General features: G+C 34.5%; 5 protein-coding genes and 1 long non-coding RNA gene across 13 annotated transcripts; 2 read left to right on the plus strand and 4 right to left on the minus strand.

Moving 5' to 3' along the window:
• The first annotated feature begins 7,282 nt into the window (after positions 1-7,282).
• LOC141697378 (uncharacterized) lies at positions 7,283-10,827 on the plus strand. Its single transcript, XR_012564686.1, has 3 exons — positions 7,283-7,414; positions 8,190-8,253; positions 10,739-10,827. It is a non-coding gene; the product is annotated as an uncharacterized LOC141697378 (long non-coding RNA).
• Positions 10,828-12,959: 2,132 nt separating this feature from the next.
• LOC141697814 (exocyst complex component SEC3A-like) lies at positions 12,960-43,139 on the minus strand. 4 transcript variants are annotated; one of them, XM_074502359.1, is made up of 26 exons: positions 42,858-43,139; positions 42,086-42,156; positions 37,724-37,804; positions 37,024-37,091; positions 36,808-36,910; positions 36,212-36,369; positions 35,859-35,976; positions 35,022-35,126; positions 34,478-34,579; positions 34,250-34,381; positions 33,260-33,388; positions 33,089-33,169; positions 32,869-32,943; positions 30,744-30,917; positions 30,508-30,658; positions 30,377-30,441; positions 28,740-28,910; positions 28,572-28,651; positions 27,240-27,321; positions 25,481-25,578; positions 25,205-25,313; positions 25,023-25,091; positions 14,305-14,370; positions 14,065-14,154; positions 13,328-13,460; positions 12,960-13,207 (listed from the first exon to the last, which is right to left on the minus strand). In XM_074502359.1, the coding sequence occupies exons 1-25, from the start codon at positions 43,048-43,050 to the stop codon at positions 13,350-13,352; spliced, it is 2,682 nt and encodes an 893-aa protein (XP_074358460.1). In that variant the 5' UTR covers positions 43,051-43,139; the 3' UTR covers positions 12,960-13,207; positions 13,328-13,349. The 4 variants fall into 4 exon arrangements, 3 of the variants coding, with proteins under 3 accessions (XP_074358460.1, XP_074358459.1, XP_074358461.1); XM_074502358.1 differs by having other exon boundaries at positions 12,960-13,460; XM_074502360.1 differs by lacking the exons at positions 37,024-37,091; positions 42,086-42,156; positions 42,858-43,139 and having other exon boundaries at positions 12,960-13,460; positions 37,724-37,747.
• A 443-nt stretch (positions 43,140-43,582) lies between these two features.
• Positions 43,583-44,134, minus strand: LOC141697549 (dirigent protein 5-like). Its single transcript, XM_074501970.1, has one exon. It carries the CDS (start codon positions 44,132-44,134, stop codon positions 43,583-43,585), a length of 552 nt encoding a protein of 183 aa, XP_074358071.1.
• A 399-nt stretch (positions 44,135-44,533) lies between these two features.
• Positions 44,534-48,301, minus strand: LOC141696915 (putative hexosyltransferase MUCI70). Of its 5 annotated transcripts, none has more exons than XR_012564546.1 (7): positions 47,883-48,301; positions 46,970-47,178; positions 46,556-46,732; positions 46,324-46,479; positions 45,790-46,066; positions 45,258-45,700; positions 44,534-44,638 (listed from the first exon to the last, which is right to left on the minus strand). XR_012564546.1 is itself a non-coding variant. In XM_074501066.1 (6 exons), the coding sequence occupies exons 1-6, from the start codon at positions 48,217-48,219 to the stop codon at positions 45,468-45,470; spliced, it is 1,389 nt and encodes a 462-aa protein (XP_074357167.1). In that variant the 5' UTR covers positions 48,220-48,301; the 3' UTR covers positions 44,805-45,467. The 5 variants fall into 5 exon arrangements, 1 of the variants encoding a protein (XP_074357167.1); XR_012564547.1 differs by having other exon boundaries at positions 44,558-44,632; XR_012564544.1 differs by lacking the exon at positions 44,534-44,638 and adding an exon at positions 44,805-45,061.
• Positions 48,302-48,772: 471 nt separating this feature from the next.
• On the minus strand, positions 48,773-50,321 carry LOC141696916 (putative galacturonosyltransferase-like 1). Its single transcript, XM_074501067.1, has one exon. The coding sequence runs from the start codon at positions 49,981-49,983 to the stop codon at positions 48,922-48,924; it is 1,062 nt and encodes a 353-aa protein (XP_074357168.1). The 5' UTR covers positions 49,984-50,321; the 3' UTR covers positions 48,773-48,921.
• Positions 50,322-58,209: 7,888 nt separating this feature from the next.
• LOC141696763 (pathogenesis-related thaumatin-like protein 3.5) lies at positions 58,210-59,109 on the plus strand. The gene has a single exon (XM_074500890.1). The coding sequence runs from the start codon at positions 58,281-58,283 to the stop codon at positions 59,004-59,006; it is 726 nt and encodes a 241-aa protein (XP_074356991.1). The 5' UTR covers positions 58,210-58,280; the 3' UTR covers positions 59,007-59,109.
• Positions 59,110-72,089: the final 12,980 nt, after the last annotated feature.

Genomic DNA, 72,089 nt, shown 5'->3' on the forward strand with positions numbered 1-72,089 from the left:
CTAAAATTGTTGATTGCATGGTTGAATACCTCACAAATATTATTTACAAACATATCTGACTTGCAAAGTTCTCTAAAGCCCGTCCTAGTCCATTGAGACCTAGGGTTTTAACTTAACCAATTGTATGCTTTATTTTGATATCTATTGTAAAACAGATTATTAGAGCATGTTCAACGTAATACAGGTAAACAAGAAGTTCTATGTTAATAGAAATACTTGTTATAGAATATCCTTATGCTTCTTAAAAGTGAACTCAGTTGTTGACCTAACAGCAAACCATAATGCTTTTCTTATTCCAATCCCTCTATTTCCTTGCCATAAATTTCTGTAAAGGTGCATCACACATAACTTATGTTCTGATGATGACACTTATTTCTCAAGAGCATTAACTAAGCCCTACAATATAAAGACATTTGAGGCACAAGTTAGAAGCAATAAAGACTACTATATAAAGGCACATTATTAACCTACTACATAAAGACAATAAAGACTTACTTTTTTTCTATCATATATGAAAGTGAAAGATCCTGATTTTTCAATTCTCAAGTCATTTTTAAGTAATGACAGAAACCAATCCCAGCTGTCATTATTTTCAGCCTCCACCTGTGTCCATGCCACATGATAAATTCCATCATTAGGGTCAGTGGCAACTGCAGTTAACAAAATCCATCCAAAAGGCCATCTAAGATGACACCCATATAACCCTATTAATGGCCTACGCCATTCTCCAAATCCTTCTTTCAGTGGTCTTAGGCACACATAAAACCTTTTAAACCTTCTCCTATATGTTCCCGGCTCTGGGGGGTCAGTCATAAGTTTGATAATACTAAAAGGCATTGATCTCTTCAGCTCATTGGCATACAGATACAATTTATCAAACTCTTCATCATGCTTATAAAGTATATTCTCATTTACCTTCTTTATGGCTCTGTAGATCATTGACTGATTAATGTTGCACTTGAGATCATTCACTACCCTTGAATGAAAAGTCTTCTCTGGCCAGGTGGGATTCATACGAATTTTATTCTCATACGCCTCAATAATCCATGTCCTTGTTTCTGGATTCATGTGGGATTGCGGGTGTGGTGGTTATACAATGTTTTTATTTGCAAACTGGTACTTCTTTGTTGTTAAATACCATAGCACTTCCAACTGCATCCATCGTCACAAATCCACTTTATCTTCTTTTTTTTTCAATCTTATGCCCCTTTGATGAACAATGGCATGTTGTCAAACAACTTTTCTGAAAATTGAACCATTGGAAAATAACATACCAAGAGAAAATTGAGGATCTTTCATGTCTGTTACCTCATTAAATTCAGGATATTGCATCTCCTCTTCATCAAATGAACTCCATGCCATTCTTTCATATGCACTATCAAATCCATCAGAACTACTGTCACCATCTTCTACATTGTTTGGGAAATGTACCTTTTTGGCTTCTTCAACATCTTGTCTCTCAAATTCTTCTTCCATTTTCTTCTTTTCTTTTTCTTGCAAATCCTTATGCATATCAGGCACTTGATTATCATCATATAAGTCATCAGGGCCAGGCTGCTCCCCTTCATTTAATTCTTCATTATAATCATCATCTTCACCCTCTCTTTCATCATCCGCATAATCATCCGGCACCTCTCTATCATTTTCTACTAATATATCAGTTTGAGAGGGATGAGGAGCTTCATTGTCATCACTGTCCAAGATAACATGAGTATCTTCAGTGTTTTTGAACAAACCCCGCAAATACAAAATATTAACCACAAAGCATAGACAATTAAGAACAAAATGAAATTAAGCTCAATTTTTTCTTACTCTTACATAGAATATCTCGCTCTTCTCCTGGTTCTGTAGGGAGAGTTGGGAGGTGGAATTCTTCTAACTCTTCTAGGTGGTACAATCACCTCATTCTCATTTAAGTCTAAATTAGAGTTACCTCCATGAAACCTAGCTTCGTCCACCTCATCCTCCTTTTCTCCCTCACTATCATTACCAAGAACTGTCATATCCTCAATTTCTTTCCTTATGTCATCAATCCTAACTTCTTTCTCATTGAATAACATTTGAGTGAAGGAGAAATCATTGTAGTCAATATCACCGCCATAACTACCAGGACAATAATAAATAACTTGCAATCTACTATATGCAACAAGCTTTAACATCATATCAACATCACCGTCTACTCTAATTGGAAGTAAAGCATCAGGCAATGCGTATTCAGGAATATGCATATAACTCCTTAATTCTGATAACATTGCTTCCACCTCAAACATACTAAACTCCCCCTGACTACACATATCAAAATAACTCACCACACCTCCTACATACTCTACATTACTTTCATTTAGGGAACTTCCATGATAGATTTTAATACTGAAATATGAAAAATCGTCTGTATAATCAATAAATTTGAGGCAACAATCAATATACTTGCTAAAATACCAATAAACAATTGTACAAGGTCATAATCAGAGGACCACGACCATATTCTATTAGTATTTTACATATACATGTATCAAAATCACATAAACAAAGAAACTAAGTAACATGCATGCAACAATAACCTTAAACATAAAACACATGTATCAAACTCATGATCGACGGTAGTATCAAACACATAAAACACATATATCAAACATATACTAACAGATATGTATAGTATAGAACCTGGATATGACGGTATTTTGTCCCTTTCACCGACGGTAACAACATCCCTTAAACGACCCCTCATCCTTGATCACATATTTTAGTGTTTAATCAAGAACTTAAAAGCAACAATTAAGATTTTATTATTTTTAGGGTATGTAAAATTGGGGGCGACGATACAACAACGCTATATCTGGGGTTTTAATGCCTTTTTGAGGTATATAGGTAAATTACCTCTACCGCCCCTGTCAGAAAACGTTAACGTCCAAGTTAATGTTTAATCTGCCAAAAAGATGTTAAAAGTCAGCGTTTTCTAAGTCTCGGGTGCAAAATGTTATGTCCCGAAGTTCTGATACCAAAGTGAGATTCAGCCAAAGTTATGGGATATAAAGTGCAAATTAGTCTTAAAAAAATTAATATTTAATATTATTACTTTCTAATTATCCATTATATATTTGTATAATAAATGATTTAGAACATATAACAATACTAGATAATTTTAAGTATATAACACATAATTTCTAAAAATGTCTTTAGAAACATTTTTATCATGTTTTCATATCTTTACATATAATTCTCCCTCAAATCCTAAATAGTTGTCATGTTTTGATTTTTAGTGGTTAAATTGAACAAAATTTGACTGAAATTTATAACATTTTTTTTGACAAATTTAGAAAACTTTCATTAACTTGAATATAATACAGTCGGGACAAACCCCCAACTGTCGATACAACCAGGTGGTAAAACAAATATCATACTAAAAATAATTAGATGATTTGTTTCCTGATCGTTTAACACATAGAATTTATAAATTTTTGAAATTAAAAACGAAATCAAAGACATCCCAAGCGATCCAATTTGTACCAACATCTCTGAAAATAGCAACATCGCAATTGATCATATCACATAAAACCATTGTTAGCCCAATGTTCAGAAACACCAATCATATAAACTGAGATTGGAGAAGCGACACCACAGTTATCTACTTGCCGGACACCAGCTATAGACATGCCGAAAACACCCCAGCTATCTACATGCCGGATAACAGTTATAGTCATGCCGAAAGTGTAAACCCGTGAAAGATGAACAATCTTTGGTTGTGAAAGGCGAGCTCTTGCAATAATCAACACCACTCCAGATTCGACGCAGACTTTGCAGATCACCAAGAATATCAATAAACTCGTTCTCAACCGATTCAACACGAAATAAATCCAACCATAATTAAACAAAAACATAACAAAACACTCCAAAAGGAGAGATAAAACACACACTCCAAAAGATATCCACCTAATTCCAAAAGATGTATTTAAATCATATAATATCATACTTTATTTTATATTTTACCCGGAGCATCTTTTTAAATATCATATCTCAAAAATGTATTTCATTCGGATTTCATGCTAAACTCATTCCTATAAATGTCTTTTGAATCATTTATTAGTATAAATTATTATACTTTGATATCTGCTTCGTATCTTTTGGATGTTATATATTTTCCAAAGAAATTCTATATATTTCATTTCACTTTTTGTTGTTTTGAGAATCATATCAATCTCTCTCTCTCTCCCTCCTCTCTCTCGTGTTCAATGCTATGTGCTTTCAGAACCTCGTTCAAAGTATTTTAGATATGCACCTCTCTCTCTCTCTCTCACTCTCTCTCTCTTGTTCAATGCTCTGTACTTTTAAAACCTTGTTCAAAGTATTCTAGATATGCACCATGCTCTCATTCTCTTCTAAAGGGTTTCTACCAAGTGTACAGAGGAGAGGTTATAATCCTCTATTTTTCCGTTACTTATTTTTTTCATATCACTAATTGGTTTACAGTTAAATTTTTATAAATTTAACAGCCGTTTACAGATATGACATAGTAAATTTTTATAGGCATCCACTCTTAGATGTTAATGAAAAATATGCATGCAGGTTATCAATTATGTCGACAAGCTCAAACATGTCCATGATTGAAATGGAGTCTCCAAATAGGAAGGTAACATTCATTAATAAGATGTTTTTTTATTCTTCAATACAATTATGTTTTTTATATGCCATGTACTGGAATGACTGAATGAGGTTTTTCTTAATTCCTGTTGTTAGTTTGTGCTTCCTGCAACTCATTTTGCTTTACAGGGATTAATTGTAAAAGTTATTACATGGGATATTTTCTATTTTGGTATTATATATCAGATACGTGCAGGGGCGGATTTAGGAATTTTTGTTTACATGTGAAAATATCTTTACATTTTAGAATTTTTAGGGGCACTTACATTTTTGAAAGGTTTAAAGGTGAAAACACTTAAAATTTCATTTTAGGGGGACACGTGTCCTCAGTGGTGTCCCTTACTCAATCCTACCCAGTGTCCCTTACTCGATCCTCCCCTGGATACCATGGAGTGAATATTGTATCGGTAGGTAATCTGTTTATCATTTTTTTATATTGAAGCTATGGGGTCTGTGAAAATCTTAATCTTTACAAAGTTGACAAATGGAGTTAAGCTTCATTTTAGCTTGCAGTCCAATCAGAATTATGACTGATAATCAAACAAATCAACTTTAATTTAGTAAAGCCAGCATACTGAGGTTTATGTTATAGGATTTGTGACAGCAGTACCTTAGTAAAATTATTTTATAAAGCATATCATAAATTTTGAATTAATATCCAACATTTTCTTTGAACACAAGTGTGAGTTCTATATTGATGAACTTCTCAAAAAGGATAAACACACTATCTGGATGTTACTTCATGCTGCAAACTGTTTACAACTTCAAGGGCTATTTGAAATGATCCTTGGTACTTTTGTTCGAAACACTCAGGAACGTGTCCTCGGGATAGAGCAAGATTTATCTAAATCTTTCAAGCAATGTGTAAAGATTTTTTTTGCAGCCGCCATGTTCATTGCCTGTTCACTGGTGACATGTTCCTCACCTTTTTTTTAATGTAAACTTTGTCAATCGATTCAGGGAGAAGAGCTCTGCGTCAGGAGAATCCAAATGTCAATTCCGTACTAGGCTTTCACATAAACTGTTGGCAAAATATAAGGAAAAGCTCAATGAGGTAGTGAACTTAAAGGTAAGCTTCATATCATCTTCAATACGATTACCATCACTAGTACGATTATCACCTTGAATATATCTTCTGCCTCGGCTTTCTATCTAGAAAGAACATCAACTAAAAACAATGTAAGTATGATATGAAAAATTTCTTAGAAGATATATTCAAGTTGTTAATAATACCAATGATGTTAATCATGTTGAAGATGATAAGAAGCTTACCTTTAAGTTCACTACCTCGTTGAACTTTTTCTTCTTTTTTGCCAACAGTTCATGTGAAAGCCTAGTATGTAAATTGACATTTGGATTCTTTTGACGCTCTAGCTCTTCTCCCCGCATTAATTGACAAAGTTTACATTAAAATAAGTTGGTGAACATGGTGGCTGCTAGAAAAAAAAACCTTTAAACAATGCTCGAAAGATTTAGATAAATCTTGCTCTACTTTCGGGACACTTTTCTGAGTGTTTGGAACAAGAGTGTTGCGGATCATTTCAAATATCCCTTGAAGTTGTAAACAGTTTGTAGCACGAAACATCATCCAAAGAGTGTGTTTATCCTTCTTGAGAAGTTCATCAATATAAAACTGGCACTCTTGTCCAAAGAAAAAAAGATATTAATTCAAAATTTATGATATCCATTGTAAAATGCACAAGCTCATTTAGCAAAAAAAAAAAAAATGCACAAGCTCAATTAGCAAAAAAAAAAAATGCACAAGCTCATATCTACATAATTGTTTTTGTAAGAGTTTAATTATTATTTTTTTAAATACAACATGCGCTGAAAAGCATATTAGCTGAGAAGTAGTCGGGTATTTTCTTCGCTTCACCTTCATGTGCCAATTAAGTATAGCTGTCGAGAACGAATGAAGTCGTCGTCATTGTAGAAAAACAATTCATTGTGCTCAAGCCCATATGTAAAGTTAAATTATTCACTTTAATGAATATTTTTTTAAGTGCAATTCTGATATGTAAGCTTTTCAGCCTATAATACATTGCTTAAATCTCTTAAATATATCTTCTTGTTTGTTGTTTATCCGATGCTATGAGCATCTAGCTAGAGTGCTCTTTTCTTTGTGCATTTATTAGTGTTACATATCAAATGTACATAACCTAATGGTTTTAGACTCCCATTATCCAACTTAAAGGCCCTTTTGGCACTGTTTTCCTTTTCTTTTTGGTTTTTATTTTTCTCATCTTACTTCTACATTAAATTTACATGAGCAATCGATACACAGTAGGGTAGTTAACTTTTAAATAGTCGATCAGTTGCTATTCTAATATTGTACATTGGAGTATGTGCTGATTACCTCTAAAGAGCATCATATTTAAGGGTATCTTTCTTCGGGCCTCTGCAAGACTAGTTGCCTGAGGATCTTCCAGAGGTTTTCTTCTTGCTTCTACTTCTATTTGAAAGAAAGTCACTGAGAAAAATGACGAGGTCAGCCACAACCCACATGATATCCATTGTGATATTGTTGGTTATTTATTGCACCTCTTCCCAATAGCATACTGTTTAGTTTGTTCTTGTATGGTTTTGGGCTGAATTTTAACTTCCTAAGAAGGTGGACATTGGCATTTTCTAGGATATAAATGCAAAGGATTCTGCAAATTCTAGTGGTTCCAGCTCTAAAACAGTATACCTATTGGCACACAAGATCAAAGGTTCAATGTCAATGAAAACATTTTAATGATATCTTGGATCCTGCGAAGGAAGCAGAGACTACTAGGTCAGCCTGTTAATCTTTTAGTTCTTCTAAATATGGGTATTAAATTAGTTATTTGTGAAATAACCTTGCATGTCGCTTTAGTTTTATCTTACCGGACTCACTGCAGTATCATTAATATGGTTTTAAAATTTAAATCGATTATTTTTTTAGCAGGGCATTAAGAACCAATTCTTGAACAAGCCTCATTAAACCTTTCAAGAGGTTATGCTGTGTGCATTGCATGTGTATACAGTTTAGAACTGAACTATTCAAGTTGGAACTGATTTTTTCAAGAAACTCTGACTTAAACTTTTTCATACATGTCAGGACTTTCAAATTACCGAAGAAAAATGTTACAGAAGGATTGTGACCTCAAATTTACCTTCCACTCACACCTTACAGTACTAGAAATAGTGCATACGACATCATATCTTTTAGATGTTATATATATTAAAAAGAAATTCTATATATTTCATTTCACTTTAGTTGTTTTGAGAATCATATCTCTCTCTCTCTCTCTCTCTCTCTCTCTCTCTCTCCTTGTGTTCAATGCTATGTGCTTCCAAAACCTTGTTCAAAGTATTCTAGATATGCACCGTGCTCTCATTCTCGTCTAAAGGCTTTCTGCAAGTGTACACAGGAGGTTATAATCCTCTATTTTTCAATTATGTATTTTTTCATATTACTAATTGATTTCCAGTTAAATTTTTATAAATTTAACAGCCGTTTACAGATATCACATAGTAAATTTTTATAGGCATCCCCTCTTAGATGTTAATGAAAAATATGCATGCAGGTTATCAATTATGTCGACAAGCTCAAACATGTCCATGATTGAAATGGAGTCTCCAAATAGCAAGGTAACATTCATTAATAAGATGTTTTTTTTATTCTTCAATATAATTATGTTTTTTATATGCCATGTACTGAATGACTGAATGAGGTTTTTCTTAATTCCTGTTGTTAGTATGTTCTTCCTGCAACTCATTTTGCTTTAAAGGGATTAATTGTAAAAATTATTACGTGGGATATTTTCTATTTTGGTATTATATGTTAGATACGTGCACGGGAGGATCTAGGAATTTTTGTTTAGGGGGACAATGAACAAATTTTGTGAAAATACCTTTATATTTTAGAATTTTTAGGGGCACTTATATTTTTGAAAGGTTTAGAGGTGAAAACACTTAAAATTTCATTTTTGGGGGACACGTGTCCTCAGTGTCCCTTACTCAGTGTCCCTTACTCGATCCTCCCTTGGATACCATGGAGTGAATATTGTATCATATCAGTAGGTAATCCGTTTATCTTTTTTTCTATATAGAATCTATGGGGTCTGTGAAAATCTTAATCTTTACAAAGTTGACAAATGGAGTCTATTCTAAGCTTCATTTTAGCATGCAGTCTAATCAGAACCATGACTGATAATCAAACAGATCAACTTTAATTTAGTAAAGCCAGCATACTGAGGTTTATGTTATAGGATTTGTGACACCAGTACCTTAGTAAAATTATTTTACAAAGCATATGATAAATTTTGAATTAATATCCAACTTTTTCTTTGAACACAAGTATCAGTTCTATATTGATGAACTTTTCAAAAAAGATAAACATACTCTCTGGATGTTACTTCATGCTGCAAACTGTTTACAACTTCAAGGGCTATTTGAAATGATCTTGATACTCTTGTTCGAAAAACACTCTTAAAAGTGTCCCCTAAGTAGAGCAAGATTTATCTTTCAAGCATCGTGCGAAGATTTTTTTTGCAGCCACCATGTTCACTGCCTGTTCACTGGTGACATGTTCCTTACCTTTTTATTAATGTAAACTTTGTCAATTGAGGCAGGGAGAAGAGCTAGGCTTTAGGAGAATACAAATGTCAATTCCATATTGGGCTTTCACATAAACTGTTCGCAAAACATAAGGAAAAGCTCAAGGAGGTAGTGAACTTAAAGGTAAGCTTCATATCATCTTCAATACGATTATCATCACTAGTACGATTAACAACTTGAATATATCTTCTGCCTCCGCTTTCTTTCTAGAAAGAACATCAACTAAAAACAACGCAAGTATGATATGAAAAAATTCTTAGAAGATATATTCAAGTTGTTACCAATGATGTTAATCATGTTGAAGATGATAGGAAGCCTACCTTTAAGTTCACTACCTCGTTGAACTTTTTCTTCTTTTATGCCAACTGTTCATGTGAAAGCCTAGTACGTAAATTGACATTTGGATTCTTTTGACGCTCTAGCTCTGTTCCCCGAACTAATTGACAAAGTTTACATTAAAATAAGTTGGTGAAAATGGTGGCTGCTAGAAAAAACCTTTAAACAATGCTCGAAAGATTTAGATAAATCTTGCTCTACTTCCGGGACACTTTTCTGAGTGTTTGGAACAAGAGTGTTGCGGATCATTTTAAATATCCCTTGAAGTTGTAAATAGTTTGTAGCACGAAGCAACATCCAAAGAGTGTGTTTATCCTTCTTGAGAAATTCATCAATATAGAATTGACACTCTTGTCCAAAGAAAAAAAGATATTAATTCAAAATTTATGATATCCTTTGTAAAATGCACACGCTCATATTTACATAATTGTTTTTGTAAGAGTTTTATATGTTTTGAATACAACATGCGCTGAAAACCATATTAGCTGAGAAGTAGTAGTATATTTTTTTGGCTTCACCTTCATGTGCCAATTAAGTATAGCTGTCTAGAACGAATGAAGTTCATCATCATTGTAGAAAAACAATTTATTGTGCTCAAGCCCATATGAAAGTTAAATTATTCACTTTAATGAATAGTTTTTTAAAGTGCAATTCTGATTTGTAAGCTTTTCAGCTTATAATACATTGCTTAAATCTCTTAAATATATTTTGTTATTTGTTGTTTATCCGATTCTATGAGCATCTAGCTAGAGTGCTCTTTTCTTTGTCCATTTATTACTGTTATATATCAAATGTACATAACCTAATGGTTTTAGACTCCCTTTTTCCAACTTAAAGACCCTTTTGGCACTGTTTTCCCTTTCTGTTGGTTTTTATTATTCTCATTTTACTTCTACATCGAATTTACATGAGCAAATGATACACATTAGGGTAGTTAAGTTTTAAATAATCGATCAGTTGCTATTCTAATATTGTACATTGGAGTTTGTGCTGATTACCTCTAAAGTGCATCATATTTAAGGGGATCTTTCTTTGGGCCTCGGCAAGACTAGTTGACTGAGGATCTTCCAGAGATTTTCTTCTGGCAACTAGCAGTAGCATTCTTAGTACAATGCCCAGCAGTGAAATAAATCATGTTTTCTTTCTTTTGTAATCTGATGTTGATTAAGCAACTGGGCAGGCCGAAAAGTTGAAATCACGGGGGTGCTCTACTTATGAAATACGAATGAGGCCATATATTCAAAAAGTTTTACTCTAACAGGAGGGAGTCATTAGTGAAGAATGCAGAGCATATAGAGGTGAACTTTGAATGTTTCATATGATAAAGATGAACTGAGGATTTATTCGAAATTCCACTGTTTTTTAAGAAATTTGGCTGTTGATAGGATTTCATGACTGGAGTAAAGCCTGGGAAAGATTAAGATACTCGTGAAGTTGTTGATCTCGTATCATTTACTAATGGAGATGGAGGTACCTTCCTTTCTTCACCCCTTCATTTCTAGTATGAATACCTTTTCTACTAAGATTAAATAACGATATATTTAAGCTCCTTGTATGCTACCTAGGTGCACACATCACAATATACAAGCATTATTTTGTTTAGTAGAAAGTGATGAAAAATATTCATGATGTAATAAATTTATGGTATCTTCTTGCGATGCTTCTGGTACTCTTTTAAGTCTGGATGGTTGTTTGAAATATGTTGCTTATAAACTGCTTCATAGCCCATGGTTGCAAATTGTAGTTTGAAAGATGCTAGTTGTTTTTGCTTTTGCTTATCATTTTGCAAACTTCAAAATTTATTAGCTCCATAACTTGGGCAGATACCTAGGGGGTCAAAACTACGAAGAAAAAAAATACATAAAAAGCAGGAGCAAAAGAAAAACTCTTTCAGCAGTGCCGTTGCTTCTACTTATAAAGCCTCTACTTGAAAGAAAGTCACTGAGAAAAATGACGAGGTCAGCCACAGGCCACATAATATCCATTGTGATTTGTTGCTTATTTATTGCACCTCTTCTTAATAGCATACTGTTTAGGTTGTTATTGTATGGTTTTGGGCTGAATTTTAACTGCCTAAGAAGATGGACATTGACATTTTCTAGGATGTAAATGCAAAGGATTCTGAAAATTCTAGTGGTTCCAGCTCTAAAACAATATACCTATTGGGTACACAAGATCAAAGCTTCAATGTCAATGAAAACATATTTAATGATATTTTGGATCCTGCGAAGGAAGCAGAGACTACTAGGTTAGCCTGTTAATCTTTTACTTCTTCTAAACATGAGTATTAAATTAGTTATATGTGATATAACCATGCATGTTGCTTTAGTTTTATCTGACTGCACTCACTGCAGTATTATTAATATGGTTTTAAAATTTATATCGATTATATTTTTAGCAGGGCTTTTTTCTGGATTAAGATTAAGAACCAATTCTTGAACAAGCCTCATTAAACCTTTTAAGAGGTTATGCTGTGTGCATTGCATATGTGTGTACAGTTTAGAACTGAACTATTCAAGTTGGAACTGATTTTTTTAGAGAAACTCTGACTTGAACTTGTTCATACATGTCAGGACTTGCAAATAACCGAAGAACAATGTTACAGAAAAATTGTGACCTCAAATTTATCTTCCACCCACACAAAGCAATACTAGAAATAGTGCATACGACATCGGTACTCAGATACGGCACATAATGCCCCCACTTGTTAAAAGATTTTTTAACATCGGTTTCTAATTAAACGATGTTGAAAAGGAATGTTGACATTGATTTCTTATACTAGTCGTTGTCTATGTTCGAAAAAACTGCCAAATACATGTTTTTAACTTCGCCATCGGTCATTTTTACAAACGGTTGTCTATGACCAATTTTAAAAAAGAAATTGACTTGTCATTTTTCCTAATGTACTATATGTAACAAATTTCCGATTTCTTTGTAAACATTGTTAAATGATAACTTCAAATCTCATTCCGAATTTTTGGAATAAGATATACAATGTAACAATATTTTTACTTTTCATTTAATGTTATTTAAAATTTATAATTACTAATAATACTTGTTGTGCACCGATAACCGAATCAACATAACTCTCTCATGCTAGTTATAATACAGGTTTATTTAGATAGTTATGATTATAGAGATTATAAGTATTATAGAACAACGAATAAATATTTATTAATTATTGTATTTTATAGGAGATTTGTCGTTGCAAAAATTTATCGAGGCTATTTTGACATATGACGACATCAAGACGATAGTTGTGAGTAAAACATATCTATACTCAATTCAAATTGCAATAACTTTTTCTCTATATAAATTTTACAAATTTGTGCAAAGGGGAGGGGGAGTGAGAGCATCTCCAATGGTATTAGGAAAAATGATTGGCTAAATAATGATTATGTAAAATTTGCCGAACGTGTAAGGTGTTGCGCTCCAATAAGACCGGCTATAATATTAAATTTATGTTTACATATTTGTTACATCTCTTGACAGATTCAAAAAATTTAACCAATATGAAATGGTTTGTTATAATTTTAGCTAAGGGTTTACATATTATTTATAATAGTGAGGGTTTCTCCTGTTGAAGATGCTCCGAGGACTTTAACCTGTTTGCCTCTATCCCGAACTGCAACAACTTCGATTGTGGTTTCTAAGATAGTCATTACATGGGCATGAACAAAATAATGCAAACAAGAAGCCGATTTAACATGTTACCGGGTAGTGATCAGAATATTTGAAAGAACAAACAATTGTTGGGATCGACTTTTACCAATCTACAAGTTAGTTCCTCTCTACATGGATGCTAAGAGGTCTCGCATTTCTGATACAGATGGTATGTGTTCACTGGGGTATATCTTTGCAACAAGCTGAGCAAAGCTATCATACTTGTCCAGAAAGTCACTCTGTCGAAATTGAAACTTTGGTCAGCTAATATTAAACAAATTGTATCCATCACTGCAGTTTTGGAAAGTGATGTATAAAAGGATCGGTATCTAATATCTATTTGAACTGAGCTTTGTACCAGTCAACTCAAAGGTTCTCCAAGAAATATAGCAGTATACATGAGTTGTACTTTTAAATTAAATTTCCTACTACTATTCAGTTCCAGACAACCATCAGAAAAATTAGCAAATAGTAATAACATATAATTTACTACTGGATCGAATAATGAGCAGCTACTAGCTAGCTAACTATTTTTGTAAAGCATTAGATAGCTAACTATTAATGACATGTAGCTAAGTTCTCTTATTGACCTCTTTTGCCTAACAATTGTCTAGTCCAGGTATCTCCTAAAATTCCTACAAGTAAATAGCCTTCAAATTTATATCACATTCACACTAATATGTATGCATGCACTTTCTATACTTACATGAGTGTGTCTTTTTTGAGTGATGTAATTGGTGAAAGAGAAGATCAGCAATTTAGCACTACAACTTTCAGATCAATTGAGCTTATAACTAGATATCATGCTCAAGTGAACTGCATGTGAATATACAATCATTGTACCTTGCACTTGTCCCATAAAGAAGGAAGCAATTCATCTGAGGTTAAGTTCTTCTGTAACTTCTTATACATTGCCGTGATGGACTTGTCAACCTGTGGGAGCATATCATTTAGCAATGCATCTATAAGACTAGTGGCTGGAGCTTGAGACATGTATTGGCGGCAGCAAACATTTTACAGTCATCTCCAAATTCTTAAAGTACTTGTGCAAAATTTGAAGTCAAAGTTTACTAAATTACTTACCCCAGATAAACTGGACTTTACCACCTTCCGCAGATCTCCTTTTGACAATCCAAGTTGGAAAGGGATCTGAAATTCATTAACTTAAAACTCAGAAAGCTAACACATAGCCCATATAAAAAGTTTCAGAAGAATATAACAGAGCAACCTTATGGTTTAGACCTGAAGAATGAAAACATTACATTAACTGTAGGCACCTTACAGAATTTGCCATGTTTCCTGGTAACAATTGCAGTCAAGATAACTGGTCTCTTGTAAGTGTTCAAAAGACAAATGTTTCACATGCATTTCATTGGGAGGCAGTGACGGATCTAGGGGGGAGGGTCCCTTCGTTGGTGACCAGATTTAGTTTAGATGTTTATGGACTGTTGATAAAATGGAAGTGCATGTCTTTTCTATGCAGGTAGACTAGGTAAAAACTAAAAATCAGTAGATGATGTATTGTTTTTTTCAAGTTTTACAAGGCAATATACAGAAACCCACCACCAATTTTACATTTTGAGCTTACGTTAATAAATAATACTAATTAGTAGATTGCTTAGCCTTTTATTTAATTATTTCATTCTCCTTCAATTTGTACCATTCTCTTTTTAATTTACTGCAAGTTTTTGAAGCATTAGTTTTGACTAATAGCTCTTTTTTCCTAAAAAAACATCCGATTTTCTTGATAGCAACTGGTTCATAGTTTTTTCTCTTCAGACGCAAGGTTCCAACTTAAGTAAAAACTCAAAATTTTAAAATTATCACAATTATATGTGTTATTAAAGAAAAAAAATAAAATATTAATGTCAGTGATATATATTGGAACACGACCCCTCCCTCCCCCAACACAAAGTTCTGTGTACTGACTGCTGGGAGGGAAGTATGAATTTGTTGTGGATGCATTCTTTGGTCAAAAGTACAGAAAGAAAAAAGCAAAAAAGCAAACTGTTGGAGTAATTTCAGAGATATGATCGCATTCTTATTTCTAAATTTTTTTTAGGAATTTGTTTTTAAGTAAATCTTTATGTCAATAAGTCATAGCTGATTTTATGGCTATATTGATTTGGTTGTGTTCCTCAGTCATAGGTAGAGTCAAAGATAGTTCCCTGATTGTAGTTATCACTATTTATGTATTTCTCTTAATTGTGTGTTACCTTGCTTTCCTATTTATGGAGAGACGATTGAAAGAAATAAACTCATTACTCATTCAATAAAAAGTTGTGTAAGGAGAGTTGAAGAGTTCTCTTGAGTAAAACTTTTATTATGCAAGATAGGTTCCTCTAAGAGGGAATCAATCCATCCATTCCTGGTAATAGACCCGTGACGAGATCCATAGTCAGGGACCATAACAACTTGGCATCAGAGCCTCGTCATGGGAGATTACCGAACAAGTGATGTCCGTTGTAAAAGAGTTGGACAAGGCCAACCAAGAGATTCGAGAGTTACGGGAAGGGATTCAAGCAATTCAGCGTGCATTAGCAGTACCACAGCGATCAAATGAAAAATCTGTGGGAGAAACTTAAGCAAATTCTAATGATGCAGAAACGCAATCTGAAGCCAAGGATGAGAATCACAAACATGGGGTTGTTCCAAGGTACTCCAAATTGGAATTTCCATCCTATAATGGTACTGAAGTCCCTCTAAGTTGGTGTTATCGATGTGAGCAATTTTTGTTAACCAGAAAATAGGAGATAAAGATAAGGTGGGGCTAGCGGCTTTTCATTTAATTAGAGAGGCTCCGGGGATACAAGTTGAAGCAAGAGGAACCAGAAATAACATGGGATCAGTTCAGATCCTATTGCCTTTTTCGTTTTGGTCCTCCACTAAGCGAAAACCCGAGAACTGGTAAATCTTAAACAAGAAAGTACCGTGGAGGAGTATCAACGACAATTCCAAACACTCTTAACAAGAGCAACCACGGTAAGGACTGATCAACAAGTAGATTGTTGGAAACGTGAATGGGCTTGATCAAATATTTATATTTTTGATTATAAACCAAACACACACTTGTATATATTAATAATAATAAGCTACAACTTTTCTTGATTACACACAAGGCTACAGCCTTTTTCAGGGAGCTTCAGCTCTCTACAATTCTCAATATCACTGCTATTTCTCACTTAATATATATTGTAACTTGGAATACACCAGCAAAGCCATATTTATAGGCTTGAATACCCAGACGTCATGGCTAACATAACCTATATTTACTACAAGATAGCCCACATATTTTGACTACTGACTTCTTTATATTTATTAACATACAGACTGTAAAATGCATGCATGCACTTAGTAACTAATAGCAGCTTTTACATCTTCTAGACACCTGCAAATTAATCTTCTTTTCATACACAACTACTGTACTTCACTTGTAGATAACATGAGCAGCCTACCATTTTTCTAGGATTCAACCTTGATCTTTTACAACTCAACAGTTGTTGCCTTATTTTCAATACTAATCTTTTACTTCCAGTTTTAGCTGGTGCATGCATGAATGTTTGACCTCAGCTTCTGTGCTTTTTATTCAACATGTACTAAAAAACTAGCTGTAAATATTTATTAAGGTGGTGGAGAGTTTGAAATTCTAACACTCCCCCTCAAACTCCACTTTGCATTCCGAGCTTATTTTTTATTTTTCCAAATACGTCCGGCTTCAACGGCTTAGTGAAAATGTCCGCTAAATTTTCTTCAGTCTTGCAATGTACCAGCTCCACAATTTTATCATTTACCTGTTCTCGAATAAAATGATATTTAATATTGATGTGCTTGCTTCGACTGTGGGACACTGGATTTTTCGCGAGGGAAATAGCGGATTTATTATCCACGTAAATTTTAACCGGACCTTCCTCTACAAGATTTAACTTGCCCAATACGTAGCCTAGCCACATAGCCTGACATGCACATGCTGCTGCTGCCGCCATGTATTCCGCCTCACATGTTGAGAGGGCAATTGTCTGTTGCTTCTTTGATGACCCCGAAAATATTGCTGAACCGATATGAAAAGCATATCCCGAAGTGCTTTTCCCGTCATCCAAGTCACCACCATAATCACTGTCTGAGTAGCCTACTAATTTTGAATCTTGAGAGTATGTGTAAAATAAGCCATGATCAAGTGTACCTTTTATGTACCTCAAAATTCTTTTAGCTGCCATGAAGTGATCTTGCTTCGGCTTCTCCATGTACCTACTAACCAATCCAACTGCATACATTATATCTGGACGAGTAAAAGTTAGGTACCTCAGACTTCTAACCAAACTTTTGAACAACGTCGGATTTACCGACTGCCTTATTGAATCGACTCTGAGCTTTATGCTCGGTTCTGCTGGCGTGCTCACTGACTTGCATTCTTCCATTCTGAACTTCTTTAAAATCTGCTCCGCATATTTTTTCTGAGACATAAAAATCCCATCTCTGTTTTGCTTCACCTCGACTCCAAGAAAGTAAGACATTTGACCAATATATGTCATCTCAAATTCGTTAGTCATAACCTTCTTAAAATCGTTGAACATACCAGGGTTATTTCCGGTAAAGATCATGTCGTCCACATACAAGCACATGATCATAATATCTTCCCTTGAATTTGTTTTCGTGTAGAGAGCATGCTCGTATGGACTCTTCACAAAACCATTTTTCTGAAAATACTCATCAACCCTTGTGTTCCACGCTCTCGGTGCCTGTTTTAGGCCGTAAAAAGCTTTCTTTAGCCGGTAGACTTTATCTTCCTGGCCTTTCTGAACATATCCTGGAGGTTGTTCGATGTAGACTTCTTCTTCGAGATAACCATTTAGAAATGTTGACTTGACATCCATCTGAAATATCTTCCACTGGTTTTGAGCTGCAATTGCTGTCAGAAGCCGTATGGTATCAACTCTTGCAACTGGAGCGAATACCTCGTCATAGTCAGTGTCATATCTCTGCTTGTAGCCTTTAGCCACCAACCTCGCCTTGTATTTCTCCACTTCTCCATCTTGATTCGTCTTGGTTTTATAGACCCACTTGACACCAATTGCTTTGTGTCCTTCTAGAAGATCTGTGAGCTCCCATGTATCATTCTTCTTGATTGCGCCAATTTCTTCATCCATGGCTTTGTTCCATTTCCTTTCTTCAGAAGCTTCTTCAAATGTAACTGGATTACATTCAGCCATTAAGCAAAATAAGGAATAATCAAAGGATTTTTGTACCGGACTTGTTGCTTCATAAATATTATCCAGACTCCGCATCTTTCGTGGTGCTCCCCCTGAACTGCTGCTTCCTCCCGTGGATGGTGTCGATCCAAGAGTTTGTTGATTTGGACTTGGTGGGGGAGTTTGATCATCATCTCTGTCATCTTCAATGTTCTGGTTATCACTGTCATCGTCATCACCATTGAAAAATAAACCAGCAACTTTTCTTTACTCAACATCACGAGAAATGATTAATTTCTTCGTCAGGAGATTATAGAGTCTGTACGCCTTGCTTCTTTTGTCATATCCGGTAAAAATACACTTTTCGCCTTTGTCATCCAGCTTCTTTCTTTTCTGATCGGGAATATGGGCATAAGCAATACACCCAAAAATTCTGAGATGTCCAACTGATGGTTTGCTTCCGCTCCATACTTCATTCGGAGTTTTGTTTCTTACACTTTTTGTTGGACAACGATTCAACAAATAAACTGCACATTGAACGGGTTCCGCCCAGAAAGTTCTTGGCAAGTGCTTTGCTTTCACCATACTCCTTGCCATGTCAAGAATTGTGCGGTTCTTCCTTTCTGCAACGCCATTTTGTTGAGGAGTATATGCTGTTGTCAACTGATGATTGATGCCATGTGCTCTGCAAAAACTTTTGAACAAGTTTGAAGTATACTCGCCTCCTCTGTCTGATCTGAGTGTCTTCAAATAATATCCACTTTGTTTTTCCGCCAGTGCTTTGAACTCCTTGAATTTATCAAGAGCCTCCGATTTTTCTTTGATGATATACACCCAACTTTTCCTGCTAAAATCATCAACAAATGTTAGGTAATACCTATTACCTCCAAGTGATGGGATATCAAATGGACCAGCTATATCTGTATGAACTATCTCCAATGGCCTCCTGGCTCTCCACGATATTCCAACAGGAAAGCTTTGTCTGTGTTGCTTCCCTTTGACACACGCTTCACACAAATTTTCTGGTTCGTTGATTTCTGGCAAACCGTCCACCATCTTTGTTTTTGACAATAATTTTAAGCCAGAAAATCCAAGATGACCATATCTCAAATGCCACAACCACGAGTCATTTTTAATGACCGACTTTAAGCACTTCTGCACATTCGTTTGCATATCAAGCGTAAACAAACGATTCTTTGACATCTCCACATTTGCAATCAATTCCCGAGCTTGATTTCTGATAATGAGGGAATTGTCCTGCATCTGTATATTATATCCTTTCTCCACAAGTTGGCCAAGACTGATAATATTATTTTTCAATGCAGGAATATAATAAACATCATTTATATATTTCTTTTCACCTTTCTTTGACATGATCGTGACGGTACCTTTTCCTTTCACCGGAATCTTTGACGAGTCACCAAAAGTAACTTCTCCGCTGATGGTGTCGTCTATCTCCGTGAATAATTCCTTGTGACCAGTCATGTGATTACTGGCCCCTGAGTCAAGATACCAAACATTCTTCTTGCTTTCCTCGTCTCCTTTGTAAGTGAGGAACATAGCAGTGCCAATGTCTTCTTTTGCTGCTGCAAAATGACTTCTTTCTTCCACCTTTGGTGCTCTACACTCATAACTGAAGTGACCAAATTTATTACAATTATAACATTGAAATTGAGACTTGTCACCTCGTTGTTGAAATCCGCCTCTTCCACGACCTCTGAAATTTTGACTACGACTAGATGGTTGATAACCTTCAGAATTCTGACCTCTGTTGAAAGACTGTTTTCCACGACCTCGTCCACCTCGGTAGCCACCTCTGCCACGTACAAAACCGCTACTCCCAGAACTATCACCAATGGACACCTTACTTTGTAACGCCTTTTCCAAGTGGCTTGCATCATCATACTGGTTCATTCGCTGCTCATGCGCTTGAAGTGAACCTACCAGCTCGTCAATCGAAATTGTTGACAAATCTTTTGACTCCTCAATAGAAGTAACCACATAATCAAATTTTCTGGTCAGTGAACGGAGGAGTTTTTCCATGACCCGAACATCGTCGAGACTTTCGCCATTTCTTTTCATCTCATTTGTCACGGCTTTCAAACGCGTAACAAATTCACCAATATTTTCTGAATTCTTCATCTTTAAATTTTCGAACTCCCCGCGTAGCACCTGGAGCCGCACCTTTTTTACTTTTTCAACTCCTTGGAATGATTTTTGCAAAATCTCTCATGCTTGTTTTGCCGTTTTTGCTTCAGAAATTTTTTCAAAGGTTGATTCATTAACACCTTGAATAATTGTGTACAACGCCTTTTTATCTTTTTTCCGGATCTCCTTTAACGCCGTCTTCTCGGCATTTGGAAGCGCTGCTTCAGCGGTTGCATCAGCGGGCTCGTTGAACCCATTTTCGATAATTTCCCAATTATCGTAAGAACCGAGTAACACCTTCATTTGGATACTCCAATTCCCGTAATTTGTGGACGTCAATTTTGGAATGTTGGGTTGTACCATATTTGCCATTTTTCACGAACGTAACCTTGGCTCGGATACCACTTGTTGGAAACGTGAATGGGCTTGATCAAATATTTATATTTTTGATTATAAACCAAACACACACTTGTATATATTAATAATAATAAGCTACAACTTTTCTTGATTACACACAAGGCTACAGCCTTTTTCAGGGAGCTTCAGCTCTCTACAATTCTCAATATCACTGCTATTTCTCACTTAATATATATTGTAACTTGGAATACACCAGCAAAGCCATATTTATAGGCTTGAATACCCAGACGTCATGGCTAACATAACCTATATTTACTACAAGATAGCCCACATATTTTGACTACTGACTTCTTTATATTTATTAACATACAGACTGTAAAATGCATGCATGCACTTAGTAACTAATAGCAGCTTTTACATCTTCTAGACACCTGCAAATTAATCTTCTTTTCATACACAACTACTGTACTTCAGTTGTAGATAACATGAGCAGCCTACCATTTTTCTAGGATTCAACCTTGATCTTTTACAACTCAACAGCTGTTGCCTTATTTTCAATACTAATCTTTTACTTCCAGTGTTAGCTGGTGCATGCATGAATGTTTGACCACAGCTTCTGTGCTTTTTATTCAACATGTACTAAAAAACTAGCTGTAAATATTTATTAAGGTGGTGGAGAGTTTGAAATTCTAACATAGATTTCTTTACTGCTTGGTTAAATGAAGGATTACGGGTAGATGTAGAGATGCAAGGCCCTCCTAATCTTGTAACTGCAATGAATCTAGCACGTGATTTTGAGAGAAAGTCACAAATCACCAACAAAAGTAGTGTGCAATGTACTACTTCTTCCTGGAATATTAGCAAGGCTGCCTTTTTAAGCTTGTCGGCAACACCTCGTCATGAAGCTAAGACTATGGGACAAAAAGCATCTTCGGGTACTTCTAAGGCATCAAGTGTGGGTAGCGTGACAAGTCCATTTATTAAGAAGCTTTCCAGGGCTGAAATGGCGGAACGATGAGCAAAACGGCTTTGTTACAATTGTGACGAATCATACTCATCTGGTCATCGATGTAAAAGAATATTTTGTCTAATGGTGGAAGACTCTGATGGGGAGGATGAATTTTCAACAGAGCCTGAGATATCCATACATGCTATCACAGGGATAAAAACAACTCAAAAAAAAATGATCCTACGGTTAGTGGATTCAGGCAGCACACATAATTTCATAAGTGAAGATGCTGCATTGCGATTACGATTACCGATCTCCTATCGTTCTTCTTTGCAAGTAGCTATAGCAAATGGTGAAAGTGTCTAGTCCAGGTATCTGTATTGTTGTTTCAATACGCATTCAAGATCAGATTTTTTATTTGGATTTGTATGTTATAACTCTTGGAGGATTTGATGTGGTACTTGGTGTGAAGTGATTGCAAACGCTAGGTCCTTTTTCATGGGATTTCAACACCCTTATCATCATGAGGTTTAACCTACAAGATCAACACATTATTTGGCAAGGAGAAGTTGTCAAAAAAGGGGATGCTACTGTTTTTACATTGCAAGAAGAAGCAACATTGCGCTGAACCTTGGAAAAATTATTGGTTGATTATGCTGACCATTTTTAGCAACCAAAAGGGCTGCCACCTGCACGAAGATGTGATCATCGCATCAATTTGTTGCCTGGTTCTCAGGCCCTGTTATTGTCAGGCATATCCTCATCGTCAAAAGGATGAAATTGAAAACAATATGCGAAAATGATTGTGCAAGGCATAATTCGTAGCAGGTCTCCCTTTTCTATTCTGATATTGTTAGTTCCCAAGCATGGTGGCTCATCATGTCTTTGTGTTGATTATAGAGAACTCAATACAATGACAATAAAGGATAAATTTTCGATTTCGATGGTGGATGAGCTATTGAATGAACTCCATGGTGCAAAATTTTACACAAAACTTGATTTACACTATGGATATCATCAAGTGCGGATGGATCCAAAAGATATAGAGAAGACAGCATTTCATACACACCATGGTCATTTTGAATTTCTGGTATTCGCATTTGGTCTCACAAATGCTCCTTCAACCTTTCAAGCATTAATGAATGAGGTCTTTCAACCTTACTTGCGTAAATTTGTTCTCGTTTTCTTTAATGATATCTTAATTTATAGCAGGACATGGGTGGAGCATATGCAACACATCTATCAGGTGTTTGAGCTTTTACGAATGCATCAATAGTAAGTGATCGGGATGTTGTGTTTACTAGTATATTTTGGAAAGAATTATTACGCTTGAGTAGTACTCGATTATCTTTCTCTTCAGCCTATCATCCTTAGACAGACAGATGGTCAAACAGAGGTAGTTAATCGAACAATTGAGATGTATTTGCGTTGTTTTGTGGGTGATACAACAAGAAAATGGGTAGAATGGCTTCCTTGGTGGCATATTGCTATAATACATCCTTCCACATAGCTCTCTGTACCACTCCTTTCCAACTAGTTTATGGTAGGCCACCTCCTCGTTTGCTATCTTATGAACCTAGTTCAACGCGTGTTGATGTCGTGGATCGTTGTTTGCAGAACCGTAATGAAGTTCTGGCTCTCATCTACGCAAGGCTCAAGACCGTATGAAACATTTTCATGATGCACGCCACCGAGATTTGTCTTTCAGTCCAGGTCAACTTGTGTGGCTTCGCTAACGTTCTATAGGCAACAAATCATGTCCCAAGTTAGCACCTAAGTTCAACGGCCCTTTCAATATTTGGAATCGGGTAGGTTCGGTTTCTTATGCATTTGAGCTTCCTGCTGATTGCAAACTCTATAATGTTTTCCATGTTTCAGTGCTTAAAGAGTTTAAGGGAGAGAAAATTGCAGAAAAACCCACTTAACCTCCTGCTATTGATGGAAAAGTAATTTTCCAACCACTATTTGTCCTTCGTTTTCGTGTCAATAGAGGTGTACCTGAGCTACTAGTACATTGGGCTGGTCAATCAGAATTTGATCCTACTTGGGAGAATGCAAATACGTTTTAAAAAGTTTATCCCGAGTTTGAGCTTAGGACAAGCTTGTTGTCGAGGAGGGGAGTAATGTTGTGAATGCATTCTTTGGTCAAAAGTACAGAAAGAAAAATAAAAGAAAACAGCAGACTGTTGGAGTAATTTCAGAGATATGATCGCATTCTTATTTCTAAAATATTTTCAGGAATTTGTTTAAAAGTAAATCTTTGGGTGTGTTTGGTATTGCTGTTGCAGACAGCAATAACAGCTTTTCGCTGAAAAGCAGTTAAAAAACTGTTTGGTAAAATCTAAAAGCTGTTTTTCGGAAAAGTGCTTTTGCCCTAAAAGCTGCTGTTAGAAAAAGCAAGTCCCCCATGCTTTTAAAAAAAGCTGCTTTTCAGCTGTTGCGGGAAGCAGATGCTGATTTCACCATCAAACCTTTCCAAAAGCATCATTATTTTTAATTTTTTGCATCAAAACATATACGTATCAAAAAAATTACCAAACAGTCATCTGATTTTTACAACACTTTTTTCAGCAGCACTTTTTCTAACAGCACAACAATTTTTAACAGCAATCCCAAACAGAGCCTTTATGTCACATAAGTCATAGCTGATTTTATGGCTATATTGATTTGGTTGTGTTTATCGGTCATAGGTAGAGTCAAAGATAGCTCCCTGATTGTGGGAATCACCATATATGTATTTCCCTTAATTGTGTGTTACCTTATTCTTTCTTTTCCTATTTATGGAAAGACGATTGAAAGAAATAAACTCATTACTCATTCATTAAACAGTTGTGTAAGGAGAGTTGAAGAGTTCTCTAAAGTAAAACACTTATTATGCAAGATAGGTTCCTCTAAGAATAGGGAAATCAATCCATCTATTCCTGGTAATAGACCCGTAACGAGATCCATAGCCAGGCACCATAACAGAATTACACTCCTAGGTGTTTCTATAGACTTACCAGTGTTTATAGTTCTATAGATGTATAAGTGTTATGAATTTACAACAGGAAGGTTAACAAATTTATGATGGTTGTACGAGTAATATATGAGAAGCATAACATATTAGGATATCCCATCTATAATTTTTATTTTTATGCTCAGAGAGAGGTTCAGAAACTAACCTCTTCAGGTGTTATCGTGTACATTAAATCTTCAATCTTCCGAGCAAATTGGAATAGACGTTCAAAATGCTGTGAAAAAACCAAAAAAAAAAGAATACAGAGTACAACCATTTACATCTAATGCAATTTAAGTACATTCCTTTTACTAAGAAATAAGAATGATACAGAACAAGGCTTCTTACATAATATATGACAACGCTGACATGACGTGTGCAAGCTTGTTCATAAGATTCACTTGCTTGGTGATAAAATTTGGCTAAAGTTGGTACAACATTAGCCAGATCGTACAGACTGCATGCAATTATCTCCGGTCAGCATACTGATGTGATTAAATTTGAATTATACTATCAGCAAATTGTTAAGGCAATATAAAGCAAATTATTAAGGCAACTGCCTAGAAAAGAGAAAACTATGCGGCAAAATAACTTTATATATAGAATTGAAGCAGATTACGGCACCTATTCTGAAACGCGGCATAATTCTCTAAAAGAAATATATCAGCATATTTGGGGTCTGCTTGAGCAACTTTGTCCAAAGTCACAAACATTATGCTTACCTGTCAGGCAAATTTTGTGATATTTTAGCTCCACAAATAGCAAATTCTGCAATCTACGCTCTTTATTAATAAGTGAAAGTCTTTTTCAATAATATAGTAGTTGTATCAGTACCAAAGTACCAAAATTTGGTTATCGTTATTTTATATTTTTAATTTTATTGTTAATACAAGTACATTACATCTCATACTACAAGTTTTATAAAAACCCTTTATTAACAGAGCTACTACCTCTCCTACTTCAAGTGCTCTAAGAACTCTATGTTAAGAAATACTTATTTGATAATAATAATAATAATAATAATAATAATAATAATAGTAAATATTATAATTATAATTATAATAGTAAATAATTATAATAATAATCTATACTCTTTTTAATAATCGAAACTTCCTTTCAATGAAACACGCAGTAGTACCAAAAGTACCAAAATTCGGTTATCATGTTTTTAATGTTATTCAAGTATAATACATCTCCTGTTATACAAGTCCTTTAAAAACCCTATATTAACAGGGCTACTACCTCTCTTCCTGCTACAACTGCTCTAAGAACTCGATATTAATAATTAATTGATGTAATAATAGTTATTATCATTATTATAATAATTACAAATATAATAAATAATTATAATAATAATAATCTATACTCTCATTAATAACCTAAACTTTATTTCAACGAAACGTGCAGTAGTACCAAAGTACCAAAATTGGTAATTGACTATACATTATATTACATTTGACCCATAGTACTTAAAAGTTAAAACCAACCAATTTTTGTAGTACTCAATATCAATTAAAAAATTATCCCACATTTACTCATTATAGTATAGTGATATTATTATTTATTACAATTAAGAATTTTATTATATCATCAAATTATTATTGAATATTTTATATGTCAATTCATTGTGTGTAAGGGTGATGGCCCAAAATACATTTTTTAAAAACTAATGTCCAAAATGCCTCATTCCAAACATATTGCCTTAAATGCCCGTCTAATACGGCATTTCGGGTTCAGCATCTTGCCAAACACAGCATTCATTTAGTAGCATTCATTTAGTTTGCGGCATTTGTAAGACACGACATATCGTGTCTTGTAATATTCTTGAATACGAACATATCACCTATATATGCCAAACATGGTACCACATTACATTGCAACTTTCGATTAATGTCGGTTTTTAATACTTTTTAATTGATAATAGATGTGTCTTTTATTTCTTTTTAAGAAAATTATTGAACCCTAAAATATTAAAAACAAGTGAATTATGCTCCACGTTTAAATTAGGGTTTAGGCCCTTAAAGCCTAATTCATTGTGTCCCTTCTATGTGTATATATAGCCATATTTAATATTTTAATTGGAAAAATTGATATTTATATAATGAAATTATTAAAAATAATTTGTTTAGGTCTGTGTTTGGAACGAGTAACCGAATGTGACTTCTCTTTACAAGAACAAGTTGCCATGGTATTACAAATTCATATTGCCTAAAAAATACCACAACTCGTACTATAAGAATGATGTCAAATGAGTCACAATTCAATAAAGCTTTACTCACGCATTATAGATATTTAAGCTTTGGAACTGTATCTCAACAATGTTCGATACTTTGCACATGCTTATTATTGGAACATTAACATGTTTATAGGAGGTGGCACTCACAAGTTTAGTGTAAGCTTGATCAACGAGATCCCTAGATTGTCCCCCGATGTACTGCTCCATCCGGGTTGCAAGTGTTGCAAACCTATGCATAAGTGACATGACCATCAAAATTAATAATAAGTCACTACAAACTAAATGACAAACATCACTATGGCATTACTGAAAATTTGAAGATGCATTTAAAATAATATAGGTTGGAGTGTTAGAGTAAACAGATGTTACCATTTGCTTGTTTTTATTACAGCCGATAATTTATACTTTGGGAAAAATCTTTTATATCATTAAGGTCTCACTAGCTCGTGTGAGATTCTAATGAGTCCATTGCTTAGATGGGATTATGAAATTGACAAAGGACACAAGGACATGGGTCACTATGGTGATAGAATTTTCGTATGTTAAGATGAGTGCCACCATGCTTAATTTTAAACATAATTATATAGAGGGTTAAGGTAATACATTATTGAACACATCCCTAACTTGAAGGTGGATCATAGGATTCAAAAAGCTTGTCAACAAATTACTAAACCAAATATAACATGCAATCTATTCATTGAACATTAAAAATTATGCACAGCCGTTAACTCTCATTTGACTTTAATGGTAATCCTTTAAAAGATACATATCGTCTTCCACTTTGATTAACACCTAATAACATCAACCCATTCAAAATTTCGATCTATAATATAACCCGCCCGATCCTTCATTTTTAACATTGGTTGAAATTAACAGTTTCTACATAACAATTTTTTGAAGAACGAAATGCTACCAAGGAAAGACGTGCAAACATCGGTTGAAATTAATTGTTTCTACATAACAATAAACACGCCAAAATATAATTTATTTCCATATGGATAAGTTTTGAGGAAATATTTTATAGCAAAATTAAGAAAATCCTTTGTAGTAGCAGGGAGCCAGACTTCTTTCTTAATATTTTTTTCGCCTGACCCAATTCAACTCTATCCAAAAAAATTATAACACACATTTAGCTTGAGGCCGTGAGTTTAATATAAAAGCCTATAAAAGTTGGGCAAATAATAAAACTTATTAAACACAACGGATAAAAAGTGAAACTTTCTTACAATTCAGTTCAAAGACACTTAAATACTCCAATTAGCAAAAAAAATACTCCTAGCACGCTAAATAAAGGTATTTAATATCATTATGTACTACATATTTAAATATAAAAAAATTATTGCATGATCTAATGACGCTCGTTATTTCTTATTCATTTCGGCATGGCTGAATGATAAAATTTAGGTAACAACCCTTCACACAGTTGACAAGAATTTTTAACATATAATCACAAAACATAAATCTATACTATTAAGTCACCTTGGTATGTATGGCAAGACACCTGTCTGCCGAACATTTTTTTCATTCCTTTCTATCATGTGAGCAGCTTCATCTACGAACTGCAATGCAAATAAAAATCATGTTAGAGACTTAAAATGAACTGAAGAAAAATTGTAAGAACCTGTTTAACTTAAAAAGAGAGCTCACACGAGAAAACTGTGTCGAAATCCTATCCATGAGGTCATCAAGCAAGAGTCGCACATATCCTGCAGCATCAGATTTTTCACTAGATAAAAACCGTTCTGTAACCCCATGCATTGATATGCAACGCAGAGGATCAATCTTGAATGCCCAATCGACCACAGCATGGAAGTCTTCCTAAAATTGTTTAAATAAAGAGAATTAAATAAACTTGAAGACTAAGTGAAAATTCTTGATAAAAGAAAGAGAACATTATATTATTCTACCACTCCAATCCAAAATATACATAACAATGAAATAATTTGACATTAATAACATAACTAATCAATTGTAATTAACTTATTCTTGAATTGTAATATATACAAATTAATAATTAATCCCTTATCCGCAGTATTATTGATGAGTAACAAAAAATTTAAATATAAATTTGTAGTAATAATATATCATTATATATATATAAAGTTGCAATCTTTAATTTTGAATGGAAATTATAAATATCTTGAATTAATAATTATTGGATAAATTTTAGGGTTTATTTATGACTACACGAGATAGGATTTTGTTGTTAGAGAAGTTTCGTAACATTGAAATTTGGAGGTTGTTGTATAACTTCTTGTTAATGGAAGATTAGAGTTTTTGTGCTTTTGGGGGTGGACTTGATAGGTTACTCAAATGTTATCATGTATCGATCCCTGTTAGGCTAATTATTGAAATTTATATTCGGAAATGAAGGAAATTAATATAGCCATACTGAAAATATGTCATAATAGTTGACATCCATTTTCTGAACACTTTTTTTAAACCTCTTCCTTAATGTTCTAGGAAAAGCTTTACCTTAAAACACGGAGATTAAAACAGAGTCACGAATGAATCCTCACTTTAATCCAATAATTATTTTAAAATACTCACCAACTCTCTCATAATATAATAATAATAATTACAATTGTTTCAATAGTTATCCTATACTCGGAGAAAATGTACAGTTCTAGATATAAAAGGAAATATCCTTATATTATTCTACTAATATAGTTTAGAATATTTCTAATAATATAAGTACTTGACATTAATAAGTTACTATTTAGTTATAATTAATTTATATCTAAATATTAATATACGTGCATATAATATATAAAACTAAAACTATACACAGTAAAGGCTAAGCTTTATTACTGAATATTGTATATGATTCAAATAAGACCTCCTTGTAGCACCTTATGTTTTGGGAGAGTTAGTTACTTAACATAGTATTAGAGCTTGTTTTGGGGAAAGGTCTTGGGTTTGAACCCTCTCATCCCCAACTCCAACTGCTTAAGTTTATGTATTTGTGTGTTTGTTCTCTTTGTCCGTGTTATTGTTCACTTGAAGGAATGAGGGTGAGTATTGAATATGTTATATGATCTAATTAAGGTATCCTTCTACCACCTTGAGATTTTGGGATAGTTGGTTACTAAACAGTTTTAAGCACAGCTGATTTCCAAGTGTTGCGACTAGATACAACTTGCATGTTCCACATGTCAAACTAGGGTGCCTAATCAAGTGCACTTCTTACAAGGTAAAACTTTTGTAATTCATTTAAAACATGGTATATATTTTCAGAACTTCAAAAAAAATAGAATTAAAAATAGATAGTGTCGTTATAGTACTTGTATTCCCTCAAGCAAATCACGAAGTGACTCATTTAGTGCTGGCAGCTCCGAAATTTGATTACCTACAAAATTACAGAATCAAGGCTGAAATTAACATATTTTAGAGTAGGGATTGACATGATAAATACCCTTTTTTTTGTCACTGTCATCAATGTCCATAATTCCTAAATCATCATTGTTGGCGTCATCCTCATTAGATCCATTCTTGCCACTGGCAGGACCATCTGGTGGAGCAAGTCCAGGAACTTCGAAACACATGAAGTGTGCAAAAAAAGTACTCTGCAGTTTTACTTTGAACAATTTAATAGAGCTAGGTAGAGATTGTAACTGAGAACTTAGGATAGAGAGGTGGGTTAGTAATGACCTCATCTACCAGGAGTGGGATAAATATTGTGAGCATTTTATTATAAGCCTCTGAAACATTGGAAGTATCAACTTCTTTCCCACTTTGACTGGAACCTGCTAAACCTTCAAGCCAGACAGTTGGATGTTTTGACACCTTTGTACTAGCACGAAGTTCATTTGAAAAATCACGTGCCTGCAAATGAATGGAATAGAGCGTACCGCTTAATAATGAAATAACCTAGAATGCTGCACTCATTGCACTACAGAATCACAAGTTTCAACTTAATATCTTCAACATAGGTTATACAGGAAGAATTTCTGTGGAGACAAAATATATTGGAGACTTTGAGACCCATCTTACACACCCTTAGATTAATTCTAATCTAACAAATCATATTTTGTCAACTTTTTTAAAAATATTAAACGCCAAAAGGATATAGTCCAAATGATTGTACAATACATATACAAATTATTATACACGTACATGTATATCAGTTTCCAACATATTGACGTTACAATCAATCACTTGTAACTCTAAGACAATTTATTGCATTTTATTTATTCAAATATTAGCTACCAACATTATTAATATATTTATTTTAAATTTACTACAATTTTTATAAGTACGTAATTGTATAATTAAAGGAAACCAAGATGCAACAAAACTAGATCATTTCTATATAAGAACTTTTATTTTCTTTCTTATTATGTTAATGTTATTTTTATTGATATTATTTTGTTTTGTCAATATAATTTTTACAATTGTTTTATTATAATTGAAAAAACGTAAAAATATACAGTGTGTAAAAATTAGATTTTTATGCTTTGTTTTCTAGGTTCTATTTTTTTCTTTCAAGATGCGGGGTTGCAAATTTTTGTGTATACAAAATTATGAACTCCATTTTTCTACATTTGTTATCTATAAATGTTCAACACCAATATTATACATTCGTGAGTTTATTTATTTAAATACATAAGAAAATGTAGAGCTATGATCTGAAGTACATAGAACAAATATAAATATTTTAATTTGTTCAACTCTCGTAAAAATAAAAAATAACAACAATATCTTTAATTATATTTAACAATGTGTAATGCACTCTGTGCAATATATTCTCCACTTTTTGTTCTGCAATTTATAAACCATTTTGCATTACATATTATTTTGCGTTTAGGTAAACTTATTTGGAACTATGTAAATTGTTCTACACCCTTTCATAGAACAATCGTCCTGTAGGCGGTATCCTTGTTCTGAACTTGGTAAGTTATTTAACATCAGTGTTCTCGCGTGTAAGATTTAAACAAAATCTTACAAAACAAATAAGATTTAAATATAATCAAGTTAATATTGTCAAGTGCTATTTTGTAACTATTGGAAAAGTACATATCATTAATTGCACCAAAATCTACACCACACAAGTACGGAAAATTCAACAGTTATTATAAAGCTATCAGGAATCTCCAACAACGAAATGTCTCTGTAAAACGCAACTACGAAATGCCACTATCATTTATATATAGTAACAGAATTATGAGAGACGTTGTAATCCTAATCATGTGACATTCGTTACAAAGGCTTTTGGCTTCCTGCACTAAATTGTAATCTATACAGAATGTTGAGGAAAAATAGATTCAACCCTAAACTTTATTGGGGGCATGGCGAGTGCTAATGACAAAATTTATCAATAAAATCAGATTGTCAAAAAAGGATCGAAGTAAATTTGAAGTAAATGACCTAACGATGCTGACACTGAAAATTTAAAAGATCAACAGATTACTCACGTAATACTAAATTTAAGAAGAGTAAAATAAGTCGATTCTGCAAGGTTCTCAGACTCATCCAGAGAAATGAAATGTAATTGGAAAATATTTTTAGAAACATCCTGCAGCAGAATTATTTATCAACAGGGTCCTGGCTTTTGCCATTTCAATGATAAAGTAATTGCCTAATAAATTACAATGCAACTTCACCTACATTTTATATGCATGCAAAATGGCAACCAAACTGAATGCTTTGCTGTCTTTTATAAACGAGGAAGGTGCGCAAATGATACACAGAACTTAGCCCCACAATAAGGTAGCTAGCATGGTACATTAGAAACAAGATTAAGAAAAACAAATTCTCAAAAGAATTATTCCCTGACCTCACGTCGTAGAAGCAAATTAAGGGAGCTACAATAAGCCTTTCTCAATGGGACCAAGCAATTCTTATCAAGGTACTGCAATTTGAAAAAAATTGATGATAGTTATAATGAAGAAAGATACACTCATTAGTAAGTAGTAAAATTTATATTAACTATCATGAATGTTTTTTTTCTTTTTTTTTTCTCTAAATAACTACCATGAATGTTTATTAAATCCAACCTTTAGCAGCTGCAAAAGGCGAGCATATGTTCTGCATTTATATCTCAGATCAGCATGATCAGGCCTCTTTAATTGTCCCCGCTATCAAACCATAATATCTAAGTGAAACTCGAGCTTAAAATATCATGATTGTGCAGTAAGCATTTAAAAAGAAACAGCCAACATAAATACCTGAGAAAAGTAACTCTTGTCACTTAACATGAAATCCACCAAATTGGCAAAACAAATTCTCAAAAACTCAGACGCTCTCTGGACAAAAGTACTTCTCAATATTTGAAGTTCTGCCCGCTTCTCTTTAACCTGTAAAATTACATGCTTCATATATTAAAAATTATTTAATTATTTTCATTGTCATGGATTTATTTCAATCCACAGAGAAAATACACTTTTAAAGGATAATATATGCAACAGCTACATACTCGTAAACTATGCTTGTTTACAAGGATTATAATCTAGGCATTTTAGCTCTTACTTTAATTCAAAGTTATTCCTCAAATTACTCTAGAATAAATTTCATCACTACTAAATTATCAATAGGATTTAACAATTTCTGCAGAGGTGTTGGGGGAATAACTAGTCCTTCAAATAAACTAAAATATTTTACGAAAATTAGTCCACGGGATTGTCTTGAAAGATTAAGATTAAATGAAAGCAAATATGTATATAGTCTTTGAATTCTAATGCTTGTAAGCAAACATGGTCATTGGCTGATTCCTGATAGATATAAAATTAATGAAATTTTCTAAGACGCATATTTGCGTAAGCGCAAGGATTACAACCAAATTCCTCAAAGTGATTCCTCAGGTCGTTTTCCATTTCTCCTAATATTTAGAATGATCAATGAAATATTATATACATGTATTTGTGTACTAACCTAGCCTTTTTAGAACGTAACCATGTGGTGAAGCTAAGCATATTATATTGTACATGTACAAAATTTTAAATGATATTAATAAATTTATATCTCCAATATTTTGTGCTTGACCAGGTGAAGCCCTATAACATCTGTGGTCAACCTTTCACACTGACATCTGATAAAGAAATAAGGTATAGGGTGACCACTTTTAGACAAATGGATATGGTCGCTAAGATAAGGTGATTTACAAATAACAAACTAGGGAATTATTGTCAAAAAAATCATAAAGAGGGCAGTGTACATACAGCTAGAGTTTTCCCGTAACAAGGATCCAGATTAGGTACTTCGAGACCATGTAAAGCACTAGTTAGCCACTCACATGCCTCAACATTTTGAGACATCTCATCAAATGAACCTTCCGTCAAACAGGTTGCGTACTGCATCAACAAATTAATGAAAAAGGGTAATTACTTGGCTTCAAAGAAAACTAAGATCCTATTATTAATTAAAAGATTGAAAGTAACTCGAAAGACCTCAGGGGTGATACGTAATTTTACAAGAAGTTTATCAAGTTCCTCAATCAAAGCTTTATTATTTACAGACTGCATTTCCAGCTTGTTATTGCGGGTTTCTATCTGCAATCTCAAGATACATATTGTACATAAGAAGAAAACGCAACATAATGTTGAAAAGAAAAATTAAGAGATACTTGCCATCCATCAAGATTGAAGTAAATAGCAAAATACAAAAAATTGCAAGTAGGCGGCTGTAATTTGATACATGCACAAATTTATATCCAAGTAGGTCCTCTCTGCCAAAAACTACATAACAGTTCACATGATAACCACGACTTAACAATTATCCGACACACTTCCACAGCAAAGGATGAAAGAGAAAACAGTGGAAGAAACCGAGTTACCAAACCAACTGATGATTGAATCCACTATAGATGAGCATGATATTACTTCTCAGGTAAAATTTTGATTGCCGAGAGTTGAGTACAGCGTCAGGTGTTTTATATGAACACACAGATAACCACGACTTCTTAAATTACCACACAGTAAACCAAGAACTTACTGACTCAATGTCCTCTCTCATGTGTCTGAGTTTTATATTAAACATGCCTAGCCATTCATCCATATCTTCCACTAAGTTGGAGGTTGCCTCGAGTCCCTGCATCACCTGTAGGATAATAATATCATTTAACAAAAATGATAGAGACAAAAAAACTAGCAGCAATCTAAATTTGAAAAAACACGCCGCTGAGGCGACCTTGACCACAATTCTAAACACCTGAAGCAGAGCAAATCCGTAAAGCGCGACTAAATGTCTCATTCGGTGGTTTGGCTAAGACCTGAGGCCATCCAAAAGTGCGCTTTCGTGTTGTGAGGCACTGAGTGTCATAATACAAGTTTATGTTTTTCGCATTTTTCTGAGATATTAAAAATGTCATTTTTCGAGCTTGATGAGATAGCTCAAGTGGTTAAGGGCATATTCCTTGTCGTCCCTGGTTTGGGGTTTGATTCTCACTCACCTAGTCCCTCAGAATTGATAAGATATACAAGATATGTTTAGAAGTTCATTAAGTGACGCAGTGAAATGAATCACACCAGAAGAGCATATGAACAAGTTCATGAAGGAAAGAGAAAATGTAAAAGATGCAACCCCAAATAATCTGAGCAGATTAGTCACAAATATGCATCTAAAGACCCCTATAGCAAAATTCAAAAGGACCAACAAGACGACCTAACTTCAACAAACTAGCAAAGAGGCAAGGAAATACACCTAATAAAAACGGAGCTTCGCCTAGTATATAAGCTAGTAATACATATATCAATATGGATAACCATAATCTCTACAGGATATAGGGTAAAGTCATATATACATCTGCTCAACAGTGGAATAAATGACTACCTCATCCAAAAAAGATTCACTCTCCATAATGGCATGCACATTCGCAGCTTCTAAAGCTTGAAGTTCTCGCTTTAACCGCTCGGAGAAAGCCGCCGCCTCACCGATACCCATCACATATCTGCAAGAAATGACGTATACAATATCGTCATCAATATTTTGAAGTATTACAAGGATATATAACATTAGTAAATCAGTTTGCAACTAAGCAATGAAATTGACGGAGAGATCAGTGCCTAGAAGCATTTTCACCCCTTTATATATATCACCAGTTTCCATATTATAATCTAAATAGATTTTTGTGATGCTTGATATACATACTATAAACTTAACACAGAAAAGTAAAACACACATACGTGCCTAAAAGGGCCTCCATGTCAGCTTCCTCGGCTTGAGACACTAGCTCCCTTTCAACAGTCACTTTCATCTCATCCTCTTTCACCTCCGCAGCTTTCTCTACGTGTGATCCATCTTGGAGTTTCTGCTGATTAGTGACTGCAGGTGTAGTATTATCCTGTATCAGATTTAAGATGGTGATTAGTTGGGATTAACTTGTGACAGTTCTGATCACAGATCAATTTTTCATTTATAGGTCTACAGACCTAGATCTAAGCTACAAAGTAACTTGAAATTAAATAAACATATTACTCTCTTCTTTAGTTGCATCTTGCAACCTAAAAGGAGAATACTGTCACGGACATTACATATGTCTGGAAAACATATGTTAATATTTTTTTAGACGCCTTGTATAGTAAGCACATATCAGGCACTGATATAAATGATCATACAAGATAAGTAGTGATAATAATAAGAAAGATCATGGCCATGATATTTCCAATAAATAAATGCACATGGAAACTTATCACGTGCCAACACAGAACCAGTACAAGAAGTATAGAGGAAAAAAAGCTAAAACTCTTACAACATAAAATTAATAATAAAACTTCCTCACCTTTGCCCAAAGAGCCATCTCCACAATGTCTACTCCAACAACTTTCGGCAAACGCCCCAACGCATCTTTGCAGATGTTAAAAATGCACATTACAAGACGGTTTCTGCAACATAAGAAACTTCGCATGATTACATGTACTTCAAGAAAAATATGGAAGAATGAAAGTCTATGTATCAAAAATTATACAGAAAAGTGTATAAGTTCAAGTAATATCACCTGTCATCAACATTACGCATTGTCCAATGAGGTGGAGCAATATGGTGGTTTTTAAGGTTATCAAACCCCTACAGGGACTCAGTCAATTAGCTTCTTTACAATTTTAAATGGTATAGCTAATTAGGAACCAGATCAAATACAAACTTTAGTCGGTACAAACTTTACAAACTTTTTCGAACACTTTGAATCTTAGTTATATTAAGAGTCCGTGTTGAAAATAATTAAAAGACATCGCCCCTCTTTTAAAAAATAAATATATTTTCTGTATAACGTGTGCTCAACACACGTATAACTGGGGTTAACTTCATGTATTGAACAGTAGGTAAAATTTTGTTGAATAATTTATATATACTTCTCGACTATCTTTCTGGAATCACCAATACTAATTTCGGAAATATAAAAAATATGATGTTGAACAATGTTATACTTGTCTTAAACACTTGTAACATAAACATATTAGTTCTTTATAAAAAATGTCACAAATATATTTTCGATATATCAATTTTCAATTATTTAGAAAATATCAATTTATAAACCAAGTTTTCAATAGTTTGTAAAGTTTGTACCAAAAAAATTTTGTACCGGAACCCACCTCTAGCTACAATATGCTTAAGCAGCCCAAATCCAACATGTATAGCTTAAGCATTGCAAATCAAAGGAAAAATATACATCTCAAAGGAAATGTGGATTAAAGCAATACCAACTGAAATGTACATCCACTTGGGTCATCGCTCACAACCTCCACCTTTGAGAGATGTTTCAACTTGTATATTTTTGCAGGCTGTAGATGCACAGAACAGATGATTTAAAGATCTATTACATATACTGCACCATTACTAAGAATCTATATCATAAGAACTATCAATACAATTTTCACTGACAAATAAGTCAATCTCTAATACTCCCTCCGTCCTGTTTTTCTTGTCTGTTAATCAAAATCCATCTTTTATACAATCAAATTAATTAAGTTGATAAGTTCCTAACATAGTATTTAGTTTAGTGATTTTTATCAATTTAACTTTCTGATATTGATGAGTATAATAAATCAGCTCCACTCACATTCTTGGTTAGCAAGAGTTTCTTCAAAAATTCACATACCCATTAACAACATAGAGCCTAATTCTGAAAAAAATTCCTGCCAAACATTAGAGGGGAATTTTATTCATACTTTTGCTTAACCAATTTTGTGGAGGGCAAAAATGGATGGAAAATTTTTACTATATCCATATCTTATTATCAATGTACCAGGATATCTATAAAAACAGTTACAGGGAATTGTCTTCCATATGCAACTCTCACAAACTTATAGCATATCCATGGAGGCCGATTCAAACAATAATTCAAGACGTCGGAGGAGTAAAGATTTATCAATTGGAGAAAACGGAGAATTAATGAATTTTTATTGGAAAAAGTGTTGAAGGAAGAATCGACATGTTTTACTTACAGAAGCTGCCACTATGTTCTAAGACATGCCCTCACACAATCAAGCAACTTTGGAATCAAACACAAACACAACTTGCAAATAAAAATAAAGTCGATTTACCATCTAAACGAGTCGGAAAGGTTGGTAGAAATCGTGTTCATCTTAGCCCCAACAAAATTATACAAATTCCTCTAAATCATTGTTCTACTGCCCCTTCTCTCGCAAAATTTATCAATGTACCAAAAATAAATGTGCTTAGACGAGTAAAAGGACTTATCTGTCCACATTCAAATGCAGTCAAACCACAATTGACAGAAGAAAATTAAAGAGCAAGGTTAGAATATTGCTTGTCCAAAATTGATCCGAATACTTTATTAATTTCAATAATGTTTAATATGATTCATTTTGATGAAAAATGGTTTTATATGACTAAAAAACACCGCAAAGTATTACCTAGTTCGTAATGAACCCGAACCTTCACGAAATGTTAAAAGCAAAAAATTCATCACTAAGGTCATGTTTTTTAGCCATTGTTACTCGCCCCCGAATTGATTTATCAAGGAACAAAATTTTCCAGGAAAAATTGGGCTATTCCCTTTTACTTATAAAGAACCCGCAAAGTGAAACGGAAAACTCGCACTAAAGTTACTAAGGTTGATGAATATATTACGAAAGGAAAAATTAAAACCTGCATTGAGAAAGTATTACCAGCTATTCGAGCTAAGTCACCGAGAGGCACTGGTACAATTTACATCCAACAAGACAATACAAAGCCGCACATTGATTGTAATGATGCTGATTTTATTCAAGCCGCATCAATTGATGGGTCTGATATTCGTCTTACATGCCAACCTGCTAACGGTCCGGATTTGAATGCTTTAGATCTTGGGTTTTCCCGCTGTATTCAAGATTTGTAACATGAAAAAGCGCCTACTATAATTGACGAGCTACAAGCAGCTGTTAAACAATCTTTCGAGGAATATCCACCAGAAAAGCTCAACAAAGTGTTTTTGACTCGGCAGATGTGTATGAAAGAGATTATGACAGTTAATGGTTATAATAATTACAAATTCCCACATATGGGTAAAGATACTAGAACGAGAAGGTACATTGCCACAGCAAATAGGTTGTGAGCCTAATCTTGTGAATGATGTTCTTGCATTTTTAGAAGAGCAAGAAAATTGATCATGGAAAAAAGAGACAAGGCATTAAATATGGAATTAGGACAGAAGATTTTGTGTACTACGTAGAATAAGTTGCAGGTGATTTCTTCTGCAAAATTGTGTTTCCGGGTAATACTAATACTCTGAATCATAGGGGTAGGTGTGGAGATGGTCTTATGAGTTATGACTAGGTTATGATTAAATTACTCCATTATCTATGTCCCTGTTATAGTGTTACTCTATTATATATGTTTTCTTTCTCTTATGTTTTTACGAAAAATTGGGAGTACATGTAATATGATCACTTCCTTTTTATGTTTGCTATTAATTCACAACTTAGTTTTTTTAATGCACCTGTTCTATTAGTAGATTAATTAAGTTTGTTACTGTGTTAAGCACTTGCGTTTCCTCCAATGTGTTCAGTATGTCAGCAAGAAGCACCTGTGTTCAGTATTTATGAAAAGAAGCATGTTATCTGATACACGTGAATTGTGTAGTTTGATTTCTATGACAATGCAATTCTTAATGGTACTGTAACTATCGAAGAACATTGGTAATGATCTCGCAACATGCTAACTACCTGGAAGGTACCTAGAACTCTGGCAACAACCGGAATTCTTGGAACACGGCCTATGGTTTCTAAAATGAGTCAAGAAATTAAAGGAAAAACCAGCATTTGTGTTGAAAAAACAAAAAATGAGGAACCACATGCATAGGACCTTGCAGTCAATACAAGAACTGAAGCATTAGGAATTTTGAACCAGAGAATACCAAAGTTCATTGGAGAACTTTATAATCTACCTGACTACGTGTACTCGTTGTGGCGTCGAACATGGTCAGTGGATTGATCAATTCCTAAATAATAGTATATCTAGTCCTATTCCTGGAGAAGCTCGGTAATTTTAAATCACTAACTGTCAGACCTACAGATGGAACCATTCTGGATTTCTAATTTCAGCTGCTTAATCCATGCTTCAGAAAATCTGGGATAGATTTAGATCCATGCTTCTTAATCCTTCAGAATCATAGTTAAAAAGTTTGTTGGAATATGGCATTTGCTCAAACTTGAATGTTATTACTGGTCCTAAATAATTTGCAGCTGTCCAAACATACAGGGTAATGCTGAGATTTTTACATAGTGATATTTATCATGTGATTCTGAATTTCTGATCCATTAGGTTCGAAGCTGCACTCTAAAACTCGACAGAATTCACTGCATATACTTGCACTTAAAGTTTTCTGCTGATACTTGTGAGACTAATCAAAATTGAAAGCATTGTTGATGTGCTTTCAATAAGTATATTTTATTTGCTGCTCCAGGTGGCTTGAACTATTGCATGCTAATTATAGTTTGCCCCATTAACCTGGGCTACATATAAATATGGCAGCAGCATTCTTACAAATGTGAATGTTTTTTATAAGTTCTGTGACAAAGTGTGGTTGTTAAAATTTTAGTACTGTTTGCTTATGTTATTTTGGTTAAAGTTTTTCATACACCAAGTTAGAGCAACTCAAACCCAACACTATACCACTATTATAACGTAAGTTGTAGTGTAAAATTAACTTCAAGGCAACACTATAATAGTGTAGAAGTTACACCACATAAATAGGGTGACACCAAATTTGGTGTTAAAAGTACATTTGGCGTAATTTTTACACCAAATTTGGCGTCTTTCAAAATTTCTACTATGCCCTTGTCTTTGTTAACAAAAATATATTTATTCCCATCATTTCCAAATTATATCCTATTATATCCAAATAAGTTACTTTTTAAAAAGTGCAACTATCATGCCTCTTTTTAGACATTTAGGGTAAGATATAGTCTAGATGGGTTGGATTGATAATGTGAATGATTTAATTTGACACTAAATTAGTGTAAAGGTTACACTATTGTAGTGTTATGGGTTGGAGATGGTTAGTGACTCAATGCAGGGTTTTTATCCACTTATCGAGCTACATAGCGGATTGAATGTTTCAGTAGCTAGAGAAGAACTTGTCCATTCAAACTCTTAAACTTGTGTTCATTTCAAAAATTGTTTATGTTAGTGTACACTAATTTTGAAAAAATTGGATTGTAGTGTTAACAACTGTCGATTTATCTTTTGATTTTGTTCTTAATTTTGTAGGTAGTTTGAATCTAAACATTCTTTCTTAAATTACTCTATCACTAATTTAAAAAAGGCAAGGATACAAGAGCAAAGATGTTAATCAATTTACTATAATTATTAAATGTGGAAACATTTTCTAAGACAAAGAAAAATGGAAACAGTGGACAAGAAAACGTGGACGGAGGGAGTATAATTTTAGTTGAACCTATAAACCCATAAGAAAAATACTTAATTCTTGAGTAATTGAACACCAGTAAATAAGTCATAAATTATTTTTTTTATATTATACCCAAAGATTCTTCATGATTTGCAAGAACAAAATGATTTAACATCAAACAAAAGTAAAGGTAAAAAAACAGGGACATTACCTCAAGAACTCCTCCGCTGGAATACTTCAAGACTCGAAGAAAAGCTTTAACTCGCTGTGGTTTTTGCTTTGCTGCATGAACAAATCATAAAGCGCAATGTAAACAGAGTGGCCAGAATCAATCAATCTGGCATGTTTAAATATATGTCAATAAGGAGGATCTAAAAACTTTCAAAATATTTAGAATGTTATTAAAGATCTAAAGCAGGGTATGCCTGAAGCTGTATTCATATATATTCCAAGACAAGAAAAAGAAACTGCTCATATCTTGGCCAGAAATGCTGTGAAGTTTTATTTTACTAGAATATTATCATGGAGCACAAAATAGACACTAAAGATGAAGTTAAAAACACGAAAGTACAATGCACAATCTGCTACACCAAGTAGCGATTGAGCGGACTGCCTAATTCTGTCACAGTATGCATTGTTAAAATTAGAGAACAATAAACTCTTTAAATCACAAAAATGTCAAAAAATGAAAATATGGATATATATAGGCACGTCTTAGGTAAATCAGAATCTCGCCCTATACAGAGAACATAAACAATAGGGGGGAGAGAGAGAGAGAGGGAGAAGAGAGAGAGAGAGAGAGGGAGAGAGAGAGAGAGAGACAGGGAGGGAGAGAGAGAGAGAGAGAGGGGAAGAAGAGGGAGAGGAGAGAGAGAGGGAGAGAGAGAGAGAGAGAGGAAGAGGGAGAGGAGAGAGAGATAGAGAGGGAGGGAGAGAGATAGAGAGAGAGGGAGGGAGGGAGAGAGAGAGAGAGGAGGGCGTACTGGAGATGGCGAGAACTCTAGGTTTAGCCATGGCACTACCACGACCTAACTTGGCAGTTTTGCCCCAAACACCTTGACCACCACCTTGGCTCTTGGCGACGCGTATAGACATAACCACCTTCTGTTTAGTGCCTTCAATGGCTGCCTCGCATGCTCGACGTAGCTCTGCATCGTCCGCGCTTGATTTCGCCATTTTCTCACTATCCCAACTACTACTGTATTATGCATGTATATCCAAAATTGTATGTATCGTTAAACAGTACTCCATTATAACTAACTGTGATTTGCTTTCCACAATTCCAGCAACCTTTGCCAGATGTATATTTTTGTCACCACATACCCAATTTTATGTTTCATATTCATACAAAATTAAAAAAAAAACATGTTTCAATTTTGATTGTTTAATTTTAATAATTCCATCTGTCACTGCCCTTTATTTCATTTTTGCTTCAAGACTTATTTATATATTTGATTTTGTACTATTAAATAAAAGGAACTTTTTATATTTAAATTATTTCCAGAACAAGTTCTTGTTGGTACTGGTAGTGCTCCAGATCACAATACAATCTATAAAAGCAAGATCAAGAATTTTAAGCTACACGATAAAATGTCAGGATGAACTCAACTTTCACTGAGATTGTTTCATGCAGCAAGACCAGCATCTTTTTTAAGCCAAGAATAGACAAAATTATAACTATAACAGCAAAAAGATGTGGCCAAGATAATCATCCCCGTACTCTTCGAGATGGATCGGGAAATTCCAGTTTCAACTTAATTTTGTATGTTACATGAGAAGGAGAACCTTCAAGTTTGGTCTGCTGAAAAACTGCGATGCCACGTGCAAACGCGAAAGAGCCTGTGCCACCTACCACAACAAGTTCATCTCTGTCCTTGTGGCCAATATTCTTGGCTTGTACACTGAGGCTCCCGGAATATTCGTGTGTGTCGAATGTGAAGTAAATAATATTGAACGCCGACTGTGTAAATTGTTCAACTGGGAGTATAAAGCCTTGTGCTTTTCCAACTACCAGTGAAGTGTTTTCTGGGCCGTCGGTGAGGGTGCGATGAAAGATTAATGCTCCAGCGTCTGGTGAGGGCACACTCTGGAGATCGGAATTTGAAAGTTGAGGCTGTTGAAGGTACAAGGAAAAAGCCATCAATGGGCTTGTAGAATTCTTCAATGGCTTTCTGTGAACTCCTGGAGAGAATATTGCGAGTAATATAACTATAAGTGTAGCGAGAAGAACCCCGGTGCAGAAGATGATCTTTGGAAGCATACTTTTGGTTTCCGTGTGCTTCTGTAGACATTTTCTGGAGTAAGTACTTGTAAATAACTGGCCTAGTGTTTGAGTTAATGTTTTGGCCACCAGATACACCTCTTTACCTACTGCACCTAAACCATTATATATGTTTCAGAATAAAACAATCACAACTGATTTGCCGTGTAATTGAGTCAATGCTATAGACAAACAGTCAAACATTTAGCAAACTTAAAACGAAGTTTTTAAAAAAATTCTCTAGAACACAGAGGAAATCATACCGGGGTCGATCTAAAACCCGGGTTTTTTAGTTAGAAATTTTGGTATCACATAGATTCACAAGCTTTAAACATAATTATTAATATTGTATTAATTGCTAATAACAAACTATTGTTGTCATTGACGTCTCAATTGAGCGGGGGGGGGGGGCATCACAGACCTGACAGGGGACACCTAGAATTTTCGGTTGCATCTAGTCAGGCAATGCTACTTGACAGTTGACAACATGCCAGTTCCCTACAACTTGATGGAGTTCCAGACTTCAATACACAAGATCTCGAGGACAGATAATGCAAGTGACAAAAAAGATAACAATTCCAGCATTCTTAACACGGCAACTTAGTTAGCCAACTAAACCAGGATCCCAGAAAAAGGCTTAAAACCCTTCAGTGTCATAGACTATCAACAATCAACAAAATTTCATCTAATCTCATATAATATTAAGAGAACTTTTTTGCTGGACTAGCTTCTATACAAACAAACAACATTTAACATCTCATATAATTTATAGAAACATCTTTTTTGAACTAGCTTCTATGAATTTTACAAAATATTCTGCTGGTGGAAACCATGGTGTGTCAACGTCAAACTTCCTTTAACATTGTGAACATCAGGTACAAACTTCTAATTCATGTCATCAGAGTAAGAAAAGGACGTCTTCACCTACTGCACACGATAACAACTTTTATATACGGACTTTAGGATCTACACTCATCTGCATGGTGCCATGCAGCTTGTAAATTAAATAGTTTGTAATCGATTTCTGCGGTGCTATAACAGAATGAAGGGCACTACATAACAGTGCTATAAGAGAATGAAGGGCACTACATAACGGGAATATAGCTTTAAGTAAAGCATTTACCTTCTGATAAAATCTGGTTTGTTTTCTTTATCAATGTTCTTTAGTGGATGGCGGGTTCAACTGGTGTTTGCTAACACTATGCTTTTTGAGCCCCTCCAGTAATTGCAGTCAGTTGCATCAAAATAATCTATATCTTCACCTTATGGGCCAGCAATTCCTGTCTTCTGAGGTCCTTGAAGATAAATTTATGGAACCAACACAAACAACATATTAAATCACTAGAGGCTTAGCCTTTCGTATGTGGCCCATGCTATTAACAAGATCCTTTCTAGTGCAAACAGGGAACATATTGATATTTTTCAACACTTTCATCCGCCAGAGAACATATGGAAAACTCAGTTGATCACGAGAAGTGAAACGAACCACTTCATTAAACCAAAGGCACATAAACAGATTAGTTGATGGTGTGTGTTCCCTTACAATTACTGAGGCCTCAGATAGAGCTGCAAACATAGATATCGAGGTAAGTATTTATAAAGGTTTATGCCTGTCTTATTCAAATAGAACATTAGAATTGCCGTTACAAGCATACCCTTTTTTCCATTAAATCTCTTATCTTCTGGAAGGCCATCTAGACGGTACTGAGACAATTGTATCTCCACTTCTTCTGGGGTGGCTTTGTTTTTCTTGACAACAGCCTTTGCCTCATCATAAACACTACTTCTGGCTCCATGTTCAGAAATTGCAAGTACAGAATTCGAACGCCAAAGAAGGGCTTCCAGCACACCCAGAGGATCCCTCCTAAATTGAGATTTCGAATCCACCCAGATAGAGTAGCTTGATTGAGGAAAGAGACGATGGGCCAGCATCTGGTAAAAAATACACGAGGAATGATTTTTTCAAGTAAAATAGAAGAGGGTGAAACTGTACCACAAGTATTTCTCGGAGAACTATGTAGGTTTTTTCTTTAACAAATACCTTGATATCATTATACGCAAAATTCCCATGTATGATTGGTGATTAGTCTACTTGGCAGCAAGATAATTTATTTATATTTTATAAGGTTTGTACACTGACAGCACCACAGAAATAAGAACAAAATTAAATTCCACAACGGCTTTCCTACCTTCGGAATTTTACCATTCAACCTCTGGTCACTGAAAGGAAGATTTCTAACTAACACAATCCGCCACTTCCCAATGTAGTGGTCCTCGCCAACTTTGTGCCCTGCTATTTCCTGTGCAGCAAGAGTGATTTCATCCCAGAACGCCACATAGCAAACCTGCACTATCTTTGTAGTTTAGCAAATCAAGTAAAGCAACCTTTAGCAAGAGAGACCACTTCAGCAATATTAATACCCTCTGAAGTGATGACTCAGACATTCCAATAGGTTGATAGAGATCATCTCCACCACCAAATGTACAAGTAGATACGACAACTTTGCATGTTTGCATGAATCTTTTGTCGTCATCAGAGATTATGAACCCACCATCCTTGCTATAAAAACCACAATGAACCCTGGACATATCATTCACCTGTAGTAATTATGTAATAAGAAACGATAGTACATATCTATGAACATAGAAATAAGTAGTACATATTCATGTAAACAAGCCGTGGAAAATTGCAAGGGACTAATATAACTACTGATGTAAAGAAAGATCGAATTGCAGCAAGATCCAGAAGTAAATTCATCTTAAGTATCAATTTCAAGAGGAATTCTAACTTTACTTGATAAGTAAAGAAGAAAGGGACCAAGAAGCTAAACATACAATCTTAAAAGAATGTTCTCTTTGCTCAAAAGATTGGTCTCCAGTGAACAGATTAAATCTTGTGGTATTCATCTGCTTACGAGATTGGATCCCATCAGGTGTATCGCTCTCTGATAAGTATATCAATTTTTTGATAGGATCGACAAACTCCTTTTTAATTGGGATATCCAACTGCTGAAGTTCTTCATCAGGAAGGAGCTTTAAACAACCTGACATGGTCCATTAATGTCTGTTATTAAGTAAAACAAATTCGAAGTCATAACATATCACAAACAGAAACATTTTACTAAAGAGACTAATAATCTCCACATGATCCAAAGTCCAAACTCAAAATGATAAGTATGTACAAAGTCGAAACAATCTTAAGTACAAGCGTAAATTTAATCTTTATTCACGTAGTAAAACACTCATGGTTTCTTACCAGCGTGTTACCTTGCATATGTAAAGTATAAACATACTTTTTTCTCAGTCAACCTCATATTACTACCGAATTCAAGCTATAAGTTATCAAATCTATGTTATTAAGTATAATAACAAACCATATTGTATAATCACCAAATCATAAATATAATAATATCACTCTTTAATCTTCACGCATCCTCCATTTTATCACCAAGTCTACACTAGTACTACTAAATTTACAGATCAAATATCAGATTTATAATTTATTAAATCGAGCCTATAATAATGTAATGCCGAAGATTTATGTACATTCACTAGCGATTCGCAACCAAAGCATTGTTTCAGCTATAGGAATCACCGGCTATTCTATTTCATTACACATGAACTCTAATTGAACATATACATAAACACAATTAAATTAGCAATAGAATGCAATCAATACAATACAATACAATACAGTTACAAAATACAATGTAATATAAAAGATCTGAATAATAATTGAAATACTTACGTTCTCTAACTCCGGCAACAACTCGAGTAGTCGGATCTAACCGATTCAAGTTCCCCGGCGATTTTATCTCCGTGACTGAGTCATGTTTCTTCTGAGTCGCGAGCTCCGAGTTGTGTTTGTGACCTAAGCTAGAGGCCTCGAAAACGAGAAGTCCGGCAGCCGGAAAGAAGAGAAACAGCGGCCACCAGCGACGGAGAAAGCGGGAGAGTAATTTGGCGGAGCCACGTGGCGCAGATTTCTTGCGTTTACGTCTGGCTCGGAGACGCAATTTCTCGGCGAGATTGTCGGAGTCTTCGTCGGAGACATTGATTGCGACGCTGTTGTTATTGTTGAACATTTTTTACACTCATGGAGATGAAAATTGTAAAACTGGGAATTATAAATTGTATGTTCTGTGACTGCCAATTGGGTTAATTTGGAAAATTCAATCCAAATTATAGCTGTTTGAATTTGCGAAGTAATAATTTTATTTTTTTCTCTTTCATTATTTTTATAGAGAATTTTAATAAAATTATCAATTATACTAATTGTTTATAATTTTACTATTTTAAAAAAATATTTGTAAAAATATGGTGTATTCAAAATTTACCAGATATGTAACCAGTTGATTCCAGTTTTTTTTTTTTTTGCCAATCTTTTTACTTATAACTTAGTATCTGTTCTGTTAGAGGAGAATCGAACTTTGGTGGTTCGACAAGGACGAAATTCGTCGAATGTTACATATAATAAAATTGAGTTGTTATTTTTGTAAAAAATGACATTTTTGCAAATAAAAAATAATTTTTGCAATTTTTTTAAAAATAATAATATTTTAACAAATAAATTTTTAAGAACTACATTTTATTAAGGTATTTTTTTTAATGCGTGTCTAAGCCTCGTTACTCTGTGTGTACAAAGGTGACTAGTAATTTATACTGCTCGACACCATGTGTGAATGAATAATTTTATCAAGAGCCTAAGCAGAATTTACACTGATTCACAGTACATAAAAAACAGGATCTACCATAACAAAAGCTTCCCTCACAAAGTAATGATTTCATTAAGCATCAATAGAGTATGGTGTCTTCAACAAATCATAAGGAGCCCAAAGTGCATCCAAAGGACATGGCCGGTTATTGTCCAGTCTCACCCACGGTTTCCCCTTACCACTCCAATGCAGCAAACTCACTGGCCCTGGATGCAAATCGCGGCAAAGACCGCGAAAATTATCCCCACCTAGGCCATGCTGATTCCATCTGTGATCCACTGGAGCTATGTTTCCTGCAAAAACAAGCATAAAAGGTGGTAATGATCCTAATTCATATATCCTCATCCTCTTCTGTAACTCCATCCATTCTTCTAGTCTTCTGGTGTAATCTCCGGCTCTCCACCGCGCTAGATCAATGACCATCACTCCGGTGTTAAAATAGCAAGCCTTGCGGTTTGCAAAAGTTAAAGATAGTGAAGGGTTTGACCAGAAAGTTGGAGTGAAGTATGTTGTGAAATTTGCATTGCAGTACTCTGGAGCTGCTAATACTATGTTATCAGATAGTGGAGTTTCCGAAAGTTTGGCAATGTCATCTACTAGTACTAAATCAGAATCTAGATATACAATTTTTTTGATGCATGATGGTAATATGCTGGGAAAGTAGCTTCTGGCGTAGTTTAAAGGGCAGTCAAGTGCAGACCGGATTGAGGTGGAGATGAGACGGGCTACGTAAGAGTCGTCGAAAGGATAAACTTGGAATTTTAGGTATGGAAAGGAGGTGGAGATGGTGGCATGTAAGAGTGAGGCATTGGAAGAAGCTGAGGTGACAAAGTGAAAGACTATGTTTTGTGGACAAGAGGAGTGCTGGAGAACGGAGAGAATCGCGGCCATCGAGCCACGGATGTATGCAGCATCAAGGGTCATTGCTACATGGACCGCGTTATCATAGCATAGATGGTGATCATTAGCCTTAAGGATGGAAGGGCAGTTTGGAGAGTTGTAGAACTCCGGGGCTTGTTTGAATTGTTGTGAAATTGAAGTAGAAATAGTAGTAATACGAGTCGAATGAGATGATCCAAGTAAAGAGAGTACAAGAAAGAATGGAATGAGGAGTTGGAGGTTTTGGTTTGGCATGGTGGAGAGGGGCAATGTTAGATTTAGACTTGCTTTGTGTGTGAGTTTTTATGAGTACAAGTTTGATTGACTTGCAAGTTTGGAGACACGTTTCGATAAACATAATAGAAGAGGAGGTGTAGAGTCAAAGGTTTTAAAGATTTGCAGACCAGAGTTTGTTGGGTTTCATCCTGTTTAAGAAATGGAGTACGACCAGAAGTGCTTCCTTGTTTACTTCCAATTTAAGGCCTTCAATTTAAGACTGAACTGTGCGAGTTATCATTGCAAACTATTACATTTACAGGGTCTGTGTTAGTGTCTTGTGACCCATCTGTTAGGTAGTAATATAATCATAGTACTCTTATGTAGAAGTTTAACTATTTTCTACAGCTTTAAAGTCCATGCTGTGGGCACAATATTTCTAGAAATAAAGCTCCGGTCAAAGTCCATTAGATGCATTTTAGAGTGTCGGTATCACTGTTCTAAGACCATTCCTTTCTTTCTTTATTACAGTATTTATTTCTACATGAAAAATTGTATGGTTCTCACCGATTAAATCTTGGCAAATTATCCCAAGCAATTTGGCTGGAATGCATCATCCGCAATGTTTCATTACAGGATTTCGCAATGTTTTATTACGGTAGGTGAGTACTACCGCAATGAAGTATTACGGCAACTGTATCCCTTTCAAAGATGGCTGGGGAACAGCTTCCTTAAATCTTTACCTACCTAGAGTGTGGCTATCATCAATTTTTGGACCATTTGTCGAACCTCAAGATTATAAAATAGAGTAGTGCTACATACTCCAAATTTGTTCCCAAAACTTGTCCCGAATGATGTGGCGTGACATTTATCAAATTTTAATTTGCGGACGCATGCACTTGTGTCACGTCTCATTATCAGAAAAATTACTAAGTATTTTCGTTCTACATCAGTATTTGGGAACAGTTTTCGAAACTCCAAAGTTATAATCGAGGATGGGTACAAATTCTGATTGTCTATTCTTTCTTTGGTCTGAGTCATTGTATTTTCCACAGAAAAGTCTCAAATTACTACATTGTCGATACATGCATGTGTGGTTGTTGATGCACCGGAAAATGAAGAATAAAGCCCAATAATCTTTGGGTTTTTGCTCACTCTCCGTCCCTTATCAAACACGTTTATATTGAAATTTCATAGTCATGACAAATATAGGGAACCTACTCAACACCAATAACTTTTGAAGCTTCAGGATAACACAGACCAACAAGTTTTGGTATTTTTGGATCAGTGTACATTACGGAATGTGAAATGTGTACTAGTCAAAATTCCCCATCTTGATATTTTGAAGACTGTTGAGTGAATCTGAACATATATAACGACAGACCGAGTTGACTCCAAAAATTAATATGTAGATTCTGCGCGGCTGTTTCATAGATTCGTAGCTCACTGCATTGCTGGTTGTGATACTCTCTGTTCAGATATAGTTCCATTTACTAATGGCGTTTTTCTTCTTGTTAAGTAACGGGTCCGTCTAAAACCTTAAGGTTGTCTAAAACCTTAAGGTTGTCTAAAACCTCAAGGTTGTAGAAGAAGGCCCGAATATGATATACTCTTTAACACTTCTGAAAGTTCAAGATCATTCTTCAGTACTAATTGTGATGACAGATCATTAGGTTACAACTGCTAGGTGAGTACTCCCAGAAGTTAATTTCCTTGGATGCTTTGATACAACTAGATGATGACACAAAGGACCTTAGTCATGAGAAAGCTGAGAAATCAAAAATTCTACAGGCAAACTGCATAGCATTTAGCTTTTGTTTATCTCAACTATCATCTACAGTTGATTCCAGTTTATAAATGAATTTCAGAGTTTGCGTTCGAGGCTTGTAAGTCACTAGCTGTCAACATCTGAGCACAGACTCTGGAACTAACTCAAGTTTCAAGAATTCAATTCCTGCACTTCTTGATTTGTTTTAGGGGAATCCGTTGTACGGGCTATAAGTCATATTAGTCAAAAAAAATTATTCATCGCTAGCCGGGCAAGGTATCTTAGAATTCCAATACCAGCACCGGATCAGCTTCGTATCTAACAAATTACTCATTCTTTCATCATTGCAGTAAAAAAACAACCCTCAATATTTGTTTAAGCATAAAATTGTTTCAGTTTCATCATGTTCTTTCCATTTTATTTGATAAATGTCATAGTATGAAGTATAAAGATACTTTATTAGAGTAGGGAAGGGATATATTGTTTGGTTGTTTCATGAGCTTGCCATTTGTAAGGATAAGAAAGAGGTGTAGGTGATGTAAGTTTGGTGACAAGAAGATAAAAACTGCTTAGACATCAGTATTATCGAATTTATCAAATTTTCTGGTGTGCGCCTAATGGCACATGCTAAGAATTCGTTGATGAATTGTCAAATTTTATTGGTAATAACTTATTAATAACGATGGACTTTCTACACGCACGAAAATCTCCACCAATAAAATTTTGACATCCAATCATGTACGAATTCTTAACATATGCCCTTGAACATACACAAGAAAAACCGTTGTGTTATTCGTATAAACAGAAAACAACAGGAGAATCAAAGGAAATTAGTTGATTGGCCTGACTCAGAGGTTAGGTTAGAATGAAACCTTCAAGTTGGGATCCCAGGAACCTTCATTTGCGTGTTGCTTGTTCTTTTTCTTACCAATCCCAAACAGCCCTGTTTGTTCTCAACCGTCTGTCGGTCTTAGCTTAGCTAATTTACTGTTTGGCCTTTAATATTTTTTTCCCCAGTGTTTTTCGCCTTTTTGACAATAAATGATACGCAAATTCTTAATTTTTAGATACACACCCTTTATCAAATCAGGCTGATTGGGGTGGAGGCGGGTAAATTTGATTATAACAATTATTTAATAAAAGTTTTTTTAATTTGGAAGTGTTTGTAATACAATTAAATTTATTTTATTTTACTTTTTTCATAATAAGCTTCCCGAAGTAAATTTTGAGGTTGTAGTTAAGAGTATAATCGAGTCGAGTCGAGTCGAGCCGAGTCGAGCCGAACAATACCAGACTCAGCTCAAACTCGATTAAAAATAATTCGGACTCGAACTCGATCGAACTTTTAATTTCAAGTTCGAAGTCCGGATCGTAAAAAGTTCAATAGGTTCGAGTTCGGCTTAAAAATTCAAATTTATTTAACTAAATATTAACAAAAACTTGAAATAAGACCGGTTTGGCTCGAGTTAGACTTGAGTTCGGCTCAAGTTCGATTCGATAAAAATAAAAAATATATTAAATATTTATATAAAAATATATTTATAATAAAAAATTTAAGATAATAAAGATTCGATAAGACTCATGAATCTTACGAACCCAATAATTTGAAGCCGAGCTCGGCTCGGTTAAAATTTCGAACTCGAACTCGGCTCGATTTTTTCAAGCCGAATTAAAAAATTTTACGGATCGAGTTCGAGTAACTTACGAACAGTTTAATTTGTTTACCCATAATTATGATTATTTGACCGCGGAGGCATGATTGTCGTCTATGATCGTTAATTTCCTCCGTACAGAAATGGAATCAGCGACATCACACATTCTATTTTGATAGTGACAAATTTCAACGAAACAGTCGTTGCCGTTGCAGTAAAGAATAATTGTCTAGTAATTGTTAATGTGATCAGTAGCAAATTGTGGTTAATTACAAGCGAGCAGCGGCTTAATTACTTGTAAAACAAATTTTATTTGCATATCTTATATATCTAATTAATGCAAATTATACGATTCACTAATATTCATTGCCGCATGTCTTCCCACTTATTAAGTTGAAATTTCTTTTATTTCTGAATAATTGTACCATTAGTTCTAAATAATGGAATGATTTTAATTCAAGCTCCCCATATGGTTTTCAAGATCTAGATCTTAATTCTGAACAGCTACTGTTATTCCATATTTAAAATATACAAACCAGCCAGGCAGCACCCATAACATTCTGACGAAAGAAATAAAAATTACTCACTCCGTCTCGTTTTATATTGGCCGCCATTCTAAATCCACGTCTTTAGCAATTAAGCGAAAGTTACCGGAAAATATCAACATATACAGTTAAATCTCATAGGGTTGAAATGGAGAAAAAATATTAATTTAGCGAGTTTATTATTTTATCAGGAGTAAAAATACATACACTGTGTCCATTATATTGGGACCGGAGAAAAATATTATTTTAACGAGTTTATTATTTTAACGATTATTACCTAGTCGATGTTCAACTATATAACACTTAATTTGCTTTGATATGAAAATCTGACCAATAATTTTGAAACAAACGAATAAGAAATTATTCTCAATATAAACGGGAACGGAGGGAGCATAAATTTAGAAAAAACAAATTTATTAAATAAAGAAGTGTGATAACGTGTGCTCGCAAACAAAGATGAGTAGATGAGTAACATGGTGATTGGTGTCGTGAAGACTAGAGCCGGCCAAACGAGCGGTTTGGCTCGGCCCGTTCGCAATTCGGATCGTTAATATTCGTCTTATTCGGCACGCCAACCGAACGGTTAATTATTCGCACAAACCGTGAAGTTATACGAACTGAATACGAATAACATTTTCAGAAACCGGAACCGGCCCGGAACCGAACCGGCCCGAACCGTTTAATTCGGCAACGAAACAGCAGAAGAAATTCGCGGTTAATTCGCGGTTATTCGTTCGGAACCGAACCGGCCCGCAGTTAACCGGCTCGCGGTTATTCGTGGATCGCCTCTGCAGTGCACGCGCCTTCAACGGTCACCTGCGCTGCCTCCCTCTCCCTGCTGTTCTGCTCTCCAACGTTCTGCTCTCCAACGGTCATCCAACGGTCAATTCTTCAACGTTCTTCAGCTATTGTTAACTATAAATATTAGTCCAAACTTTCTTTCTCTCTTCACTCTTAATCTCTCTCCATCTCTTTCTTTCTTTCTCGTTTCATTCTCTTACAACAATCACAAACAAAGTATTCCGGCGAAGAAATTCACAACCACACGGACACGGTACAATCTGAAGAAGCCAATTTTCCGGCGAAATATTCCGGCGAAACCGAAAAAAAAATCAGGCAAGCATATTCGAGCAAATGGAAGAAGGAAGGGGCACCGGCACACAATCATCTCAAGGATCGAGTCAAGCACATACGATGCGACCCCCCCGACCCGAAACTGGTAAAAAATCTATGAGTTTTTGTTTTTTTAAATCTGTTTTGAAATAGGTTTTTATTTATTTGAGGGTGTAGGTTAAATTTAATTAGCTGTCTATATTATTTTTAATTTTAAATTTATGGATCATTCTCATTAATATTCGGTTTCACTCATATTTACTCATTTATGTCTCGCTTAATGTTTTATCCCCTTATTTAAAAATTTTATTGTATTTACAAAAAATTAATCGTTATATAAGGAAAACATTAATAATACAAAACTTGTTTGTGAGTTTCGAATATTTTGTTAATTTTTTTATATTAAAAATATGCAGGCACCACTTGTACTTCTTCGAGACAATCCTCACATGTTTGGAATTACTTTTCGAGACAAGCAACGGAAGAACCCAACAGATTTAAATGTTTTTGTTTGCTTTGTATTCAAAGTGGCCGAAATCAATCTCCTTTTCTTCACTCTAAAGGGGCAGGTACGGGTACACTTGATCGACACTTGAAAGTTAATCACGGAATTTCGAAACAAAGTCACGAAAGTGGAGAGGCACGTGGACAATCACCGCAACAAACACAAATTGGTGGTTTCGTGACATCGACTCCCGGTGGAGGTATGCCTTTCCACTATAGTAGAGATAAAATGATCGAGTCTTTTGCTACTTATGTTACACTAGACGAGTTACCTTTTTCTCATGGTGAGAGTCAGAATTTAGAGCACATGATGAAAGAATCAATAAATCCGGCATTTAAAAGAATTCCTAGGAACACACTTAAACGTCACACACAAAAACAATATTATAGTCAACGAGCACAATTAATTGAATTTTTTCGTGATTATGATGGCATGGTTTCTTTAACTAGTGATTGTTGGAGTTCGAGTTGTGGTGAGCCTTTTATTTGTGTTACCGTTCATTGGATTGATTCCGATTATTTTCTACAAAAACGAATAATTGCCTTTGATGTTATGGACGAGTCACACACGGGTTATAACATAAAGACACGAATAGTCGAAACAATTAACGAATTTAATTTGCAACACAAGGTGTTTACTATTTCTTTAGATAATGCTTCGGCAAATGATAAAGCTATTTACTATATTGCACAAGATATTCCTACTACTTTAGATGGTGTTTTCTTGCATGTTAGATGTTGTGCACATATAATCAACTTATCGGCTCAAAAGGGTATTCAACAAATAACCGAATTTTTAGCACCTATTAGAAAAATAATTAAGTATTTACGTATCGCACACACATTAAAGAGACAATATAAAAAATTGTGTAGAGAAAACGGATTAATACCCAAAAAGTGGGGAATTGATTGTCCCACAAGATGGAGTTCGACTTATAAATTAATATGCGAGGCAATTAAATATAAGGTAGTTATCACCGAGTTATATAATTCCGATCCAAGAAATCAAGTGGAGGATAGACTTATTACCGAAAATGAATGGGACTTGGCAATTAGGGTACGTGATTTGCTTGATTGTTATGCACGTGGTACTAAGATATTTTCTTACGTTTACGAGCCAAATGTACATCTTGTTATTATCGAGTGTGTTAATATTATTACTACTTTAAAAGCATATGAAAATGATAATTGTTTTGGTGCAATCATTGTTGGTATGAAAAAAAAGTGGATAGAATATTTTACTGAATTTCCTTATATTTATGGTGTTGCATGTCTTATTGATCCCGGTGTTAGAAAAGAAGGTTTAGAAAATATGTTAGAACATTATTACTCGGTGTTGGGAGTTTCATATAATCACGTGCTTTATGTGCAAAATTGTTTAGACTTATTACATCGTCTTATAGATCTATATACTCCTAGAACTCAAAATATTATACCACCTAAGACTAGTCAGTCTAGTAGGTTTAATCCCACATTACTTGGTATCCTAACTAAAAAACAAAAGTGTAGAATTCCCGAAAATGCATCTACACCTACAACTTCATTTACCATGATTAGAGAGTTTTTTTCATATAACTATGAGTTTGATGAGGATTTTTCAATACTAACGTGGTGGAAGAATCATGAGAACCAATTTCCGGTATTAGCTAAAATTGCAAGGGACATTTTAGTAGTTCCCGCCTCTACCATTGCTTCTGAGTCCGCTTTCAGTGCCGGTAGAAGAGTGTTGGACGAGAAGAGATCAAGTCTTGCACCGGATGTGGTCAAGATATGTGTTTGCAAAAAGGATTGGGATCAAGCGGTAAAGAGACAACAAGGGAAGAAAAAAGATGACTCGGACGGTGAAGAGGATACTTGGATGACGATGGACACTTCATCGGAATCGGGCACGTCAGCGAACGATCCACAACAAGAAGAAGAATTTGAATAGTTAACAAAATATTTTTGCCATGTATTTTTAGAATTTGTTATGTTTTATATTTTCTTTAAAATGTAAACACCGTTTGTTCTGTTTTTTTTGGAGAGGAGTCCTCTCAAATCAATTGTAACATTTTTTTTAAATTAATAAAATTTATAGAGTTATCGTCCTCTTTTCCCTATTTTATTTTAACACATTATAGTTTTACAAACGTCCATTTTTTTAGATACCTGAATCAAGAAATTGATTTAATTTTCTATTAATTAATTACATCAATTAGTTAATTTATGAAAATAAATTAATCCAAGTTAAAAGAATGTGTACACATAAAAAGAAAAAGATCGGACAAAAAGAAAATAAATTAATCCAAGTTAAAAGAATGGACAGGGAATGAATAAACAAACATTATTCGAATAACTCGCCGATTCGCCGATTCGCACAAGGGGGCAGGCGGCCGCATTATTCATTTTATTCGTTCAATTCGCCATTCGCGAATAACCGCGAATAACTCCATTAACCGCATTATTCGTTCAATTCGCGGAATTCGCGGTCTGTTCACGGTTAATTATTCTCGTTGAACGGCCCGAACCGGCACGGCCCGTACTTCATAACGGTCCGTTCACGAATTTAGCTTTAATCAAACCGGCCCGGATTATATTCGGCCCGGCCCGCACGGCCCGATCGAATGGCCACCTCTAGTGAAGACTCGGGATTTCTGTTGAGAGTGTTAACTAACTCTACTATAAATAAGATCATCACTTTGCTCTCAGTCACAACTACTCTATAATCTTTATTCGACTCTTGTTTTAATCTCTCCTAACTAACACATAACAAAAATGGCGATTAGCTTCTTTCTTCTACTCACCCTCTTATTTGCAGGATCAAGATATTCATCATCCACTGTATTCAGAATCGAAAACAGTTGCAGCTACACAATCTGGCCCGGGACACTTTCAGGAAACGGAGCGCCTCTCGGTAAGGGCGGCTTTGCGTTATCTCCAGGACAGTCTGTGTCACTGACAGCGCCTCCTGGATGGTCAGGCCGCTTCTGGGGCCGTACTCACTGCATATTTGACGCTGCAGGCAGCGGTAAATGTGTTACTGGTGACTGTGCTGGCGGCCTCCAGTGCACGGGTGGGGGCGCCCCTCCCGCTACACTGGTGGAATTCACACTCGCTGGAGGCAACAGCGACAAGGACTTTTACGATGTTAGTTTAGTGGACGGGTATAATGTTGGAATGGGAGTGAGGCCACAGTCTGGGACCGGAGATTGTCAGTATGCGGGGTGTGTGAGAGACTTAAACGAGAATTGTCCAGCGGAATTGCAGGTGGCTAATGGAGACAAGACTGTGGCGTGCAAGAGTGCTTGCCTGGCGTTTAATGCACCGGAGTATTGCTGTACAGGCGATCACGGGACGCCTCAGACGTGTTCGCCAACAAAGTATTCTGCAATGTTTAAGAGTGCTTGTCCCAGTGCATATAGCTATGCTTATGATGATTTGTCCAGTACTTGTACCTGTGCCGGCACCGATTATGTGATCACATTTTGTCCAAGAACATAAAATTGTATTGTCATGGCAACATCATATATTCATGTCAACTACTACTCACTCACTTGGTGACGTAACTATTCTTATGACTCAGACCTCAGTATTTCCTGCTGAAGTTTCATTTTTTTTCATTATTGGGTTGAATATGAGATTAAATTTACTTGACAGAGGATAAAATAATTCATGATTACATAATTAATGTAATATTAATTATGCCCCGTCTAGGTAATAAACAAAATCCATTTAAAGGGGTCCAAAACCCTAAATATTAATTAATTTCGTAATTAATTAATATGGATAAATAAAGCTGATAAGTAGAGTCCAAATAAGGATATCATCCCTTGGAGACTGGCATCCAAAAAATCTCATGGCAGTAGTCTCTAGGAATCAATTTCCTACATTCTAGGACTCCAAAGTCCACTCTGAATCTGAGACTTGTCCAATAGGTCTCCTAACCCTAATTCAATTCAAGACACCCTATGCCTATATAAGGGGTCTCACCTCACAATTTAGAACGACGTTTTTTGACTTGATCATTGGCATACAACAAGTCACATAGGCATTTTGTGAAGGCAAATTGAGTCACGAAGCAGAGAGCAGTCAAACAGAGTCTTGAAGCTCACGAACCCTTACAATAAATACGCCCTAGTTTTCTATCCACAACATTTGGCGTCGTCTGTGGGAAAACAACAACAACCATGGTGAACACACGGAACAGAAACAACGTCCCTGAAGGAATACCGGTTGGGACAACCGAGACAATTTCATCTGCCATTGAGATTCTCCCTCACTCAATTTACTCGCAAGTGACAACGGATCCTTTGAATCCCCGATCTGAATCACAGCCACCCCTAGTCTTAGGGACGAATCCTGAAAATTTGAATTTGAATGCACCTTTGGGAACTCAATCCGCGAGCTTTGAGATGTCAACTATAGTGCATCACACTCCCTTGAATCCCACCTATGGGATGTCGATCTACTCGGAGGCTGGAGGGAGTAGGCCGCCCCTACCGTCTCGATCCCAGCCTGGAGATGACCCTAATTATCTTAGAGGTCTACAACCGCTCAACAATGAAAAAGACGTGTCAGGGTCCTATACTACTGAGGAAAGTGGAGAGTCAACTGACGTGGATGCCCATCATAGGAGTAAAAGAAGGGATAAAGAGCCCATTGGAGGTAGTCGCATTGAGCCCGTGGGAGGCAGGCAACCCGGATTTCAGGAAGTTCAGAGGGTGGCATCTCAGACTTTTGAGGAAAGGATACGTGCCCATGAGGCAGAAATCCTAAGGCTAAGGAGGGACATGAAGAGGAGTCAGGCTAGGCAGCCAACAAGGGCCAACCGAGCTAGAGGAACTAGGAAAACTACCCAGGTCATCGATTTGGAGGAAGCTCCTAGGAGAAAATCAGTGGAGGCCCCTCGGGGAAACCCGTTTGAGTTGCTCCCCCTCGAAGACCCAGACGACCCAACTCCGCCTTTCATAGCAGAAATCATGAACACCCATATCACGAGGAAGTTCAAGATGCCGACTATAAAGGCCTATGATGGAATGGGAGATCCCGCTAATCACGTCAGGACCTTCTCTAATGCACTGTTGTTGAATCCCGTGAATGATGCAATCAAATGTCGGGCTCTCCCATAAACTTTATTAGGCATGGCTCAAATGTGGTACAACCGTTTGCCTCTAAACTCAATTGGGTCCTTCAGAGATTTAAGTTAAGCTTTCATCAAGCAATTAATCAGCGGGAAGGTGCATGAAAAAAGCTCCACTTCTCTCATGAGTATAGTACAAGGGGCAAAGGGGTCTTTTAGGACTACTTGAATCGATTCAACAAGGTGGTCTTGAAAGTCCCAGATCTTGATGACAAGGTAGCTATGATAGCGTTACAACAAGGAACCGAGGATAAATTCTTCAAGATGTCTTTGGCCAAGCGACCACCAGAAAATATGTTGCAGCTCTAGAGTAGAGCAGGAAAATATATTCAGGTGGAGGAGAGCATGAGAAAGACGGTGATAAACAATGAGCCCGTTGGTGGGAAGAAGAGGAAAATATATTAGGAATACAATGCTAAGGACAAGTATCCTAGGGTTGAAAAAGACGTTGACTCAACCCCGAAGAAGGGAGGACCTGGACAAAAGTTTACTGCGTATGCTAGGTTGAATGCTCCTAGGAGCCAGATCTTGATGGAAATTGAGAAAGATGGGGATGTTCGTTGGCCTAAACCCCTGAAGGCTGATTCTGCAAAGCTAGATAAAAGCAAATATTGTAGGTTTCACAAAGATGTTGGTCATGACACCGATGAATGTTGAAGGATGAAATTGAATTTCTTATCCGAAAAGGGAGATTGAGTTAGTATACTGGAGATGGAGAAAGAGGAGAAAGAGACAATAATGGAATAAGGAACTTTGATGATCGTAGGAGGGATCAAGATGATCAGGGACGAAATCCCTAACCCCGAGGATCAGTGATAAACATAATTTTTGGGGGACCAACTGTTGTTGGTTCATCTAAAAACTTAAGAAAAGCTTATGCTAGAAAAGTCATGCATATAATGGGGGAAGCTCCGAAAAGGGCTTGGGACATGAGTAGCAATGGTTTTTGATGATTTTGACTTGGAAGGGGTCAAGTTTCCCCATAACGATCCCCCAGTCATAACACCCATAACAGGGAATAGCCCGGTGAAGAGAGTCCTGGTAGACAATGGAGTGTCGGTAGACATCTTACTATATGATACTTTTATAAGAATGGGTTACAATGATTCCCAATTAACCCCAACTGATATAAAGATATCTGGTTTCGCTGGAGTTGAGTGCCCCGCTGAAGGGATAATTAAGCTGCCTCTAACAATGGGGCATGAGCCAAGACAGGCCATGTCAGTCGAGAAAATTATATCATGTCAGATTGTCATTCTCAAAGACTATTATATAGAGAAGTTATTTGTGTTATTTGTCATTTGATATCTACAATATTAAAGTGCATAAATGAATTAGTATGCAGATGATCATTAAATTATGTTCAAGTGATTATTCATATATATTCACAATATATATCTCCCACTATTTTACCAAATAAATAGACCTAATTATTAATTCAGAAAGAATATCTTTTATACCCTTTCTAGTGAGCCCGGATCCATATTTCACCATGTGTTAGGTCAGCTTTAGTTTTTCTCCTAAAACATGATTATTTAGGTAGACAACATTTGTCAATTATATCAACTATATAACTCTTGGATAGCTTGGTGGAATAACATTTGTTCATATTTATATAATAAATCTCGTCAAACTCTATGCTTCTAAGTTCACAATCCTATTGTGGTAACTTAGTTAAGTCAAATGCAATAGTCAAAAAGTATCAATATACTTCAAAACATCTCCCACGATAGATAGGAGTACTTCGCTTTGGCGAACCCACTCTTTATCGATCTAGGGGTTAACGCATTGGACTCATTGGAAGGCATCTGATCAACTTAATATTAACTTTAGGGTTTTGTTAATTTTAAAACGATCATGATCCCATCATAAAGAGTATTCTAAGTTTTTCCTTGAATAAAATACTTCAAATCCACATTCGTCAATGGTTTGATTTTCAGGTAGTGAGGGAGTCACAATGGTCTCGCTTAAAACCCACAACCTTACAAGTTCAATGAACTTGCTTTTGACAAAGTCGCCCCATGTCAGAAATAAAGAAAATTTGTATTTTATTCCGTGTTTTATAAACACGAGAATCTCATAATCGTTTGTTCATTTTAAAATCTTGAGTCGTTACAGATTTTATCTTGTTTCATAAGCATGGCAAGGGTGTCGTATCTAATACATGCATCCTTAATCTAATCAAGCATGCATCTTTAAAAACTACTCTACACATATATTCATCATATGCGCTTATATATGTGAATTACAATAAAATAAACGTGGTTGGTTATGGTTTCATCTTATGTGATCTTTATCAAGCTAATCATAAAGATCTAGGTCAATCTAAGGTAGTAAATTAAATACAAGCTAACTATTACATTTCTTCTTTCTTGACTTGTGTCTTCCTTGTATTGCTTCATTGGATGGTCTCTGTGGAAATGCTCTTCCTTGATCTTTAAGTCTTCATGTACATTACATTAATAAAATATAAATGATCATCTAATGAACTTACAAGAAGAACTCGAGTAAATTCGAGGTTTAATAATTACATGATCAAACGACATGCAAGCCGTATTTAAAAAACCAAAACCATTAACCTAAGGTCATAGGCCATAACCATCCACCATGCTCAATTAATACTTAAGAACATGTTAAAACACATAATCTGATCTTAACATATCATACCCATCATGATTTAATCATAAAAATAAAATATGACAAAAATCAGAAAAATCATAATCAAATTCTGAAAATATTAAATCGTTGTTTAGAGGCGGTAAATGACGTTCAACGTTTTATAGACGAGTCTTACAGACGTTTAAATGACGTTAAACGTCTTTCAGACGCTCGATTCCCTATCGAATAGGGTATTCGTTCGCGAAAATCCGACACCAGACCCAGATTTCAGAGAATCTGCAGTACCTGATTCAGAATCCGTATCTAATACAATTCTCATAATAAGAACAAATATAAATCATGTATATATCAGTATACATACAGATTATATAATCATCAAATAATTATACAACTCACAAGAATATCATATATTCAAACCATACATATACAAACATATTATATCAACATCAAAACATGTCACATCATGTACATGTTTGTATATCAAAAACGGTTAAACACATAAACGAATTAAACACTTTCGCAAGTAGCTCTGATGCCATTGAAGGGTTTCTAGCACATAAACACAACGGAAACAATGTAAAATTAAATTAAAACCAGAATAAAATCGAAACCATACGCAGGATCCATGCGAAAATAGATATTTAATTCGTAGTAAGAATCTTTAGCTTATAGAAGCTTAAAGAGTTCATTAATGGAGAATTAATGAAGTTCCAAAACTTGTTGAATCACCACGTATCCCGCTCTCGTGATCTACGATCCACGGTATCCACACGAACGCTTTTCTTGAAGGATTGTTGTTTACTAACACCCAAAAAATCCATCTCTACCTCTCTTCCTCTTTCTCCTTGAACGTCTAGGGTTTTATAAACCATATATATTTATATATCAATCAGCCCTCAAAGAGTTTATATAAAGAGAAGAATGAGTTTTCTAATTATAATCTACTTATAATACTAATCTTAAATCCCAATTTATTATTTAATTAAATCACACTTAATTAATTAATAACTCATTTCAGAATTAGTTTAAGTAATTTCTCTATTTTATTTATTTAATTAATTAAGTTATACTTAATTAATATCATAAATAAATAAATTACTTATTTAATTTAAATTATTTCTCCTTCAAGCTTTCTTTATGTGTGACTCTATAGGTTATTAATTATAACATTGTCAATAATTTTAATCTCATATTAAAATTATAAACAATGAGGGGCATCTAGTAATACATCATTGCTACCCAAATAATAATAATTAAATTGGTGATTCGATTAAACCTTTCATGATAATGTACAATGTAATATAATCTCTTTAACCAAAAATTATAGATTAAACTAGAGTCATGTAATGTGTCATCTTCATCATAGTTTAGTTCAAGTTTCCTTGATAAATGATTAGACTATCATATCAAATCAACATTTGAGCGTGACCACGCATTTCATAGTCTATCTCACACAAGAGGCCAATAATATCACTCACAAAATAAGATGATTAAATCTCATCTAGATCATTCATATTTCTCATACGATTCATAATATATCCAAAATACACTTTTATCATTACCTGGTCAAAGGTAACTTTTAATGTAATCAAAGTACATTATTTCTCATATAAAAATATAATGATTTCAAGTCTGAGAACCATTACATCATTATCACAGTGAGAATTACTTATGACATAATAGACATGTAGAATCTCAAATTGGGTCTGTCCAGCACCACGTACATTTACATCTACCTGTATTTTTGACTTTAGTATCACTATACCTATGATCAATGAGATGTGATCATCAGTCAAAAAACACACCAGTCTCGATGCATTATTATTGTCCCTTAATAATAATACTCGACTAGGGACCTTTAGGAATATTAATACTATTCTAATAATCTCATTTCTTAGTCACATACTTAGAGATATAGAATTCATATCATATTCCAAGGACATTTATTAATCTAACATTTATATCACAGTAAATTAAGACATAATAAATTATAAAGAGAACGATTTATAGAACATAAACATTAATAATCCATATGTCTTAAATTAAAATATTATAGTTTGTCTAACAATTAATTATATCTAAAATTTGTGCATATCATACTCGCAGTGCCTAATCTCTATTTTGTTCACCCTGTCCATGTACTGCATTTTAAGATGTTTAGACTCATATTGTAATGTTTTTGGTAAAAGCAAGAGGTTGTGACACTGGCAGCTCCACATTTTGCTTTAGTAACACAATCCAGAACACCCAGGGGTGTATATTTTATGCTGGAATAATCACCTGCATTAACATCATCACCTGTGTTAGCATTATAACCCACATTATCATCACCACCCACTGTCACCGCCCAACAACAAGAACACAATGCTCTGTGTAGTAGCTTAGTGGTCATATTTTTTGCAAGTACTCTTAAAAAGGCACCTGTCACTTGTACCGCACATGGCTAGGGTTAAATTTTAATGAGTGATCAACATTTGTTATATATGTTATATAGTAATTTTAAACTGGTTAATTTTTTAAAAACCGAATTAGTTGGGTTGGGTCATTTTAAAGCACTCACCCAGTCGACCCAACCTTTGTGTAATTTCAGAGTATTCAGTTTTCATTATCCTTCAAATCCGCTTATTGTAATTTATAAAATCAAACACATGTATCTCCATTTTGTATTTGTTTCATTCTTTAGGCTTGGCTTATTTCAAATTTCTAACATACTAACATTCTCTTTCTATGGAAAAACAAATTATAGCATACCAGTGTTTAGATATATTGATATTTTAAATATAAAGAATCTTCTCAAATATCATAGATTCAAAATTTTAAGACACTTCTCCGGAAAGATTCCGCCGTGTTACAAATATTAATATAACTCCATCTTGTGACCATGTTTAAAGAATATACATATAATTTGTTAAGAAAGGTTAGTGATTAAATTGCTAGATTGGGCTTTTATGCATTTATGGGGATAGTTCCATGATTCCATAATTTCTATTTTTTCACTTTATGGCTCAAGATCCTGTAGATTTGGCTGCTCAGGGCTGCTGCTTATATTATTTAACTCACCTCACTTTCTTAATAGCTAAGGCATAAGACTTTACTGAAACAAACCTGCGAACTGTCATCATAATAGAATATATTTGCATGTCTTTTGCACTCATATGTATGTGAGAATATGCACATATTTATATGTATACAAGCATAACAAGAAACTTAAGATTTATCGACAAGTCTAATATATACTAGGGGTCCTCACTCAAACTATCACTTTCTACTAATTATTATTATTGCATCCTTTGTAATTCAAACTATTGAATACTGCTAAGACAAAATGAAATTGTGTACTTTTTTATGTCTGGAGAGATGTCAAATACATATCAACTTAGATCAATCAGTAGAAAAATTAATGGAGTCTAAAAATAAAAATTATTGTTGTAAATCACATTGATGATGTGTACTTTCCTGAGCTAAGATTAATGTACATTCTGCAAGCTATACGAATTCAGTAAATAACATATATGTCTTAGCTAAAATAAACTAAATGGAATGACATACCACATATTATTTGATAGACAAAAATAGAGGTAAATAGCAGAAAACCCATAAAATATATTGGACCAAGTGGAAGTACATCAACAAAAGGTTGGAGTTCCACTTGTAACAATCCTAAAAAAACTCAAGCAACTAAGAGTGATAGACAAATAAAGAATTATTTAATACTACAATTTTGTTGTAAAATAATATAAGGCCATATTGAATTTGCAACAACACCATCGTTTACCAACTGACATGACATGACGAGGTATAATCTTTTCCATAAATTAGGTTTGACCAGAGTAATTCAAAACTAGTAAACATAATAAACATTAGAAATGTAGTTCACGTGAACACTTGCTAAATAATGAATACAAAATAAAGGCAAAACAAATAGACTATGGTATTTACTATGCATTAAACATCATATATGTGATTCTTCACTTTATATAAACAAATACTTCTGACATTCGGCAAAGAGAAGAAACCATATGTGGTCATTTACTTAAAAAACATGATCGAGTAACTAATCAAAAAATCAACTAATTCGTAAATCATCGAGCTCAAAACATTTCGATTAACTAAAATACAACACGAAAACAATACCAAATCAGTAAATAATTATACCTCCTCAGTCCTCTCCCCTATGATCAGCATTACCACTAAAGCCTAGAAAATCATCATTTAAGCAGCAATTAAGCTTAACACCACCCTTCTTAAACTCTCCACAACTAAACAAAACTCATATCGTATTAATCAACAAGCTACAATATCAAACCTCTAATAAACCTACAATACAAACATATATGTGCTACCTACAATACAAACATATATGTGTGTGTTCTCCTCAACTAATCAAAACTCATGTTGTATTAATCAACAAGCTACAACATCAAACCTCTAATAAACCTATAATACAAAAATATATGTGTGCTACCTACAACACAAACATATATGTGCGCGTGCATGTATATATGTGTGTATGTAAAAGATTAGGAATATAAGATAAAGTGTTGATTGGAACAATATAATTAAGAAAATATGTATAATGGTCTATTACTGTGAGGAGATTATATAGTATTACTTATTCCCAACAAAAAACGAGAATATATCAAGATAGGTAAACATGACCAAAGTATCCCAAGTAAAAGAGTATTAAATCTGGTAAATTCCAATAATCATATGTGAGAATATATATCTACATATGGGTATATTTGCATAAATTATACAAGCCCTCCAATTCAAGCTTTAGTGATATAACCCAAATCATGGAAATAACAACCAAAGAAAATTTGTACAAATGAAAGTATTATTTAGAAGACCTCTAGAGACATTGTTTAGACATGTCTCAAAGGGGAAAAATAAAATTTGAAGACAACCTAATACTATATCTACTGCATGCTAAGTATGTAAAACAGAGTTAAAAGAAAGTAATTCCACTTTGTAGATATCAGAGGTTTAAGTATGTAGAAATAACTCAAGTCAAAAGATGAAGATGGTTATCCACTCAAATTTAATCCTTTCACTTTAAAATATCAAGAAAGATCACATATCTCACAACTCAACCGCCCAAAACTGACCTTTTCACCCGCAACTTCAAAATGTACAATATTTATAGGAAATTAGCACACTTAGCTTTATAATTTTATGGTGGATCTAAGTCTAGATACAAATGATGGCTTATCAAATGATAAACACAATTACATTTATAAATTTACTTTAGATATGTTGATCCTGGTCAAATAGCTCAAGAAACATGATATCCAGAAGTACCATGAACTATTTCACATCCCTGAAATATTTTAGCCTCATGTCATGCGGCCTCTTCAAAGAGTTTTGATTTCAACATATCATGATTCGACTTTGCAATGTTTACGGTCCTTAATATCAGTTTATTTTTTTAGTTGACACAACCTCCTAATATTTTTCCTAGAATCTAACTCAACTCTAAACCATATTTCAAGTAAACAGATGCAAACGGAATAGTCAAATGTCAAGTCCAAGAACTATTATTTACTTTATGCAATAACATAATTGACATAAGATTAAAAAAACTTTAAATTTTGTATTATCAAGTACCTAAATCTCTATGAAAGCCTAACTCTTTTTCAGGAAATAGGTATGTATGTCTTTTGAACATTTGATTGATGCCTAGCCAAAATTTGATTGCAAAAAGATTACTGCGAGTAAGCTTAAAACCTTAATGTCAGAGTTGTTGATGGAATATTCTTTCCGCGGTTAATCCTTAAGCCTGCAAACACATAAAATTCAACGATAAGCCGTTATAGTGTTGAAAGTAAGATGTTAGTCTCTAAAATATATGGACGCATAATATGTTTTCACACAAAATATAATTTTAGAAATATAAACCTTTTTGCTCTCTGAGGAGTGTGATGCAAAATCCATAGCAAGAGCTTGTAGTATATCAGGGTGTGATAAATCAGATCCTCAAATAATCATTTAGGTGATTTCCAAAATATTATTTGTTTCACATCATCATCCGGTAAGCAACCTCCCAATTGTTGCATTCCAAGCATAGTTGTTGCCCAAATAATCGTAATTGACAATGAGGTGCCCCTGAGTCTCTATAACACAAAACTTGTTTATGGTTCATCATGGGGATTCTTTTATTCGCATCATAAACGGATCTAGAAAGGTGAACATCTCACCTAAAAGGAGATCCAAGCAAATCGGGGTAAAAAAAATAGGAGTCAATGGGAATTATGAGAAGATGGAGTAATTTATAAACCATCTGCGACCTGCAACTCATGTTGAATCGAAAAAAGATATAATAAAAGATGCATCCTCTATTGTGGTTGAAAAAATGCAGGTTTTGGACCAGTAGGAGCAGATACAGTAGAATATTACGAAATGTTGGCTTTCAATTCAAAATTAGTTACCGTCAGATAAATAACCAAATTTACATCAACTTTATCATCCTAAATATATTACGGATAAATAAGAAAGGAAACAAAACCCATCAAACGAGAAATTATTACATATCCTAAAGTTTGATCATTTTAATTGTACACTAAAAATTCAGAAAAAAATAGGATACTAAAAATAAAGTTGAATCTAAATTTCAAATATTGAGGTAATATTGGCCAAGTGTGTGCTTTAGTAATTGTTTTGGCTACATTTACGTTTATAGCTAATAGGATGCTAAAAAATAGAGTTGAAAAGCATTATAATATATCGAAAACAAAATGATTTTTTCTAGATTATGCTTGCATACCTTATTGACAACATAATAAGTTTTTTCAGACAATTTTTACTTTGTTTCATTGGAAAAAGTGATTTTTTCCATAAAACTCTAGGACTTTCACATGACAATAGTAATTGTATTTGTCCATTATTGGGTCTGATATAATAACTTCATAGATCATGCCGTATATGGCCTTTATTAATTTTATTGGCCCATGTGAATTAAGTTAAATTAAAGCTAACTCGGAAAGATGAAAATACATGAAATATATACAGTCAGTTCATTACATACACTTATATGCGAAGAGATATGTGGGGTTCAACCAGAACCCCAAAAACTTTTAAGAAATATCTAATTGATAATATCGTATTAGCAAAAAAGCAATAAACTGAAAACATCAACGAAATCTTGCAGTTATAGAATATATATATATATATTTTTCTTTTTAATGAAAACATCACATATTAATAGTCATACACAATATAAATTATGATTCATCAAGAAACCAGTCAAACTAAGTGCTCAATTTGGAGCTGAATAGGGATGATCAATCAAACATTTGAACCATATTCTTTATCAGCGGATAAATTTTTCTCCTATGGCCTAGTTCAGCCTCTTCACTCTTCCACTTGAGAAAAATCTTGTCCTACTTTAGAACCAACTTCATTAATTCATTTAAATAGAATCTCAAAAACAATCGATTACCTTCATTAAATGGTATCTCAAAACAATTGATCACTTTGATGATTTTGAGCGACATCTTGTTCTTTTCTTTTCCTTTTCCTTACAAAAAGAGATTTAAACAATGTAATAACTGATTTGAACAAAAAAAATATGAAGTGCAATAACATAAGAAATATTAACCTCCTTTGATTTAAGATCCTCTCCAACGGTGAGAAATACATTATTTTCTGAAAGAGTTTCATGCACGCACAACAGAAAATTTTGAATGATTTTATTCATTTCCATGTCAATTTCCTCATGAGTTAGAGCATCTTCAATGGTGTTGGCTATAATTGGTTGGCTAAATTGGATATGTAGGACAATATATAAAATTTGTTGAACCTGTAAGACATTGTGCGTCGATGGTATTGGTTATATTGATTAGCTATATTTTAAAAATAATATGTTATTAAAATTTATGTTGTTATAAATAGAATATATTACTTCAATATGGTATTAAATGATTAGATTTTTTTTACAGATTTCTTACCGGTCTGTAGTGGTTCAACAAATATAGCCAACATCAAGAGTTTGGCTATATTTAAACAAGGGGAATGTACCATTGGAATTGGATTTTTTTACATAATCTCTATATTTTTTTTATAGTATGTATTAATGATTTTTAGCTAAGAGTTCTATATGGTTGGAGATGCTCTTAGGGAGCCTTGTGCAACAACAAACAATTACACAATTTACGATATTACCTAAAGACAATAATGAAATTAACCAACAAATTATTTAAAGATCTTACTCTCGTTACATGCACAACTACATTTTTGTAAAATTCAAGAAATGACAATGCACTATCATCATAATAAGGCTTTTAATCTTTTACTTCATTTCCTTCCACATTTACTTCATCTTTCTCTTCCAAAAGCACCGACTCTTCAATCCTATTTTCATCTTCACCATTTTTCATTTTCTCTTCCGAGTTTTCTTGTTTATTTTTCTTGAAATTGAGTACATCCAATAAAGCTTCGTGTTTTACATTAGCTACCCAATGTGTATTACTAATCCCAAGTCTCTGCATATTATACTGTATAGCTTGACTGAGATCTCTCTGAAAACCTCAAATGAATGATTTAGAAGAGGAATTTACTCTTTCATGTGCAAGTTTTTGCAAATATACACATTTATGAGGTTGAAAAGAATAATGGATGCGTCAAAAAAAGTAAGATGCCACCTACGAAGAATAAGAAACAAAAATCAATATATATGCTAAAACAAACATTACAATAAATATAGGAACAACACAAACAATCCTATAAATCACATACCTCTTGTTTTTTATCATCAAATTAAGAAGATGCTCAAGCACCACGGGAATAGGAATTGATTTGAAAATCTCCCGCCTCACCATGTTGTGAAA

Source organism: Apium graveolens, chromosome 11, assembly GCF_009905375.1.
Source record: "Apium graveolens cultivar Ventura chromosome 11, ASM990537v1, whole genome shotgun sequence".
Taxonomy (NCBI): domain Eukaryota; kingdom Viridiplantae; phylum Streptophyta; class Magnoliopsida; order Apiales; family Apiaceae; genus Apium; species Apium graveolens.

Coding starts and splice junctions, on each gene's coding strand:
- LOC141697814 (XM_074502359.1), bottom strand. CDS start 43,050: ATGGCGAAATCAAGCGCGGACGATGCAGAGCTACGTCGAGCATGCGAG. Junction 37,805..42,085: donor CCAGCGGAGGAGTTCTTGAG/GTAATGTCCCTG, acceptor GTGCATCTACAG/CCTGCAAAAATATACAAGTT. Junction 25,579..27,239: donor ATCAAGCTTACACTAAACTT/GTGAGTGCCACC, acceptor TTTGCCTGACAG/GTAAGCATAATGTTTGTGAC.
- LOC141697549 (XM_074501970.1), bottom strand. CDS start 44,134: ATGCTTCCAAAGATCATCTTCTGCACCGGGGTTCTTCTCGCTACACTT.
- LOC141696915 (XM_074501066.1), bottom strand. CDS start 48,219: ATGTTCAACAATAACAACAGCGTCGCAATCAATGTCTCCGACGAAGAC. Junction 46,733..46,969: donor GAGAACATTCTTTTAAGATT/GTATGTTTAGCT, acceptor TAATTACTACAG/GTGAATGATATGTCCAGGGT. Junction 45,701..45,789: donor GAGATTTAATGGAAAAAAGG/GTATGCTTGTAA, acceptor CTATGTTTGCAG/CTCTATCTGAGGCCTCAGTA.
- LOC141696916 (XM_074501067.1), bottom strand. CDS start 49,983: ATGCCAAACCAAAACCTCCAACTCCTCATTCCATTCTTTCTTGTACTC.
- LOC141696763 (XM_074500890.1), top strand. CDS start 58,281: ATGGCGATTAGCTTCTTTCTTCTACTCACCCTCTTATTTGCAGGATCA.